A 72,089-nucleotide genomic window follows, 5' to 3' on the forward strand; every position below is an offset into this window, starting at 1 on the left:
TTTTCACAGTCTGTAATACTCACTTCACTTATTTCTGATAACGGTAGTATGGTAATTTTCACATTCTGCATAATATATTGTTGCACTTTTTTTTTCCATTAAAGGTAATATGGTAAAATAGACATTTCACAGTCTGTAATATTTACTTTACTGATTTCCGATAAGGGTAGTCTGGTCATTTTCACAATCTTCGGAATTTTTATTGCACTTATTCCGATAAGGGTAGTTTGGTAATTTACACCGTCTTCGGAAGAAGCAGATATGTCAAAGTCAAATTTGTATAAAGTCATGACTTGTTGACTTGGTCTTGATCCTGTTTTCTAATATTAAGAAAATTAAAAAGAAAAAAAAATTGTATTTTGATTTATAGAAATGAAATATAATTGTTAGTTTGTATAAATGTGGGAAAATTAGTGACAAGTAAAATTCAAAGTGTTATAATTTTGGGGTTGGTTTTAGATGTGGTGAAATATTTGGGTGGAATCATCACTTTGAATTATAATTGTGATTGTTTGTAAAATTGTCAACAAATATTATTGTGACTAATAAAAAAATTTAATATTCCTAATTATTATCACGAATACAAAATTTAATAACAGTTATAACTGTTGCAGGACTTATCATAGGTGTATCTGTGACTGAAAAATAAAATATGACAGGTTGCACCGTTACAAAATCCTGGTTTTGGTGTAGTGATTTCGAGCTGAGTACACACTATTATCTTTTTCTCGAAATCGTGTGTTGGTAAAGCATTTCGCTTTGATCGGGTTTATCTTCACCTACTGACGAAAGTCATAATGTTTCAATCACTTGAAAATCGCTTTGACGAGAAACAGTGTAACAACTATATAACGTCCTCTAAGAATGTTTCAATGGTTGTAATGAGAGTTTATGTCTATATAACCAATGATGGATACAAGCATTGTGTGGTAACACATATGTGCATAAGTCATATTCCTTAATCCGAAGTTTTCGAACTTTGTTGATTAAGAGAAACCGGAGAAATTAGCTTTGCCAAGTCCGCGAACTCAGTTTGCGAACTCAGTCCGCGAACTGACGGAAGTTCTTGTACCGAGAATTTCTGCTGGGATTTCCAAGAACTCGTTTGTGTGCTAAGTCTGTTTACTCAGTCCGCGAACTGCGGAAGTTCTCGAACCGAGAATTTCTGCTGAGTTTGGAAAACTCTGCCGGTTATCTTAAGTCCGCGAACTTGTTTGTGAACTTAAGTGGTTATGATCTAAAGATGTGCTCTGAACATGAAACTTAAATTACTAAGGAATGCTTTATGCAAACCGTGGCTAAAGTTCATGAGGCTATTAAATCGAATCGAATCATCTTTGTTTCAATTGTGTCTTGTGTAGTTACCTAAGATCTCATAGAAATTGAACAACTCTCTAACTAGTTCATTTGAAGTCAATTGAACTAGTTATGGTGTAGAAGAACAAGGTTAATATGAAAAGCTCATATGGCTAACCTTTTGGGTTACTATGTTGAACCAACATACACGTACACGTTTGGGCATGGTTTTCACGAATCCAGTAAATGTATACCTCAAGTGTGTGTGACAAGCTAAGTTTTCGATCTAACGGTTGAGAAATATTAGCTTGAATCTAAATCAGGTTTTCATCTAACGGTGAATATTGATTGCTTTGTAACTAAGACAAAACCCTGATTTGAAGACTATATAAAGTGAGACATCTAGCATTGGGCAAAACTAATCCCCACACGTCTGTGTGATACTAGTGCGCTCGCTAGAGTCGATTCTCCTTTAACATTTGGTTTTCTTCTTCTAAAACCAGGTTAACGACTTAAAGACTTCATTGGGATTGTGAAGCCAGACCGATACTACTTTTATCGTACGAATACAATCATATTGATTGGCTTGATATCGTGAGAGTTCTCCGATAGGCAAGATATAAAAGTAATCACAAACGCCTTCGTATCATCGTTTGTGATTCCGCAACATCTTCTTTCACTAGTCAATTAAGTTTGTTGTGAGGTGATTGATTAATCTAGGCTGTTCTTCGGGAATATAAGACCGGATTATCAATTGGTTCCTGTTCACCTTGATTATTATCAAAATATGGAATACAACTTTTAGGGTTTATCTGTGGGAGACAGATTTATCCTTTGATAGACTTTTCTGTGTGAGACAGATTTGTTTATTGTTAAAGCCTGCGATTTTGGATCGTAGCAACTCTTAGTTGTGGGTGAGATCATCTAAGGGAATCAAGTGCGCAATAACCTGCTGGGATCAGAGGCGTAGGAGTGCAACTGTACCTTGGATCGGTGGAAGACTGATTGGGGTTTAACTATAGTCCAGTCCGAAGTTAGTTTGTAGTAGGCTAGTGTCTGTAGCGGCTTAATAAAGTGTGTATTCAATCTGGACTAGGTCCCAGGGGTTTTCTGCATTTGCGGTTTCCTCGTTAACAAAACTTCTAGTGTCTGTGTTATTTCTTTTCTGCATTATATTTTATATAATTGAAATAACAAAGGTTGTGCGTTAAGATCATCAATTGGAAATCCAAACTTTGGTTGTTGATTGATATTGATTGATCCTTGGACATTGGTCTTTGGTACTGTCCAAGTTATTCCTTGTGTTTGATTAAAGACTCTCTATTGTTTTAGCTTGAGTAAATCAAAACAAGTGAGAGATATTAACTCCTTGAGATACTTTAATCTAGATTGAGTCTGACTGTCTAGTTGATTCTCTAGCAAAGTATTTCGGAGTTAGTCCATACAGATTGCTAATCGAATTATTGGGTGGTGTTGTTAGACCCCCGCTTTTTCACTCTTTCAACTTGGAAATTCAATCCCTGACCCTTTGTGTCCTAGTAGATTCAAGATTCGTCTTCTATAGACCTAAGTTTCCTCTAAGAAACATAATTAGGCCTACGAATAAAATAATTTACTTTGGGGATTTGTGAAGCCAGGTCAGACTATCTTTACCTTGATAGTTTGTGTATCCTAATCCTTTTTTTCTGTTATCGAGGTTTTCGTAATTTCTTTCAGACAAGATATATACTAATCACAAAGTTCTCTTTGTCTCAGACTTTGTAACTCATCAATATGGATATATGAAAACTGATCTTGAATGATCTTTTGAAGATTGTTCTTCAGAGGTGGTTAAGAATCTAGGCTGCATTCGGTAGTCGTAAGTTCCGGATTTGTGAGGTTTTCTAGCTTTTATATTGCAAACAAATTCCCGCACCTTAATCTTTGATCTAAAAGGAAATCAAATAGGTTTATATGTTAAAGGAAGATTGGTATCAAAAGTCTTCACCTCGGCTGAAACAATTCTTAGATTGACGTCAGCTAAGGGAATTGATGTGGTTTTCGAGTGGCAAGTAAAGTTCGTTTAACTCGGACTTGATAAGACTAGGTTTATGACTAAAAAAATAAAAACAAAGAAAATATATTCACATGGTTGTCACAAAATATCGAGAGAACTGGGACTCGGGTTTCCACCATTAATCACATTAGTTGGTTCGTATATTGATTCATAACATTTCTAGCTCTTTTATGGACTCTATTTCTTTGCCAAAGGTAGATTTTGTAATAGATTAATTGTAAATCATAAGCATGACGCATCAAAAGTTATTAGCCTAAGCATACGTCATCGTACAAAGTCACAACTAATTAATAAAAATCATAAATCAATTAAATCAATGCAAAAAGTCATGAAGAATCATTATAGTTACCAAGCAATTGTGAAACGTGGCTTCTTCCGTCGTCCCAGTGTTGGGGTTTAGCTCATCATGCTAAAAACACACTAATAAGATAGAACATGGCTCAAAAGTTGTTTTTATTGAAGAGAAATAATAATACAGCGAATCTGCAACACTTGATAGTCGTTATAGAAGACACCGTTACAAAAGAATAAGACTGCAGAAAGAACGATAGTTTGTTATTGCAGCAGAATTTGCCACTTTTGTGCTTCCAATGTTCTTCGTCTCCTTCTTCTTCAGCACCAGCAGAATACCTTTATGCAACTTGATTTTTTCTGCACTGTAGCCTCCCAATTATCCCTACTAGTGCCCCCAACTCTCGACTCTCATGCTCGACCTCCTAACAGCCTATATATACACAACAGATCAATAAAATCCGGGGAAAATCTTCACAATCTTTTCTTTTCCTCCACCCTAAGTTACGTATTTATTTCTTTTCTTATCTCGTGCACGCGTCTCCTGTCTTCAAAATCCTACCAAGTATAGAATCGAATGGCAGTATATTTTCCTCTGTTAGGTCCACACATATCAACAGAGTATCCCTAGATTTTCTTTCTTTGTTTCATCGAGGTGGAAACTTCCATTTTTACGTAAATAATTCCATTACCCGTCCTGGTTTGTTGAGACAAGACAGTATCAATCCAATCACTCGAAGAAATCCGAGAAACGCTCTCTAATTCTTGCACGTAACTTCCCAAATTAAATCCAAATAGACGAGATCATTCAATTGCCCTGTTTTATCGAGATATACCCAAACCTTCATGTTTAATCGATTCTGACACATATACATTCCCTATTTTATCTTAACAAGTTAGAACCGATCAATATCACCAAATGCATCGAACAAAATCTCCTCAAATCGTATCCCGCAAATCAGGTAGCCGGCTGGTTATATTCCCGCCAGTTTGGCAGGTTTGAACATGAAGAAAAGAGGCCCCCTAAACGTTACTGGGGTGAGAATAGCAGGTGCCCTGGGGTTCCCCCTGTCATTTGCTGGGGTGCCGTTAAGATGTGGGTACCTCTTATTAACTGGGTACCCCTTATCCAAAGTAGGGGTTCCATGTAGTAATGTCCTCCGGGTGTGCAAATTCCACTTTTCGAGCCAATTTCTCCGCAAAAGCTTATTTATCCAAAAGCACCTACAAAGATATAAATAACCAAATAAGTACAAAATCGAGCACTAAAAATACATAGAATTGAGATCATATCAGACACATAAATGTGTCTATCAAATACCCCCAAACTTATTATTTGTTAGTCCTCGAGCAAATCAAATCTAAAAAAATAAAATCCTAACTCACTGTCGCAGGCATCGTCGATTGCATTTAGCGTATGCAATAAGTCTTTAAACCCCTGGGTGTCTCTAGTGGCGGAGTGTTGTCTCTGGAGGGCTTACCAGAGGTATACCCACAAAACCTTTATACTCCAGACCCTAGCTATTTACGCAGAACCTTGGAAGGCACTAAAGAATATCCTTGGTTGGTATACTTATTGACTACAGGAGGAAGTACCCTGATGCGAAATTCTAATTGCTTTACACGAGTTCGCACTCAAGCATACTAACATTCATATAAAGTGACAGATCTCTACTCAGATAGTCGCATCCAAACTTATAATCAAGCAAATCACATGGATAGATTAAGAAGATAGATATAGAAAAACATAGATGGTTTTGATGTTGACTAAGGTGAACGGTGTTTCTCATATCTTTCTGAAGGCCACTTCCATAATGAACCTATCCTAATGGACTGAGATACCGGTCTGACTAATATCAACACACTGGCATATACAAGGGTACCAGTGGTCGATAATCCTAACTCTAGGTCAACACAACTGGCATATACAAGGGTTCCAGTGGTCGACTTTATTGAATTTATTCCATTTGGTCTGATGGTCTGGTCTCAATTTTTTTTCAACTTTGTTTTATGGCTATCTCAATCACTCTATTTCATCCTATCAATGGTAACAACTTGAATCGTGAGCCCCACCTAATCACTTAGAGAAACATATTTTAAAAATAAAAAAAATAAAAAATAGAAGTGAAAAGGACTCAATGAGACATGGCGAAACTACCATGTTATTTCTAACACCTGAGCTATGTGCTTTTATGAATAGACTCTTTAGATGTTGCCATCTGGTCAGATTGGTTCCTCAACTCCTACAACCAAAATGCTTCCATCCACTTAGATTGGTTAGTGCCATCCTTAATAGGAATAAATTTCTAGGCTCTGGAGTTTAATTATGCAACTAAAAAGTTTCTCCTATACCCCCAAACTTGAATCTAACATTGTCCTCAATGTTCTAAAGGTGAAATTAAAAGCATGAACAAGGAGAAACTGTTACCATTTGAAGCAAAAGAGATAAGGAAAGATATTACCGTGTCGCATGAATATTGGGTTACCTCCCAAGAAGTGCTAATGTCTTCAGCCAGACTAAGAAGAGATTAGTCACCTTATAAAATCATAGAGTAATAGCCGAAATATCTGTGGGTCATCAAAACCAAATAGAGCTATCACAAGTAAAAGTAATATGCAACCTGTCAAGAAAATAAACAAATAAAGCACATCCTTTTCTAGTTTCCTGTTTAAGACAACTACATCTAGTTGTGGTTCAGGTTCAGGTTCTATAACTGGGTCCAAATAAAATATTTTCATGGGTTGCGTTTCCTCGTAGCTAAGATCCGATTCAGGTATTAGAGTCTGGAAAAACTCAAGTAAAAGCTTAGAAGCACATAATAATAACCTGAACAATTGCGGATCTTTAAAGTCAATCAGTTTTGACTCATACATTTGACCACGATGAAAGTGATGGTCAATCTTAGGAGAATGTGTCGTTTTTAATATCCTCAAGTACTTACGTTTAGTCTCAAAACTCAGTAACTGACACATTTGAAATTCATACATCCCCACATTTGGAAGAAAAATATTTGGTGGGAAAACAAAGTCAATCTTGGTATCATAGCCTGGGCAAACCACATCAACCAGAGGATGGGTTTCTAACAACTGAACTTCCTTATGGACATCACTAGGTTCAGGAAAACGTGTATGAAGATAATATTTTAAAATGGTTGAGGCACTTATGTCAAGTCCCAAGTGAGGGATCTCTGTAAGAGATAAAGGTAAGGCACAAGGAGAATGATAATCACCCCCAAACTTAGAGTTTTGGGTGTTTCTAGATAGATTGGCTACAATTTCCCTAATTTCTAGATCATCAGAATCCTGAAAATGGTCAAGTTCTTCGTGTGGATTATACTCAGGTGATGCATCCTCACTCATATTTAAAAGCTCTACGAGTTCATCTTCTTCGTCTAAGACTAATGTTTCTAAGTCCTGGGACTCTAAAACAGTATTCTCAGAATAAACTCGTTCCTCTAAACCATTATCGACTTCGTTAACAGGAAATACTACATCGTCTAAAACGGGGGTATCTCTAGTCAAATCCCCGTCCTTTTGAATAGGTGAATAATTATTAAAATTATTTGGATTTGAACTAGAAATAATATTATCATCGTAAAGCTTAATTGGAGTAACAAATTCCTGATCACTATGCCTACATATTTCAAATTCTTCATCAACATTATCCTCATCATAATCATCATTATAAGAACATGAAAATGGTTGAACCTCATCTAAACAAGTAGTGTGACCAATTTTATCCTCGTCATCCTTTTTATGAAAATAACTATCCTCATTTTCAAGGGTATTATTGGAGACACTATATTGAAAATTAAGATTATTTCGAGCAATTCTTTCGTTCGTCTCAGCTATCAGCTTGAGGGATTCCTCTATAGAAAGTTTTCTTTCGTCATAAACTAAGTTATTCATCTCAGCTATCCTACGTGTCGACTCTTCTAATTTCCTGAGAGACTCTTCTAAAGGAGAAATATAAGAATTTTGCTCATATGACCGGTGCTTATGTGAATAGTAATTGGGCTCACCATGGTATGGACCATAATCTTCAAAAGGCTGATGTTCCCAACCACTATTCACACTATGGTCAAAGTAGTAACTTCCATTTTGAAACTCAGTCGGATATTCGTTGTATTGGCTATTGTAATACCAGTTCGACATTCTACTGCAGGGGTGTGAGTTGTCACACAAAATAAAACCCACTGACAGGGGATTCGTGGGTGGATAGAGTCTTACCCTCCGTACCAGACGGGCGATGAACCGTTGACGTCGACTCAGGCCACCGACTCCAATGTCAGTGTACGAACTCGAGGGGCCGAGACAGTATCGTAACTGTCGTCCTTCCCTGCAAACAGTTTATATTTAATTTTTAACCCTTCCTTAGGGTTTCAAAATAATAATAATGTCCAGTCCAAAAATAAAGTCCAAAAATAAAAATGTCCAAAAAGGAAAAAAAATTACAAAAATAAAATCCTATTTACAGTTTCTAAAAATAAACAAAATAACTATATACAAAATCTTCTTCTTCACTCCTTTCGGATTCCTCTTTTCTTTCCTTCTTTGGCGATGCTTTCCTTTTATAGCAATTTTTCTTTCCTTGTAGCTTCGCTCAAAATCTGAAAAGAATAAAAAAATACCAAAACGCGTAAAAAAGAACAAAAATAATAAAAATAAAAGTAAACCTAAAACAAATCTAAATACAAATCTGCGTCGGCGGCGCCAAAAATTGATATGGTTTTCGAGTGGGAAGTAAAGTTCGTTCAACTCGGACTTGATAAGACTAGGTTTATGACTAAAAAAATAAAAACAAAGAAAATATATTCACACGGTTGTCACAAAATATCGAGAGAACTGGGGATCGGGTTTCCACCATTAATCACATTTAATTGGTTCGTATATTGATTCATAACACTTCTAGCTCTTTTATGGACTCTATTTTTTTTGCCAAAGGTAGATTTTGTAAAAGATTAATTGTAAATCATAAGCATGACGCATCAAAATCTGTAAGTCCAAGCATACGTCATCAGACAAAATCACAACTAATTAATAAAAATCATAAATCAATTAAATCAATGCAAAAAGTCATGAAGAATCATTATAATTACCAAGCAATTGTGAAACGTGGCTTCCTCCGTCGTCCCAGTGTTGGGGTTTAGCTCATCATGCTCAAAACACACTAATAAGATAGAAACATGGCTCAAAAGGTGTTTTTATTGAAGACAAATAATAATACAGCGAATCTGCAACACTTGATAGTCGTTACAGAAGACACTGTTACGAAAGAATAAGACTGCAGAAAGAACGATAGCTTGTTATTGCAGCAGAAGTTTCCACTGTCTTTGTGCGTCCAATGTTCTTCGTATCCTTCTTCTTCAGTACCAGCAGAATACCTTTCTGCAACTTGATTTGTTCCGCATTATAGCCTCCCAATTATCCCTACTGGTGCCCCCAACTCTCGACTCTCATGATCGACCTCCTAACAGCCTATATATACACAACAGATCAATAAAATCCCGGGAAAATCTTCACAATCTTTTCTTTTTCTCCACCCCAAGTTACGGATTTATTTCTTTTCTTATCTCGTGCACGCGTCTCCTGTCTTCAAAATCCTACCAAGTATAGAATCGAATGGCAGTATATTTTCCTATGTTAGGTCCACACATATCAATAGAGTATCTCAAGATTTTCTTTGTTTGTTTCATCAAGGTGGAAACTTCCCTTTTTACGTAAATAATTCCATTACCCGTCCTGGTTTGTTGAGACAAGACAGTATCAATCCTATCACTCGAAGAAATCCGAGAAACGCTCTTTAATTCTTGCAAGTAACTTCCCAAATTAAATCCAAATAGACGAGATCATTCACTTGCCATGTTTTATCTAGATATACCCAAACCTTCCTGTTTAATAGATTCTGAAACATATACATTCCCTATTTTATCTCAACAAGTTAGAACCGATCAATATCACCAAATGCATCGAACAAAATCTCCTCAAATCGTATCCCGCAAATCAGGTAGCGGCTGGTTATATTCCCGTCAGTTTGGCAGGTTTGAACGTGAAGAAAAGATGCCCCCTAAACGTTATTGGTGTGCGAATAGCAGGTGCCCTGGGGTTCCCCCTGTCATTTGCTGCGGTGCCGTTAAGATGTGGGTACTCCTTATCAACTGGGTACCGCTTATCCAATGTAGGGGATCCATGTAGTATTGTCCTCCGGGTGTGCAAATTCCACTTTTCGAGCCAATTTCGCGCAAAAGCTTATTTATCTAAAAGCACCTACAAAGACATAAATAACCAAATAAGTACAAAATCGAGCACTAAAAATATATAGAATTGAGATCATATCAGACATATAAATGTTTCTATCAGGAATCAATTGGGTAGAGCCTTGCAAGGTTCAAGAAACGCAAGGAGTGCGACTATAACTGAATTGCTTGGAGGGTAAATTCGTTCTTAATTACATTCCAGTCCGAAGTCTGATGGTAGGCTAATATCTGTAGTGGCATAATACAGTGTGGTGTTCATATATGGACGAGGTCCCATGGTTTTCTGCTATTATGGTTTCCTCATTAACAAAATTTGTTGTGTCTTGTGTTTTTTCTTTTCAGTTTTATATAGTTTATCTTTATAATTGTATTTACACAGTTTTTCACGCATTCAATTTAAGTATATACGTCCACTTAATTGTAATCGGTTACGAGACATTTTTTTATAGAATTCGTATCTTGAAATATAGATATTAAGTTTAATTACTTGGGATAATTTCGATTGTATTATTTGGATAAGACTAGATTGATCTTGGATATTGATGTTTGATATCGTCCAAGTACTTTGTTTAAAATCAGGTTCACGGACCCGGTGTCTATACACATACTGATTGAGTTGTGATTAAGATTTAAACTGTATATACATATTGACAATGATCATTCAATTGGTATACTTGCTATTGTATTAAGTTTTGTCTATACATGTTTCCGAACGAAAAAGTTGGGTGTATTTGGTATCCCCCACATTTTCTATTGGTATCTGAATAGACAAACACTGTTAGACCTCATAAGTATGTGTTTGAAATAATCTGTATTGTGGACAAGAGTGTAATCTCAATTAGTATATCGGCATCCTTCGATGGCAAAAATTACTTATGGTAGAAAACTATTATGCGTTCCTTCTTACAAACTCGTAACTTTTGGACATGGAATCTTGTTGTAAAAGGATACAGTACTCTAATGGTTGGAGAATGAGATGTTGTTTTTCCTAAAGGCATAAAGGTATATGACGATGATGAAATCAAATATATGCTAAACACAACTATGATTGAACACCATTATCCACGCCATAAGCCAAGATCTTCAACATCACATGTCTACTGCACTAGATCAAAAGATGCTAGGAATATCTCAGAAACCATATTTGAAGGGAATACTGCATAAAAGGAAGCACGACTTTAAAACCTGGCTTTTGACTAGGAAAACCTTCACTGTTAAAGATTCATTTAAGGAATTTAATCACAAATTTGCGGAAATTGTGAACGCTTGTCATTCATCAGAAAATACTATTCTTGAACGAGATATTATGATGAAAATTCTGAGATATTTGGCAACTCGATACGAGTCTAAGAAATATTCCATCATGGAAGGAAACGATCTTAGTACACTTTCCAGGAGCATGATTTTTAGAAATTTAACTATCTTTGATCATGAACATATCGTTACTAAAGAGAAAGTCTCAACTCTAGGAGTTGTGACTAATTCAAGCTTTCCTCCTCCAAAGTTAAGTTTTTCCTTGGGATGATGAATGTTGTAGCGATCACGATGATGTAAGTCCTACCATGTATTTTATTATGCATAATATCAAAAATCTTCTCAAGAGACGAAGAGAAAGACATTCTGTAAAAAGGCCCAGTAGACCAAACTTTCTAGATTAATCTTCTCCTTATGATAAAAATTCACTTCAATGCTTTAAATATCATGGTTTTGGACATATGCGAAACGAATACCCAAGTAATGAATACTATGAAGGAAATAATGTTCTCATAGTTTCTGTTGATGATATGCCTGAGGAGCTTCCCCCTGAAAATTCGACAAAGAATTCTTCCTTTGCTGCAGAAAACACCTGTAGATCCTCATTCTGACTCAAAATAATGAATCAGATAAGGAAATTCTTGAATTATTGAATAAGAGTGAATAAATTCATCTTGAGAATCTTCGTCTAAAGAAAAACTTCGAAAAATTTGAAACAACTCTTCTTGTGAAAACTGAAGAGTTTTATAAACTCAATTTTTTTTTTTTTTTTACAAAAACCATGTCTCTTAAGAAAGAAGAGATCGATCTCCTCAAGAGTGACTTCAAAAGGCTTTCGCGAAGTTCTGATAAGATCTCAGCAATGTTATTTGGTCAAAAGTCCTTTAGTAACACGAGTGGTATTGGGTTTAAGAGTAATACCTCCTTCACCAAGAACAATATATACCTTCATTCTTACAGGTTTCAAGGAGAGTGAAAGTGTTCATGGTAGTAGAAGTGAGTTTGATCCTTCTAGAAATTCTCTCAGCGCACACTGCACTTTTTGTGGCAGTTGTGGTCATTAAAAAGAGAAGTGTCGGAGGTCCAAGAAAAATGAAAAGATTCTGGTCAAACTTCATAATGATATGGAGAGGATGAATATTGCTTGGAAAAATGTTAAAAATTATTCAGAGCCTCAACGTGATAAAAGAAAAAGAAAAAGGGAGACTCAAGTTAAGAAAAACGTAACTAACCTTGTTGTGTCAACCGACACGAGTGGTGAGTTTCCTACTCACCCAGTCACTACTTAATTTTTGTGTTGAGTGCGACCTCACAATATTAACTTGAGAATATGAGGTTTGCACAAAATTACATTAGGAGAACCTTGTTTTCTAGTGTCAAGGTTGCTCAAGTCTATTATAATCTTGTGTTATTTAACTATGGAGATTATCAGTGTTTTGTGTCTATAAATTATTAAGGGTATACTACTGGGTTCCGCAAGCCGTAAAATACTGGGTCACGAACTTCGTATGGAATGTTTTGTTTAATATATCGGTTTTCTTATTTTCTCGAATTTCTTAATTGTACTCTATACATATATTTATCTCTTTCAACTTCAGAAAAAGGTATAGACAATGGCTCTTATTACTAGAGGTATTACTAAGAACAATGACTCTTATTACTATGCGAATGAATCACATCTTCAAGAACCAAGAGAAGTAAGTCTTCAGAAGATGTAGATTCTTCCACAGCTACTTGTTTGTTATCCACCTGTTACCGTGACAATTGTTAGAGCATTTCTCAGTCGAACTCACAAGTGTTTCTATGTCAAGTTTACTGTCAAATTTAGTTGATCAAAACTATATATTGATTCCTAGTCTATTATTAGTCATGTCTCGGATTATGATAGAAGTGTAGTTGAGAAACAAACATCACGGCAGTCATGATTTTTGGTCTACCATTTGAAGGCGAAGATCAACCAAAGCTTTTGGAGAACTTCTTTAACAAAAGGTAAGTGAAGACTGAACCACCTATTTATCAAGTTATATTCATCTTTTTATCTGTGAGACGTCGTCGCATGACTATTAAACTACCGTAAGCATATCAAGAATTTCGAGTCAAGTTTGTCTTGATTATTAATTATCAAAATATAATTACTAAGCTTAATGAACATTTGTTCATACTTGAAGAGTTTTGTTAAGAACAATTTATTGTTCGTAATCTAAATCATGATTCCATATTATCACTTGAAAATAGCCTACAATAATGATATGTGTCATTGATATTATTTGGAATGTTTTGAATTGATTAGAGAGAAATATAGAACTTTGTAAATTCGAATACAAGACAATATACATATCAGTCTTACAAACTGAGAAAAACTGTTATAGGTCTTAAGCCGTAATACATGTATTCAGTACATGTATCGGAGTAGCTATATATCAAAAACAAATTTTTGGTACACAAACCAGTATGCATACCTTCAAAAATCGGTGAACTCGTGAACCCGAATCAGTATGCAGACCAGTATGCATACTAGAAAAGAATTGTTGGTATTGGAACTGATTTGGTATCCACACCGTATGCATACCGGAAAAGTTTTGTGAACTCCAGAACTGGGCCATGTCTTAAAGGTATGCATACCAGAAAAGTGTTATGCACTCCGAAACTCGGTTATGTCTTAAGGATATACATACTAGTACACTTAACATGACATAATTGTTCACAAATAGGTTAAGTATATGTACCTAGTACACCACTTACCATGTCGAATATTTTCGAATTTTTATGAGATAATTAACATTTGAATGATTCTCTAAAGGCATTATAGACATATTTGATCACATGATTGTGACTCGAGTTTAATTCTTAAGTGATATGAAAATGCTTAAGCTTATAGTTCAATTGTCTAGCTTTGGCTAACCATTCATGAGCGTGGTCTTTATACACAGTTTGGTTACGGTCCATCCTAACCAAAGTATGTATCTTGTTATGTAAATCAGATTCAAAGATTCATTTAATGAGGGATAACGTTTGCTTGGTTCCAAATCTATCTTGGATTAAATCTAAAACAACCTATCATTTGAAAGTCTATATAAGAGGAACCTCAACCAACTGGATCTTTGAATCCCGACATAATATTTATGTGTTCTAGTTGCATAACTAGAGTCGTTCTCTCATTTAAACCGTTTTAGGGTTTAGCTACTAAAAATACTTCATAGGGATTTGTGAAGCCAGGTCCAACTATCTTTTATCTAGATAGTTCATGTATCCTGATCATGTTTGATAGTTGAGCTTGCTCACTTGAACAAGATAGATAGAAATTACAAATTTCTATTCGTATCATACTTTGTGATTCCATAAGTTTAATACTTTCTAAGGTGAATAATAATCTAGGCTTCTCTTCGGGAAGCATAAGTCCGGATTTTATTTCCAGTCTCACCTTGATCTATGATCAAAAAAGAAATCACACATATAGGCTTATCTGTGATATAAAGATGGTTTAAAGTCTTCAATTGAGTTGAAGCAACTCTTATGTTGTAAAACATGTTAGCTAAGGGAATAAATTGCTCAGAGTCCTGCTAGATTCAAGAGGCGTAAAGAGCGCGACTGTAACTGACTTGCTGTGAGGGTTTAATTCGGTATCAACTACATTCCCTTGTGAGAGATATAAATACTAACTCTGAATATTATTATTTGATTGAGATTCATTAAGTTGAACTCTCAGAATTGTATTTTAGTTTGTCCAGACAGATTTCTTAAGAAAAAGTCGGTGGTGTATTTTGGTTCCCCCACGTTTTTAACAATAATTTTAAAACTAAAGTGAAGGAGTTCGTAAAAAGGAAAAACGATCTATTGTTCAATATTAATCAATCCTTAAAAGAGGTAACTCACTATGAAGAAAAGCTTAATGTGTAGAACAATACCTAGTGAAGTCTTGAAATAGAGCTTAGCAAGTTAACTGATATATCTGAATATGCAGGAGAATTAAATAGTCCAATTATCAATGGATTTTTAAATAATGAGAAGGACTTCTCCGCACAATCTCTTAGACATGAGTTTTCTTTTCACTAGTTAACTCCTTGTAGGAATTTCGTTGTTATTGTTTAAGGAAGAACACTAGTTTTGGAGTAGTTTCTTATGTGTTACATTATCTATTCCAAATATTATCATCTTGCATGTTTATAGTTTATTAATTAAATTTTATTTTGGAAGATGATCACAATACCTAATCTTCATGGATTATATATTTGTATTGTTTATTTTGTGAGATTTGTTCTTTTCTATTAATCTTTGGTGATTATAACATATATCTCATGTTTTCTCATAGGTTAATCTCTTTCACTCTTGCAAAAGAGGAATAAAATATTTGAGAATTGCAGTTTTTTATATCTCCACGATTATATTTTTGTGAATAAACTGCCACATGATTCCGTAAAATGTTCTTTAGGGATCTACTTACTTCCTTGATTGTGTAACCACTAGCTAGGGAATAAGGTGTGAACTTTAATCTCTACGTTTAAACATGGTTAGAAAAGTTATAATTCTTATGCTAAGTCATATCGCACTAGATGTTCTCTTGTTCGTAACTGGCGTAAAATATAGTTTGTGTTAATGATTTTTCTCAGAAAATCTTGTATCTTAGTGCCTCTAAGATCCATATTTTTAACTTCTGACATTTAATAAGGGAGAGTTATTTTGAACTTGTAGTCATCCAATAAATCTTAAATGTACCGGAAAAAAACGCCTATTGATTTCCTTTCGATTACGAAAAAAGTTTCATATATGTACTTCCTTTAAACATGAAAGCGCGGGTGTATAACAACCACACCCAATAATTTGTTCGGATATCTATATGGAATAAACTCCAATATAATTCTGATAGCACCAACTTAAAATTGAGACTCGATTAAGAAAGATATCAAAGAGTTTTATCTCTTTCTCAATACAATCGGTAAATCAACTGGATATAAATATGTGAGACTGATAGATATGAAAATAACTTGGACGGTACCAAAGACCAACGCCCAAGTGTCAATAAAGTTATATCCAACAATCCAGGTCGTATTTATCAACTGATTGAATTACGCACAACCTGTGATATTTCAATTATATAAAAAAATATAATGCGGAAAAGAAATAACACAAACACCAGAAATTTTGTTAACGAGGAAACTGCAAATGCAGAAAAACCCCGGGACCTAGTCTAGAGTGAACATCACACTGTATGATACGGGACGTATTTTTGGAAAGTCTTATATATTTCAAGATTTAGCTAAATCTTGGATATTTGTTAGTTTTGGTATTTTATTATTAGGATAATTAGTTTCTTTATTGGATTTATCCTGTTTTATGAGAATAATATATTCTTTAGGAATGTTCTAGATTTCTAGGTTTAATGTTTGGAGGATATAAATATCCATTTTCTTTATCATTGTAATTAGCTTGGATTAGCTCATTTAATGAAACACCATTTGGTTTAAAACCATGTTTACTTCTCTTTGAGAGATTGATCATCGTTGATCGTTATTCGTCACTTTGCTCCTGGATTGGAGTTGTTTATCTCTTTTGGGTCCTATTTACCGGAGTGGATTATCCGTGTGTCGGTTTGTTTCAAATCGTTTCTGTTGTGTCATATCAGGTGGTATCAGAGCAGGCTTTTCATGTGATGTTCATCTGTGGGTTTTGCCTAGAAGAATCAGTTGAGGAGTCGTGTCAAATCTAGGTATTTTATCTATAAAAAAATCAGAAAAAAAAAATTTAAGAAGGGAAAAAGAAATCAGTTAAAGATTTGGGTTCTTTTTCATCATCACGGTTGCCGGTATCAATATCACGGTTTGAATTAATTTAACCCCAAAATCATAAGGAGTTTGCGACATGGAAAATTATTATAATGCACAGTTGCCTAAATTTTCTGGACATGTTGTTGGGAGTTTACGCCGTTTTGTAGTCGATGATGATTGCATTGATAACTTGGTATCGAGAAGAATGGTAGAAACCTTGGGATTAGAAATGGATTGGTATCCTTGTCCAGATCAAATTGACTGTGTCAATAGGGGATCGATTACTTGCTTTGGTGTTTGCAGATTTCCACTGTCAATCGGTAAGGTATATTCCGACTCAATCATTTGCGAAGTAGTTGACATGGACGTTTGTGATATCGTATTGGGTAGGCCTTGGCTATTTAATATTGGTGCAGTTTGGAACAACCAAGTAAATAGGTATGAGTTTATGTGGGGAAATATTTAAGTAATTCTAATACCACGTCTTAAGCCAAAGGAAGAAACTGAAAATGCGGAGGCCAGTAGGTTTGAGACAGATGGAAAAAAGTCGCCAGAAAAATTAATTGAGCTAAAGTAGGAAGATTTGATCACAATGTTACAAAGAAGTGTAGTTGAAAACTCAAGATTGGTTCCATTTCCAAGTTCACATGGGATTGTTGTTTCTCTTCAGGGTGGTGTGGTAGCTCCAACCGAGGAGTCATTGGCAATGGATGATGCTTGGACTAACCAAGTTACTGAAGACCGTCGTATGCTTAGTTACGAACTCCAAATGGATGCAGTTGAGGTGGTAATTCCCAAAAGTTCATATGAAGATCCTTTTCCTATATTCTATACACCCATATCTGTCGGATGCTCACAAGATTTTTCGTGGAAGTGTTCATGGGAATTTTTATATTGTGGCCGATCATCTAGTTGGTACCTGAATCCTATGATATTTTTTTTTATTTTCTGAACGGTTAATGATTCCGATGCATAACTCAAGATCCACTTGTGCCACAAGTGGGAGCGCCAAAGTTCTTTCTTCAACTTGACATTTTCAGTATAAACTCGAGACAAGTTTCGTCGCAGTAGGGGAGCCTGATACGAGACGTATTTTTGGAAAGTCTCATATATTTTAAGATTTGGTTAAATCTTAGATATTTGTTAGTTTTGGTATTTTATTATTAGGATAATTAGTTTCTTTATTGGATTTATCTTGTTTTATGAGAATAATATATTCTTTAGGAATGTTCTACATTTCTAGGTTTAATGTTTGGAGGCTATAAATAGCCATTTTCTTTATCATTGTAATTAGCTTGGATTAGATCGTTTAATGAAATACCATTTGGTTTAAAACCATGTTTACTTCTCTTTGAGAGATTGATCATCGTTGATCGTTATTCGTCACTTTGCTCATGTATTGGAGTTGTTTTCCTCTTTTGAGTCCTATTTACCGGAGTGGATTCTCCGCGTGTTGGTTTGTTTCAAATCGTTTCCGCTGTGCCATATAACTGTATTAAGCCTCTACAGACTCTATCCTACTGCAAGTTAACTTCAGACTGGAATGTAGTTGATCCATAACCAAGTCTCACACCGATTGAGGTATAGTCGCGAACCTTACGCCTCTAGAACCACGCTGGATTCTGTGCACTTGATTGCCTTAGCTGATCTCACCCACAACTAAGATTTGCTACGACCCGAAGTCGAAGACTTATAAACAAATCTGTCTCCCAATGATATGTTTATTCTTTATTCTTTTTGTTCCGTATATTGATACACAAATCAAGGTAAACAGGAACCAACTAAAAATCCAGTCTTATACTTTCTAAGAGAAGCCTAAAATATTAGTCACCTCACAATAACCTAACTGATTAACAAAAGAAGTTATTGCGGAATCAAAAGAGTCTGAGACGAAGAACTGTTGTGATTACTTTTTATATCTTACCTATTGGAGATAAATCTCTAGTAATTCGATCTTAGAGAAGATAAAACTCAATATGATAGAATAAGCAAGATCAGAAAACGCAACTACAGAAAATAGTTAGATCTGGCTTCACGAATCCCAAATGAAGTCTTCAAGTCGTTGACCTAGTAATGGTTTTGGAAAAACCTAGGTTAAAGGAGAATCGACTCTAGTTTGAAACTAGGACACACGGAAGTGTCAAGATTAGGTTTCCAAGATGCTATATTTCTCCCATATATAGTCTTTCAAATCAGGGTTGCTCACAATCAAAGCTAAGATAGCTTAGTAGCAAAGAAATTGATATTCACCGTTAGATGAACTCCTGATTTAAGATTCAAGCTATGTCTTCCTAGAAATTAAGCAATTAATCTCCATAGTTACATGGTCTTAGCTTGTTAAACAAATGAAATATACTTATATTTAGATATGGGAAACCGTACCTAAACGTGTATATTGGATTGTGTCAATAACAGTTAACCAAAGTTAGCCACATGAACACTTTTGGCTTAGCCATATTCATTGAACATATTAGATATATAATGAAATGAATCAACTTGTGTTTCAAATAGAGTTGTTCAATTGTTCACTATGTCATAGTAATATATATGAACACATTGAAACGAAAACGGCTTGATTCATGATTGTACAAAGTACTTATACAAGAATCAATTCATGAACATTAAGCACGGTTTGCAAAGTTAATTTGCATTCCTTAAGTCATAAATTAATTCATGAGTATGAGAATCACGCATTACCGATTTTTGAACTTAACCACTATGTTCACAAACTAGGTACGCGAACAGCAGCTCTGGACCTTGGCCTAGTCAAGCCGAACAACCGTTCCGGACCCAACTTGGGTAAACCCGTCCGCATACTAGGTATGCAAACAAGAGTTTCAGACCTTCTCAGGTAAATACGTTCGCATACTAGGTACGCAAAAAAGAGTTCCGGACCTGAATCATCACAATACAGTTTGCATATTGGGTATGCATACCGTGTTGTATCCAAACATGGTTAATTTTTCTAAACTCTTATTTCAATCATTGAAAAATCCTTAGAAGATGACAATGGTAATCTTACACATACCATTTGATTCAAGTAATTTTCAGGTGATCAAATGATCAAAACGAAACTTCCCGAGTTAACATCAAATGACTGTCTCACACAAATCATATAAGATGTTCAAGGTAATTTTCATATAATCATATTTTGACTTAATATTTAGTTTCCAACAAATAAATTATTTCCAACTAAACTCGTCAAGAACACGATGAACATAGCTAAAGCTAAAAGCTTCCAACACGTATTTCGAGAAATAGATAAGCGAGATAAATTCGGCTAGAAATATCAAATGTGTATAATGTAAAAGTCTATATAGCTGTACTACTTAGTATCACTAGAAGATAGAATAGAATAGACTTCTGAGTGATAGATAAGTTTTAGTCTCCACATACCTTTTGTTGATGAAGTTCCTCCAAGATCCTTAGTAGATCTTCTTCCTCAAGTGGTGAACTTTGTGAAGTCTAAAGCTCGGCTACACATTCTATCCTAATCTGAGACATAGCTATAAGTAGAATAGAAATCAAGTATATAGTTTTGATCAATTAAACTTGATAAACAAGCTTGAGATAGAAACAATTGCGGGTTCGACAAAACAGTGCTCTAAGAAAACATATGTAATCAAACATAGTTTCCTAGGATGCAATCACACCTATATCCAATACACAATCAAGTAACGAGTTACATAGATTATCTCGATGTCACATTATTGAAGGGAAATAAAATAATTAGAAAATTTTAATGGGCTAACAAAGCGTAAAATTTATTAGAATCCATTTTTTGTTTTTGACAAAAATACGATGCCATGATTATATATAAAGATCAATTCTTTATAATATATTTAAAAATTTTGTTAAATGATTTTTTAAAATATTAATTTTCTACATCCACCTCGATAAATTTTAGATTATTTTTTAGAGCCTATTTAGATTAATGAAACTAAATAAAATCTTCATGACATACCAATATTTCCAGCCAGAGATACTCAAATCTTATTGATAATATCACCATCCAATATATACAAACTAAATCAGATCTTTATTCCAGCTTTCTCAATCTCATATACAATCTCTTAGATAACAATTTCTATTGAGAAATTAGAGACGAGTGGGATTTGAATATTAGTTTTCGATATTATACTAAAATACCCTATAATACTTAGTCTCGTATGAATGATGACATACATTCGGTTATAACAAACGAGTTGGTTTTTAACCAAGTAAAAGAAATTGTCTCTTTTATGATTTACGCATCATATCTTCATTAAATTAAGTTACTGATTGTTTTATTTGAGCAAAGTCGTATTAATAATAATTCATATTAACGTGTTTTATGGTTCAATCATGCATTAATGTTAGATTAAGTAATCGTTTCATGACGTGTCATATGTAGCCATGAGGTATCTTTCAACCTCATGATACAAAGGTCAGAGAGACATGTAATAAACCTGATAATGACTCTCTTTCAGCTTCTTACATAAATAATGTAAGGAAATAAAATCCTAGATCATAAATCAAGCACTAATTATGTTTTCTTGTTATGATTTCTACATGAAATCTGTTTTCAAGTGTATAACCCATTTATCTTTTATGTTCTTAGTATAATAATGTTGTGGAGTATATTAAAACCAGCGTAAAGAATATTTATAGCATATGTTAAATTTTATGTGATGTTTAACATAATTAAATTAACCAACATACCCAATTTCATAAACAAAACATATCACAATCCGTGGTTTCATTTGCATTAATTAAATAACACACAAAATCAAATAGTTGAATGACGAAATCTAAAAAACATTACTGATACCCACTCTCTCTGGAATACAGCCTCTTCGAAATATTTAGTTGGAAAAACCACGAATAACACCACATTTAGTAACATAGAGCTGAATACTTACAGAGAATAAGAAACAAAATAGCCCCGCAATTACCCGAATAACAACAAATTTATGTTTCTTCTCAACTTCGTCATCTACCAGGGTAGAGAAGTTGATGATGCAACCATTGTAAATCCTTCAGTGAACCCAGTTGGAAAACTGAACAACCAAGTTCATGTTGAAGATTCAAACGAGCCATATGGGTACCTGTGTTGCAATCCCCATGGTAGATAAACCGATCATTCACCAACTTGATCCTTTCTTCTTTTCATCTATCAGGATAGATAACTCAACCAGTGTGTATACTCATAACATAAATTTGAGAAACCCAAGCCCAGAATTTCCAAATGATGATCACCAGGTGTACCCAATTATTCCAACAATAACGAACCGGAGCCCATAAAACAATCACCAAACTGTAACCACAATTGAGATCCACAACACATGTAAATAGTAAAAAGTAATTCTAGTAAAAATTTAAAAGAAAAACACGAGATGTAAAAGTAAACACATAGAGAAAAAAGTTATCAAAATTCTTTTTTTTTTACCATCCATCTTAACAATGGTGTAAAATACTATTAATGATTTATTTTTTCTCCCCGGTTGGGCACTGGCCTGAGGTTTGGTAAGAGAAATCACTCCGTTAAGTTTAAGGTGGAAAATTAACTGAGTAATTTTTTTACCTAGGTGATTACGGTTTACTACCACCATTAGCACACATATCATTAGATAAAAGTTGGTATTAAGACTAAATGAATTTTCTACAAACACTAAATATACAAATCCGCAAAATTAAGTTATAAATCTACGTCGAATAAAAATATGTTAAAAACTAAGTACAATTCTAGTTATTCAATAGGAATATTAAATATGCCACAAGTTATGATTTAAAAACCTTCCCGAATCTGATTCAAGTGGGATTTGGATATTAATTCTCGAGATCATATGAAAATACCTTACTATACTTAGTCTCATCTGAATGATGAAACAAGTTGGGATATAGCAAAATAAATAGTTCTTAACCACGGTAAGATGTTGGTACTTTTATGATTTAAGCATCTAATCTTGATTGAATTAAGTTAATAATTGTTTTATTTGAGCCAAGTAGAATTGATAATAATTTACATTGATGTGTTTTTATGGTTTAATCATGCATTAATGTCGATTAATTAATCATTCCACGAGGTATCCTATGTGGTTATGAAGTGTCTTTCCAACTTATAATAGGAACATTAGAGATATGTGACAACCACGATTAGGACTCTCTTCTAGATCTTACATATAGAATGTAAGTAAATTAATAAAATTTGAAGGATCGGTCATAGATCTAATATTAATTATGTTTTCTTGTTATGAATTTAAAATGATTACATTTTCAAGTATAATCTATTCATACTGTTATGCTATTTGTGTAAAGTATGTTCTGAAATATGTTAAAACTAGCATGAAAAATGTTTTTAGCATAAGCTAAAGTTTACACGATACTTTGAAGTATGATGCTTATATAGCTGAAATTCTAACACTTTGGACTTGCAACTATATCGAATTATTGGTCGTATATATAGTTGGTGAACTAGAAGTGATGTCCATAATCATTATTTTGTCCATATATTGTTTTCATGTGGTAAAACAATTAGAAAATCTAAGTGTATATTTGAAAAATAACCGAAAAGATGTTGATTATCACATTTCATCGGACTGAAGAGGAACTTTAACCTAATCAAATAAAATTAAGGATGCTTTAGAAATGGGACACTAATATAAATTGTCTATTTTTTTTCTTTTCTACTTGTCGGAAAAATTAAAATTATTTTTCTAAGTTTGTAAATAAGAAAAAGAATTTGCCTTGAATAAAAGAAATAGTTTTTATCATACTCAATAAACTACAAAGATAATCAATCAGAAAAGATAAAGTAAAGATTGAATAAAAAGAATATATAAAACAAACACTTGATTTATAATTAGTGTTAGATTTTTTTTTCTTTTTTTAAAAAAAGAAAAAATTAATCAATAGAATCAAGTTCACAAAAATGGTTGAATCGATGAATCAACTCGATAGAGCACTTCACTCATTGGGTTAACTTAGGTAAAATCGAGTTCCATAGTGGGTTAATTGAACCCTATTTATCCTTTCTTTGCTGCCTATTTTTTGATTCGATTACAACATGAATAATGGATAAATTTAATATTTCAAAGAACTTGATCGAATAGAGCTTAGAGTACTTTAAATGTTAAATTCTCAACGAAAAGGTATGACTTACATTGTCCATATTTATGAAATCCGTTTCAATGGTCACAAAATGACCAATACATGGCAGGTAGTCGACGACATAAAAATCTAACAGTTAAAATCTCTACAATGAAAGAAATTTGAGTAAAAAATATCTAAAGCTGCAAAAACTACGAATTTGATAATCAATAAAGACATTCATCTATATCATATTTTCAAAGATATTAGAGAATGAATAGCCTAATATTTTTCTTTTCTCACACATTTGCATGGTTAGTAAGTGTAGTTAATGGTTGAGGTTAATTTCAGTGTTTCACATCGAAATAGAAAAACAGTCTGTCAATAGTTTTGGAAGTATAAGCTGTGAATAATTCTTCAGTGGGTACTTATAGTACGTATGTAATAATATCATGGACGGATACAGAAACTTGATTAAGGGAAACCAAAATCTTGATAGGCGGTGTAAGAAAGAAAAAATGGTCTTAAAAGCTTAATTTTTTAGATACCTTTTGGGAGCTGGTTGAGCTCCATGCTTTCAATTGTCCTTTCCTCTGTATAACATAGGTCATTAAGTTTGAAATATTTTCCTATTGGAATACCGAAGGGAGTTCTTATATATTCCCACTTGGGGGAAGAAATATAAATATTTTTAACGAATATGAAAAATATAAATACTTTTAACGAATATTAAAACATCGTTTTTTTTTCCTAAAAAATGATTCTAGACATAACGAAGAGAAATACCGTGATTTCTCCATGTACTTACAGCTCTGGGGGCACGCCATGAGTAGTTATAGGGGGTGTGCTTTACTCATTATCGGTCCCACATAGAGCTGCGAGTACCGAGATAATTAGGCTAAGTCTTGTGGGCTAGATTGAACTGCTAAATTAGCAGTTAAATGTTGTAGTAAAAAAAAGTGTTGTGTATTTGTTAACACTAGTTCTCTATCCTAGAAAGTGCTCGCAGTTGAGCTAGCAGCGAGATTGAAGCATTCAGCGAAAAAAAAAAAACTTTTCGCCGAATGGTTCAGCGCTAGGCAATTTATCTTTTATTCTGACGACTGGGATTTAAAAAGCTGAACCAAACAGTGTTGGGCTAACGTGGACTGCTAATCTAACAGCTAGATTAGCAATCCTGTAGGACTTAGGAGATAGTCCTAGCTGACGTGGACTGTTAATCTAGCTGCTAGATTAGCACACCATGAGATTTATCTTTAATAGGATTTCTCCCGTGGTACATATAGAAGTATCATTTTCCTAATACTTCCAATTTTAAACCACATTTTTCAAACTGAGCGAAAATAGTAAAATTAAATGTTTAACGTATTTTTACCTCCAAAATTTTGCTCAAACATGATGTAGTTTACAAGACATTAGGATAAACAAGAGTTTAGCATATAGTTACGGAAAGTCCTGAAAGTTTCGCAAAAAGCCTTTTAACTAACTATTTTGATTTTCAAATAATTTAGGGTGGGTGACCTCCCGTTAAGCTGCTTCCGGATGACCTTAGTGATGCACATATTTAAAACCCACACAGTTGGATGACCGTCGTGACTAAGTGGAGACAATACCGGTAGAGGGTCGAGTCATTCAGAGCAAATATCATGATAGAACCAGATTATGAAATACATGGAATATTTTGGATGATCAAATGCAATGGTTCAAATATGGTTCCAAAATTGGTTTCCCAAGTTCCCACGGTTATATGTAAGATAGTTTGGAATCCAAGCTGAAGCAATATCTTAGGGTTTTGAAGCGTTTAGTAATTTAAATTCATTTTCTAACTGTTGATTTTGTGGTATAAGTAACTAAGTACAGAAAATCAACAAACTAAATCCGTTGGAACCTTACGTAAAGTTAACTGAGTTTGTTCTTATACCTAATTCTAAAATAATGGGTGATATGAAATTTAAAGAATTTCCACGAAAATTGTCAACTCCCATCGTCTATAACCTCTTTTCAGAATTCTTTTCATGTTTCCTTTGATTTATTCGATATCCCTCATGGTGTGACAGGGCTAGCTAGTATACATTACGGCATATCTCAAAGTGATAGGAAATACAAAGATTGATTGATGTATTGTGCTGAAAGTCTTTAGATAAACATTAGTACTACTACTTTACCGACTGTCTTCCCCATTGCTTTTCCCCGTGACATGGCACAAATATAAACTTTTTATTTGAGTAATGGTGAATTCTTGCACCCACGGTGTGTTTTGGACGGAACCCATAGACCAATACCTTTACGACACGTTAGTTGTCACGGATAAAAGAGCCGGGAAGATAATAGAGGGATCCTAGTTAGTAATTATTCGTCGGACTACTCGATAATTATCCATGAATCCGGGATCATATTAGGTCCCGGACTTTAACCGCACTACTAGAAAACCGAAGCCAATACGCGTGTGATATGAACATATGAACTAATTGTTGGAGAAAATGAGTTTTAATTAAAAAAGATTTTATGGTCTTGGTATGGTTTGATCTAATGACCTAAGGGTCTAAGGATACTCACTCATTTTTGGGTGAATGAAGTGGAACCTTTAGTCCCACATTGTGGAAAACTAAAGAGGAGCTCCACTATATAATCATACACTTATGTATGAATTGTAAAACGTGGGTGGAGCGAGTGGTCAAAAATACATATTTTGACCCATGTGATATACGCGTATACCATGCACCAAGTCCCTTTCCTACACGGATTTATTTTTGGGAGAATTTTTCCTTTTACGAGTTTTACTTGTTTTTGAAGAAAACAAAAAACCTAACTTGATTTGCAAGTATCTCATCCTATAAATATGACTCGAAATTCTGTTTTAAAAACACACAAGCAGCGACTATCTCTAGGTCTATTTTTCTTCTTCTTCTTATATTTTGTGCGGGGTTTTGCTTCCATCCCTGTTGCTGAGTTCAAGAGTGGGTAACTTGCGTTGTGCTAACTCAAGTTATATCGGGCAGTCTTATCCTGGACACATCTTCGCACGTTGGGGTTTAGCATTACTTCAGAGTATACCCGCGAACTAATGTGTTAACGACAGCTTGTTGAACCTGTGATTCTGCCCTCATCAATTTGTTCGTGGTAGAGTTGTTTGATATTGTTCTTTATATTTATTGTTTGATACATCTGACGTTTCTTCAATTGTTGCAAGATTCCAACACTAATATGCGGATTATTCGTATTCAAGAATTATTCGTTTGTGTAATTCAGGGAGTTTTATATGAGCTTTATTTGACTCAGCTTGATCAAACGGGCTTTACTCAACTGACTTATCAGGAACATATCAAGTTGCGAATTTTAACCGGACTACAGGAAGACCAAACCCAATACGCGTGTAATATGAACATACCAAATAATACGTAGATTCTTGCAGATTATTCTTTTATTTTGTAAATTAAAATTCATTCAAAAGAACTAACTTGGGGTGTTAGTAACCCTTATATCCGAATGATTAGAACCATCTAATGGTAGTGTACTGGAAGTGTCCTTAGCATTAGATTTATTTACTTCTAATGCTTTTTTAATATAAGAGGGAGGTATAGTCCTCCAAATGTTAGAAGTTTTAAGGAATTTTGCTTCATCCGCTAAGATATCAACTACATTGTTTGCCGATTTAGGCACAAAGAAAAAACCCAAAAAAATTGGACAAGATAGAAAATTGTGCTTCACATCATCCATTAAATCCTGATTCTGCCAGTTGATTTCCGAGGGGATACCATTTAAGTAGCCAATTTTTTTTTGCAATCACCTTCCACACTAAAGTTTGAAAGCTTTTCTTCAATTTCCCACTGCGCCGCTTGTATCAATCCTAAAGCTTCAGCTTCTTCTGGTATTGTTGCTGAGATTGGCCCTGCTTTTCCTTGTTCAAATTGACCTGCATCATTTCGAAGAATTAAAGAGAAACCTGCAGGCACATTCTCAGATATCCAAGCAGCATCCAAAAGAGAAAGCTGCAGGCACATTCCTTGTTCAGATTATTCGTATTCACGAATTATTCGTTTGTGTAATTCATGGAGCTCTATATGGGTCTGATTTGAATTAGCTTGATGAAACGGTCTTGACTTGACGGACTTAAATCCAACTCGGATGTATTCATCTTTTATAACTGTATGATTTTGAACATGCGTTCTTACTGTCCTTGATCACACAACAAATCATTGAGCTAAGTGTTATTTGATGCTTATTGTGTATATATTATGAGTTATTTATATCACAAAAGTGTATTATTCGATGCTTATTGTGTATTTATATGATTTATTTATATCACAAAAGTGTCCAAAATTACTACTTTTATCATTTAATGTATGCCGAATTGTACAGGGGGTTAGTCCTCGAGTGATTTCTGGGGAGTTGAGTGTATTTTAAATCTCAGGAATTTTGAGAGATTTTGACAGAGTGTAGGGAGTTTGAGAGAGTTTGGTGTTTTTGAGCTCAGGGAGTTTGGGGGAGTGTTGGGAGTTTGAGAGAGTTTATTAGAGGGAGTTTGGGGGAGTTTGAGAGACTTCACTCCTAACTCATTCTCTTTTAAGAAACAATAAACCCTCATTTGCAAATAACATTGATCTTTAATCAAAAGAAAAAAAATAAATGAAAATGATCATATCTCTGTATCAATAGTATGTTATTTTGTGCAACGAGATAATTTTTTTCCCTTCAATTTAACGGTCTCCATACAATTCTAACTCCCTTTGTTCACGAACATTTTTCCACATTTTCCTGTTGAAGTTTTTACTAACTGTCCACCGAGAGCGACCAAATGTGTCACGTATTGTGATGGAATTAAAATTTGGTTCAAAATCTTTTCTCCGAGCTATAGCATTTATTGAATCTTATTTATTTCTAAAATTAGGGTTCTTATTTGGGGTGGTTAAGGGAGTAGTGGTTGGTTATAGGTGGTAATGGTAGTGGTGAGAAAATAATTTTGACGGTGGTTGCAGAAGTGGTAATGTAATTCAACTCAGGGAAGCGCTAATTGTGAAGACTTCTACATTTTTTTTGCTGGTGCATCTTACGGGATATGTAGATCTAAACAAATCTATATATCCACACGTTTTCATGGACTCTAGATCACTATCCTAATATTTTCCTAGAAATGTTTCACGGTATCATAATGGCCATCATCTGACAATCATTTCATCATGTTGGGAACAACATTTTTGTTGGTGAGATTTGAGAAATCCGTATGATTTGAAAAGAAAGATTTTGAACCAAATTTGGTTGTGAGACCAAAATACACTAAAATCTCTACTCTTTTGAGAGATTTGTGTGAGACCAAAATACACTAAAAACTCCTTCGAACTCCCCAAAACAACCAACTCCCTAGTATTGTAGGGTTTTATGACTAACAGGGAGTTCAAGAGCTTTTTTTAAACTCTCCAGCGACTAACGGGGATTTGGAGAGACTCCCTCAAACTCCCCCAGGACTAACAGGAGAAAACCCAAATACATTAAAATCTCTCGAACTCTCCCACGACTAACCCCTGGTAATATCAAATTCAAGTATAAATATGTAAAACAAATCATACACGTACATATACCATTTCTATTCACCTCCGAATCACTAACCGTTGATCTGATTTTTGCTGATGGGATTTCTCTGTCCAACACTGCAAATTCATACTCCTATAATACTCTTAGGTTTCCCGTTTCGTATGTACGCCCGAATTACGAATTGCAAACTAGGGTGGGGATGAGAAACACTTGACGGATCTAAGCTTTCCAGAAGATTTAATACATCCGGATTCCGGACCACATAAATATCCTTCTGATACACATATCTCCATCTCTCTATTACCTCGAGAAGTATCTTATCACTCCTCCCTCAATATCTGTGTTCTTCAATTTCTCTTCAACTAGTTCAAACTTCAAAGTTCAAACAACAAAACCACAGCCAAATCCTCAAAAAAAAAAATAAAAACCCTAAAATTCTTAATTAGTTCCCAAATCTCCACAAAAAATCTGTACCCTCATTCGGTATCTTCATACTGATACGAGTTTATCAGAAAGTCTATCTATCGAGGTGAGTAAAAATTATCAATCAATCAATAACTCTTGATTAGGGTGTAGTTTTCCCCCAATTTAATTTCAATATGTTTTCAAATAAGTTATTTTGATTGTTATTGATGGTTTGGGGTTGTGGCTTTTGTTGTAATGGTGGCTACTGTTATAATCTCGCTTTTACAGAACATATGGCCATTTAAGAAACCTAATAAACCAGAAGATCTTAGAATCTCTGATGAATTAGTGAATAAGCTCGCAATTCCTGATCAGACGAAACAGTTTGTGTTTGCTATTAAAGATCCAAAGTCAGAATCTGTTATTTATATATTAGCAGCTCAGAATTTGTCTCAACAATCTGGTTTAGATGCTGAGATTCTGATTAAGGAGGTTAAGCCTGATGCGGTGATAGCACAGGTATCATATACGGCGTTAACTGTGATACGAGAAGAAGAGAAGAATTATAATGTGCCAACTTCTTCATTTGGGGTTATTAAAGGTTGTTTCTTGAATAAGATTAATAAAGAGAGGTATGACAGTTTGGCTGAGAATCAAGTGTTGAAGGAGATTTTCGGGATTGGGTTTAATGGACATTTTTTGAGTGCGGAGAAGGCGGCTAAGGAGGTTGGTTCTTTGATCTATGTTCTTTATGATAATGAACCAGCTGGTGATCCTAACCCGTACTTGCCTAGTTGGTTGTTTAAAGGTCCTGTCATGAGTATGAATGTTAAAGAGATGTTTGGGAGTATGATTAGTGGTGGTAGTAGTGATGTGAATAGTCAACCATTAGGTTCGAGCAGCTTGGTACCACATAAAATGGGGTCTCTTTGTGCTTTGTCAGGTTCGAAACGGTTGTGTTTGACAAATGATTTTTATTCGAATATGGTAAAATCTGTAGTTTCTAGATCAGTTTCAAATTTAAGTATTGGTTCAGAAGCTAAGTTGGGTGATGCTCGGCCGAAATGTGATTATCAGGCTCCTTCTTATGCTCAAACTCTTTATCCGTTGCTTACTGATTTGTATGATATATTTGATGATTTACCATCGATTGGGAGGGCCTTTGCTTATGCACAAAAGATGCTTTACAATGTGGAGAAAGGAGAAACTGTGGAAACACAGATATTATCTGAAGTCCTTGCATTTCGGGTTGCTATAGAGGGAATGAGACTTGGGTTGAACACTGGTGGGCGATGTGCTTCCAACCAAATGATGAACCAAATCTCATCTGAAAATGGGTACTCAGAGCTCTCTAGCGAAGATAAGCTTCATGCTCTATTTGCAAAAGCTCTCCAGAGCCAGACCGAGAAGTTCAAATCTGTAGTTGCAATAGTGGATGCTAGTACTTTAGGTGGTTTGAGGAAGCATTGGAATACTATTCTGCCCCCTGAGGTTGATGATGCAATTGAATATTTCTTCACAGAGCATGAGGAAAACTCGGCCTCTGAAAACACTGAGAAAAAGGGTTTATTATCCAAAAAACCAGTAGTTGCAGTTGGCGCAGGAGCTACTGCGGTTTTAGGAGCTTCATCCCTCTCAAAGCTTTTGCCAGTGTCACCATTGTTGAAGTTGGCTGCATACAAAACTGCTGCAATGAAGTTCACCATTGCTCAAACTCAGAAGGCTCTGTCAATCGCCTTCAGCAAAAGCTTGACAGCATCTAAACTGGTATTCCATGGAATAGGGAGCTCTGGAGCCAAAACGTCGGTCATGAAAGCAGCAGTTTCTGCTGAGAAAGTGCGGACGGTGGCTCACAGTGTTATAACATATGCTGAGAAGACCAGTTTTTCGACGATGCGAACAGTATTTTATGAAATAATGCGAAAAAGACGAATCAGACCAGTTGGCTTTGTACCATGGGCCACATTTGGATGTAGCATTGGTGCGTGCGCAGGTTTGCTAGTTTATGGAGACGGAATTGAGTGTGCCGTAGAGTCAGTCCCTGTGGCCACCAGAATCGCTTCTTTAGGTCGCGGAGTTCAGAATTTACACGAGGCATCTCAGGTAGTTGCAAACAACACAGAGATACGGGAAGCAGTACAATCTTTACTGTATGGTTCAAAGACAGTAAAAGTAAAAGTTAAAGAGAGTTGAGGGTTTAAAACTTACCTCATGTATATAATGAAATCTTAGTTAGGTAATCTGTTTGTACATTCAAATCTTATTCTTCAACTCTGTAGACTCTTAAAATTTTGAGAAGGAGAATTTAATGCGCAAAAGAAATTTTGAAGAAGAATCTAAAATTTACATTCGTTTCACAGACTTTTAATTTATCTAATAATCCTCTGGTTCGGCTTCAATTGCCGACGGAACTTAACCAGAAGTAGTAACGATGAAGAGTACTAGCAAGCAGTAGCACCATGGCTTCCAGTGAATGGACACCAATTAAGAACCCAGGAGGGCGGATGCCCCAAGCTAAAACTGGGTGCCCTGATTATAGGTGCGAGCATTGGGTGCTCTAATCCATATCTCGCGCGCTGAGATCACCGATGAAGAGTAGAAAATCAAAGCTCTAGCATTCCTCTTTCAAAATATTGTTTGAATGTTTTTTCTGTTTATTTTCAAAACCCTAGAAAAGTAGAAATTTTAGTATTAGAGAATTTTTTCAAGTAAATTCAAGCGATGAAATCATCAAAGATTGGAAACGACAAGAATCGGAAGCTTAGTAATCATGTGGTCACTCTTCATCAACGACTCTATCAAGCTCTTAATCTCGGAATCAAGTAAAAACCCTTAAATTTCATCTCGAATTACTTAAATTCTTTAATGTTTAGCTGAATGTTTGAGTTAAGATTTATAAATCATTTGATGATTGACAGAAACTATGATAAGGAAGGAAAGAAATGGCAGTGTACAGATATTGAGATACAAAGGCTAGCAGTTCGTTCAATTTCAGCATTTGTTGCTTCTCTTTCACCAGATATATTAAGAATTCCAATACTAGAGGTACTTTTGTTTTCCCCCAAATTGGACTACATTAGATGACATTTTTTTTGCTTTGCATTTTACTGTTTCCTATTTTACGCTTGAAAACATGCCGAATTAGTGCAACTCTCGGGATTGGGCACCAATGTAATATCACTATAGGGAGAAAATTGGGATGATTGACTTTTGGTTGTACTGTCAGAGTAAATTGTAGTGATGTTGGTAATATAAGGTTTCAGAGAGTATGTTGAAACCTGGTTATTGCTCAGAAGTTGTTTGTTGGTATAACTTTAAATTGTGAGTGTATTAACATTTGAATCATACATGTACTAATTTCTTTGGTCCTATTCTGTTGGTTTGATCAATAGGGTCTAGAATATGTAAAGGCACGCCAACTTTAAGAACTGTGATACAATCACCAGAATAGGACTATCCCACCACCAGTTAGAAGATAACCTTGCACTTTCTGGGTTCGGGCTTTTGATCATAAACTTAGGAGCTTCTTAAATTCGTCAACTTGTTTATTTATTTTTAGTGACCGAAGATTCTTACACTAAATTGATTGTTTTCAGAGTTCTATTGCTGATATTTTGGTGGCATTGGAAGGAATTCTTCAATCCAGAAATGAGATGCTACTTGGCATGGGAACAACTGTGACTGTGAAGTTAGTGGACATTCTTGGCAGTTCTATGCTTTTATATGGTGTGTCAGAACTTGTTCAATCTTTGTCCTCATTGCTTTCCTTCCATCAATCTCCAGTAGCCATATCTTGTGCGAACGTCTTGAGACGAATCATCTCGAAATTGAATCCAAGAAGATTCAAAAACCACAATGAGGTGTGGGAAATAGTGGTTGAAAAAAGGAATATTGACTGTTTAATCTGCAACTTACATGATTTTGTATTCGGGGATCAAACAATTGAATATTTTCAAGAGATGGCTTCTCTTTTGAAGACAATAATTGGGCAATGGTGTCCCTCTAGGTACGATGCGTGGAGCAATGCTAAACTACTAAAAGCCTTAGAAGTTGCTTGTGGAAATCCTAATTCCAATGTTAAAGTTGCTATTTTGCAGTTGTATTCTGCATTAGGTACTGATCTTCTTTATCACATGTCTTTTTGCTTATGTTTGAGTAGTTTGAGTCTTTGAGATAGCTGCGCTACACTGTTGATATCATGGCTAACAACTGTTGAATACGCATGGCAGCTTTATGTGGTTATGGGGCTATAATATTCCTTGAAAAGGGAGAATCCTTTCTGTCGACGATAGTGGATTGCATGGGCAGCTCCCAACCTCTTTCTGTTCGTGCTGAGGCGTTCAAAATTGCTCAATTTTTAATGGTACCGGTCATTTAACTCTTCTCGTACCATTTCATCCCATCGTCTGCCAAATTCATTTAAAATATAAACTGAATATTTAATGTTAGTTTATTTGCAGAAATCTGAACAAGGTTGTCTCAGAATAACAAAGCTGTACTGTGAGCCTATTATGAAAGCCATAATTAATGCGATGGATGAATGCAGCTATTGTGGAAAGGCATCTTCAGATCAAGGAATTTTATTACTGGAGGCATGCCGTTTGGCTTTAATAACTCGCTGGGCAGGAGACCATCATACCTACCTTTGGAAGTTTGGGGTTGACAGTAGTCTGCTCGGTCTCCTTGATAATAACTTCTGTAAAAACAAAAAATCCACATCATTCTCGTCATCAAGAGAAGAAATAGACATTGCAAAAGAGGTTCTTGATTCTAATTCCAATGGGGCTTTAACACCATACATATGGGATGTTCTTGGATGGCTTGCGACACACTGCAGAGAAGATTACAACCCTGAGAAGGAGGGAAAGCTCAACTGCTTTAATGTTCTTATTGCATGTGCCTGGTAAATTTTTCCATCCAGTTTTTTTCTTTTCCTTCAGTCCAGGTCTTTTTAAGTTAAATTTTTTTCTTTCTTTTCGGCGGCCAGATCCTGCTTTACGCACCAAGTCAAATATTCTGAAAACCTGCTTCAACCTGAATTTTAGTTTAACTGTAAGGAAACACTAGGTCGTTCAAACCGTTTAGGCTCTGTGATTAAACTGGGCCACATTTCAACCTAATTTGGACATACATGTTACATGGCTTAGATGGTGTTTCTCCAATTCATTGACGTGTCTGGTGGTCTCCAGGATGCTTCTTATATGTAGATGTTATTTTAGGGTTCGGAATTTCTAGTTTATTCAATTACTATTTATGTCTATTATTCTGATGCCTACGCTTCTTAACAGCTTGGTCTTCAAGGATTCAATTCATACAGGACGCCAAGTTTGTCAAAATGACGTCTCTTACACGTCAGTATATGAACCTGCATCTAGGGCAGTTCTGCTGTTGATCTTTTCCCCCTGCGAGTACTTCGCAACCCAAGCTAGACACATTTTATCTAAACTATTGATATCAAGCACAGATCACCTGAAATTTCTAGTTAATTTCCTTAAGTCCACCTCGCAGGATACGTTTTCTGTGTTGCATAATCTGAAAACAGTCACTAATTTGATACATTTGGTGTGTTATTTGGGTTTGCCAGAGTACCAAAGCTTAGTTACTCGAAATGAAGGTATTAAGATTTTATTAACTTTCATCAGTTGGTGCTTAAAAAACCGTGTTGAAATTCGACGTTCAAGAGTCGCCCCTCATCTGCGTGATATATGTGGTGAAAGAACTTGTTGTTGGGTTGAGAGAGAAGATTGGGAGGGCACAGATATTCTTTTGTTTTATGGTTTGTGGGGACTTGCTGAGTTGATATCTAATTCAATAAGAAATAGTGAAGAAGTCTCTGATCAGCTTACCGTTGGCACATTATTCAAAGGTTCTGAAATTCAAGTTTTAGTTGATGAACTGCAGAAAATCTTTGACAAAAGCTTCAGTTCTGGATGTAGATGGTATTCCGCCTATATTCTCAGTTTTTTTGGAATATATGGTTTTCCAGATAGAATTGGCCATAGACTCGGGAAAGCCCTTCATGAAAAAGAACATGCAGACATCTTGCTCCGACTTTCAAACGGGGAGTCTGTGAGTGTTCATGGTGTTATTCTTATTATGAGATGTCCGAGTATGTTGCCAAGTGGAGCAGTTTCTTTGGACAGCACAAATTTCAGGAGGGAAGTCCGCTTATCTTCACGCGTTGATAGTAAGACACTAGCAAAGCTATTAGAAATCGCTTACCTTGGATTCGCGCATGTGGGCAAGGACCTAGTGAAACAGTTGAAAATTCTTGCCAAAGCCTGTAATTTCAATTTTCTATCGCGTATCCTTTGTAGAAAGCGCCCAAATTGGGGAGCTATTATTCCCAGTTATGACTTCACACCTGCTCTTGGATCAGATGGTCATCAATTCTCGTAAGGATTCAGATTCTGTTACACCTAATGATAGAGATTCATCTGGACGTTCTATATATATTCATTTACAATCTAATATTGTTGTATTTATTATTTTTGCTTCAGTGATGTCATTGTGGAGGCTAAGGCAAAGACAGAGATGAACTTTAGTTGCACTACGTGCCCTCAATCAATGCCTCACATGCATGTCCACAAAATAATATTGTGGTTGAGCTGTGATTATCTTAGGGCACTGTTTCAGTCCGGAATGCAGGAGAGGTGCGTTAATTGAACTTTCATTACCCCGTGGGATATATATTGTCATGAAATATCATGCTTTACCATGCCTTCAGGTTTAGTTGTAAATAGTGTATGCAATTACTTCTTGTTCAGTGTTCTTCACTCCCTTGAAATGTTTCGCCTTTTCGGTTTAGGTCAATTGATAACACCTGCTAAAAGTGACTTTTTAGTCAACCACTTTCCCTGGCTAGGGTACACAGTGATTTCATTACATTATTTCAAGAATTATCTTGATTTAGCCATTTAGAGTGTGACGTTTCAATCTTACTACGCTTTATTTGCTTTTAGCACACAGCCTTCACTAATTTGCCATTCTTGTGTTCTTACAGCCAGTCTCAAATCATAAAGGTTCCGTTAAGTTGGGAAGCATTGGAAAAGTTAGTCACCTGGTTTTATTCAGATCAACTTCCAAAGCCTAGTTCTGGATGTTTATGGGATAATATGGATAAGAAGCAGCAGATACTTCAACTGCTCCCGTATGTTGAGATCTGTTGGCTTGCTGAATTCTGGTTTTTGGAAAATGTCAGAGAAGATGCTCTAGAAGTGGTTGTATCTTTTCTAAACTCTAGTAGACACTTGTGTATGGAAATCATACAGATTGCTACAGAACTCTCTCAATGGGAAATAGTAGATGTTGCTGCAACTTATATGGCCCCTATGTATCCCCAAATGCGTGATTCAGGTGATCTGGAATCATCGAGTCACGAGCTGGTTGATTTGGTGCGTGTTGCTTATGTTCGGCTTACGCAAGAGGGAACATCAAATCATACAAATTAGATACTAAACACATACAGGAACAACTGGTAAGTCATATTATGTCTCGTATTTCTTCAGCTACAACTGTCTTGTGAAACTAAGGTGAAAACCTTATTTACGAACCTCAAATCAAGACGATTCTTCAGTGCCCCAAACTTGCTTATAAAGAGGTCAGCTGATCAATCTTTTTTAGTGTAAAGATTGGTACATTAATACAGATATATTTTAGTTATGGAGGCGGTTTCGTGCAGAATTTTTGAGTTATGGTTCTGGAAGATGAACTCTGCAGCAGGTAGGCACCGAAAGGGAACAATACAAGGATCCATTCTTGGCTTCATCAGTACAGTGTACAGAGATGGTGCATGTTTTTGCCCCAAGGGAACATTTTACTGCATTAGATTTATAATGCTGCTGTTGTTGGTATTGCACACAACAAAATTTGTGTTAGGTTATAATTTTTTTGTTCTTTTTTGAGAGAACCTCATTTGTTATAAACTTGAAACTTCATGTGCTGTAAACTATAGTCGAATAGATTTTGTAATCCCTATTCTCTCTTTTCCTCTGAACTTACTCACTTTATAGTTCTGAGACAAAAAAGCAAACAGGTCATCAACAAAATCTCCTACAAACAAGCAAAGAAATTTGTCAAGCTTTCAAGTCAGATGTGTTAATTGAGTCAGACAGCAAGTCAGAAAGTCTAAACTGAAAAGTGGAAGTCGGAAAACAGCTGTCCACAGTTCCAATATCTGACTGGATTTTCTCCGAGAGTCTGAGTCTTATAAAGCTAAAAAAGAATAGCTAAAAAAGAATTGCATGATGTTTGTTTTTTCCTGACTCGTCTGAATCTGACTCATCTGACTAAAAACTTGTCAAATAGCGTGTTTCTTTTGTGAATCTTATGTGCTCAACGACACTCAACAACCTCCGAATCAGATGTATGAACCGCACAAAACAATGTGTAAGCTCCCCTCTCCCCATCTCCGTTTATGTAAAAGAACCAAATTCCCCCCACCCCCGCCGGAAAAGGAAAAGGGAGTATTTCTAGAGAAAAAGAAGAATAGATGAGCAGTAGAGGAGGAGGAGGAGTTTCAAGTAGTAGTAGTAGACAGAATGTTAATTCAGTGTTTTATGCAGAATCATATCATCCAATACAAGCTGGTAGTATTGATGGAATAGACATTCTTCCTCATGATAATGCTGTTTACAGAGCTCTCCTTTGTTCTTCAGCTGGACTCTGTATGTTATTCTTCCCTTCACTCTTAAACCCTAATTTCCATCCCTCTCTCTCTCACTCTCTAAGCATTAATTTGATTTTTTACAGATGACCCATTTGGTGACCCTAAGGTTACCGGAGACCCTTATTGCAGTTTGTTTGTTGGGCGTCTATCTCACCTCACTACTGAAGATTCACTTCATAAGGTAATCAGATATATCCTCTTCCTCCCCCATTTCTTCTTCAATTTCTGTTTAATTCCTGCAAATTAAAATTTTGAACAACTTGATTTCAATTTATGGATTTATGGGTTTCTTTTTTTAGCCAATGAGTAGGTATGGGCGAATCAAGAGTTTGCGATTAGTTCGTGACATTGGTAAATTTCATTTCCTTAATTCAATTCAGCGCAGCTTCTTTTGAATAGATTATGTGCAAGTTCATATCTTATCTTACTGGAGTTCTATTGTGGTTAGTGCGTATTAGGTGGTTTTAACTTCTAATACTTTCTTTTTTAATCTATAAACAGTAACTGGTGCTTCTCGGGGTTATGCATTTGTTGAATATGAAAACGATAGAGACATGAGGTGCGTAAACTTTTGGCATGGAAAATATTCCAGTTGCTAGCGCAAAATTGTTTCAATTAGAGCCCTACTTCGATATAGCGTGTGTGAACCTTTTGCAAATGCTTGGATGATATAATTTTGGGCAATTGGAGTTATACTACAGCTTGATGTGGTTTTATAGATATAAATTTACTTAATCGTATTGTTCATCTACCTTAGTGCATGTTTCACATATTAAGTTCGGTTGTTGTGAAGATAAATGTTTGGCTGGGGGAAACAGTAGTACCTGTATTAACTATTAAGTGATATATACACATTAGAGATTTGAGGACAGACATATTTGTTCATCAGTTTATAGACATAACAAGTGTAAGAGAACCCTGGTTCTGGAGATTCAAAGGAAGTAGTATAGCTCGTTTAAGTAGATGGTCTTTGACTTGTGAAGATCTGGGGAAAGAATCACAAATTTTCAGGTTACACTATGACACAGTATATTTTCTGGGATAGATTTTTTATGCAAATTGGCTGCTTTGAGTTTTAGATACAAATACTGTAGTGTATTGGATCCTCAATGCATTGCTTAGAGTCTCTGACTTGACATCTTTGTTTTCTGGGTTTTCTGGCTGCCAAATTGAAAAATTTAAGTTCAACGGCTCGCAGAGCTGTTTCAGTATCCGCCTTTGTCAATAGGAGTTCCAGCGTTTGTACGCGTCCATAGGGGAAAATTTTGGAAAACAAAATGTCCTCGTTACCTAGTAAATAATATGAAAATTCGAACTCAATAATCGATTGTGAACAAGTAGCGAGGGATGATTATGAGTTATCATTCTTGCTTAATTTTTTGATTCAACATATATGCAGGAAGCTCACCACTCTAGGGTTGACGACTGTGAAATTTTAGTAGATTACAATCGACAGCAGTTGATGCTAGGGTGGATCCCACGAAGATTAGGTGAGATTTGATCCCGCCTGCCTTGAGCTTTCAGTGTCTAATAGTTCATAAAGTTCCACCTTACTGCTTTTCCTTTTCCTTGAGAAAGTTAGTTTTTTTTTATTGAGGGTTCCTATTCAAATCCTTTTCCTTAAACAGGAGGAGGACTTGGTGGCATGAAAGGATCTGGTCAGCTTCGTTTTGGAGGACGTGAGAGACCGTTCCGAGCTCCCCTGTATGAAACCTCATTCTTAAGTTCTATGTCAAGCCAATGTTGTTTTCTTGCATATGATCAAAAGAAAACCCTTTGAGCGATTTTCTAGCATGTTATGTACTCAGTTAGAATCATTTTTCGAGAAGAACTGTTCAATGAGCTTTTCTCTCTCAACAGGAAATCAATTCCCTTTGACGACTTAAAAAGGCTTGGCATTCCACCTCTTCCAGAAGGACAATATATGACACTTCACCAGGTAGCAATCTCTTCATTACCCATCAATTTAAGAAGATTTATCCACAGATTTCGATATGTTCCAAGATCTATGCAACGCATAAGAGGCATCCAATACATAAAACCAGGAAAATGTCATAAAGCAATTGTAGTATTGTAGTCTCGAACACCTTAATAACTTAAAAGGTCACAGACCTCAACTTCATCATTGTCAGATGAAAGTTGTCTGGATTAGCTTATTGATTGTATAATTGTAAACTCATGGGAGCTACTAATTTGACCTACTTTGCTCATTCACACCTTAAAACTCGGACTTGTTTCTTGGTAATAGGTTCCACCACCTCCTAGAAGACGGAGGAACTCTGTGGATAGAGAGGAAGAACAGTCACAATCTCACAAGCGCAGTAAACATTCCCACCGATCCAGAAGGAGAAGATCCACCAGTAGGGATCACCTATCAGATTAATCATGAAGAAAAGAGATCGCAGCAGAGGATTGTGTATGTGCTAAAAGAACAGCAGAGTATCGGGAACCAGAGAACAGACTGCTTACAATTGGAAAATTAGGTGTGTTGATGGTGGTGGTCCTTGGTGGAGCTGACAGCCGTCTGCCGGTTTCATCATTAAAGAAAAATCTCATCTAGTTATTTGTTTTTGTTTTTTTGATTATAAAAAAGTTTTTTTGAAGATGAGGATTAATCCATTGAATTACGAGAATGATATGACTTACGAAATACTTTCTCGCATACCAATTGAGTCTGCCATTCAATGCAAGGGAGTATGCATGCACAACATGGCGTAAATTCTTTGATCATATCAAGAAAATCCTTCTTTTAGACTCTACTATGCAGATAATGACATGATTAGGAACAATATCAAGAAACGTCGCACTTATGGTAACCTTGTCACAGATCTCCATCATCCTCCAATTGAAACCAGGTAACACTCAATTAATTACAAAAGTTACAAGTATGTTATTGTTGGTTCTTGCAACGGTTTAGTTTGTTTTACTATCCCTAATGGTGTGTTAGATGATCCTGTTTACATATGTAACCCTTTCACAAGATAATATGTTGATCTTCCGAGGTTACCACCACCTATCTCCCCAGAGGGCTTAGTGGTGAGTGGTTTTGGTTTTGATTTGCATAATGAACAATACAAGGTTGTTAGAATCTACTACCCTGACAGAAACCTCCACGTTGGACGTGTGGAGGTTTAGACTCTCGGTGCTGGCACCGGGTGGAGAAATATTGGAGAGCTTACATACTCTTTACACTCATCACCGGGTATCCTTGTCGAGGGAGTGCTGCATTGGATAGATTACAAGGCAATGAATATTGTGGGGTTCAGTTTACAAGATGAAAACTTTCGAGTTCTTCCCTCACCACCGTGTTTCGATGTGGATCGACGTTCAAACATATTTCTTGATCGTAGGCTCAAAAAATTGAGAGGATGTCTTTGTGTTATTCACCATTGGCGAGATTATAACTGTGTCGACATATGGTTCTATAACAAGGATTACTGTACTAATTCTCCCTACAACATGAATATAAAATCAAGTTATGACGATTGGAGTTTAAATTCTCCTACAACACGAATACGGAATCGAGTTATGGCCCCTGGAGTTTAAAGATTAAGATGGAATGCACAGGTACCGTATCTTGGAGGATTACGACCCATTCTTCGTGACAGAGAAGAATAAAGTCCTATATTGGTACAACAAGTCGGATCTTTTCTGTTTTGATCCTGAAACTTCAAGTAAAAGGTTGGTCATTAGGGATTCTTCTGGTTTGGGCTCACGGTGAACACTAGAGTTTTATTGAAAACTCTTGAAAAAGAAAACTGTGTTGTACAAGAATGGGATTGGTGTAAAGAAGAGCTGGATGAGCCACCTCTTGTCAGACAACATCCCGAAAGTTGATATTTTACCAAGTTTGAAGACTGCTATCCCTTGGGTTATCATCCCTTTGTTTATCGGGTGCGCAAATGCAGTAGGATGGTTCAGAACCTTCAGATGGTTATATCAACTCTACAAGAACATAGTAGAGCTATTTATCATCGTCCTGACGTTTATGTTCGTGTTATTTTTGTGTATGTGTTTGTTTATTTGTTCCACCCCTTTCGTTTTTTTCCGTCTTCGTGATATTATGTGCTTGTAGGAACGCAAACTGATCAGCTATCTGAGTTTTGTTCAATTTTATCAGAATCTTCCCAACAATGCTGATAATGATTAGATTTTTTCTAAATATAAATTATCCTTTTTATTAAATTAAATTTTGACTATTGTATTTCCATTTTCATCTCTAGAAAACATAATTGTGTACATCAACAATAGTTCATATCGAGTGATAAATTCCGTTGACGTTTTCTGATATATTGAGTGTTAATTTTATATTTGTTGAGCACTAACGTCTAACCGGATTGTCTCCAGTTTAGAACTATGTTCCGTGAAATGTTAAAACATGTCTTGGGAAAAATACGGGATATTTGACATTTCATACTTTTTCGAAGCTTGGAAAAACTTGGACTCCACCATAAAATTTAATTTGATCGTTTTTCTATATCACATTATTTTTGTAAATGTTATCCAAACTTTTATATTTCGGAGACGTCTATTGATTATTTACAAAAAAAATAAATAAAAAATAAACAGTGGTCTTCAATTCTTTTATGGTTCACTTTGGACGATTTTGCTAACAAAAATAAAAAATGAGCAGAAAATATGAAGTTTCTGGAGGGCCGCAGCCCCAACTTTGCAGTGCGGGCTGGCCGTTTATTACGTGTCTAAATATCCTAACCCAGTATAAAATCCACCAGATCTTATCAGTCTTCAAAGTCAGCCGGACTTGCTCTACGCTCAGATTTCATAAATTAGGTTGCCATTTCCAGCCACATTATCTAATGACAGAACAAGAGACGGATTGTTTTTGGCAGAATCTGTTTTCATCAATTTTTCATTTGTGGTGCACCAACTGAATCAGCCCGTCCTGGGTTTATTAAAGTGATACCTTGATCTTCTTAGCTTCAGCAGAGAAATTCAAAGAAGCACCTGCGAGTCCTATGAAACTCACTGTAAAACAGATCAGGAAAACCCAACCAGTATATCATAAAATAAGTAAACAATTCACAGAGTGGTGTATCAGACCAAAACTCTTCACAATTTCAGTATTTTCGTGTACCAAAATTTCCTATTGGACCAGACAGCCTAGTAGAATACATGATGCTGAAACAGATATTTAGAGCAACTGCAGTGGTGCGAGTATAACCAAAGACCAAAGAGGAAAAAAAAGACCAAATTTTGGGTTTAATCTGGTGTGTGACCCTACGGTGGAAAAACTAAATTTGATCAGACGGACATTATACCAATGCCTGGTGTGGGGCGTAGAATATACCAACGCCTGGTGTGGGGCGGGGAGTATACGTTCGCCCGGTGTAGACAAAAAAATAAAAAAGAAAAGAAAAAAAAGTGGGGCGGAGGTATTATGCCCGCCCCATGCATTTGAAGTTTGTAAAGAGTGGGGCGGAGGTATTGAGCCCGCCCCACACAAAAGATTAAAAAAAAAAAAAGACGGGCGTGCATTATACGTTCGCCTGGTGTGGGGCGTGGACTATACGTCCGCCTGGGGTGGGACGTGGATTATATAAACACCCGACTATATTTGGGTTTGGTCTTGGTCGCAGACCAAATTTGGTCTGGATTTTAGTCTTTGATCAAATTTTGATCGATGGTTCGTCCCACTACGCCTATCAACTGGACACTATGTTTGGGTTTAGTCGTCCATTGTGGACGCTCTTAGAGCGACTGCAATGGTACGACTAAACTCAAAGATCAAAGACCAAAAAAAAAGACTAAATATGAGTTTAATCTGTACTGTGACGTTATGGGGAGAAGACCAAATTTGGTCGCGCGTAAAATTAATCACCGCACGAAAACGGGCGTAAATTTGGTGTACGCTTGAATGGGGCGTAAAATTGGTTTACGCCCGAAATTTGAATGGGGCGGATGGTTTGGTGTCCGCCTGATGAGTAAGTGAACGGGCGGATGGTTGGGTGTCCGCCTGATGAATTTCATTTTGAATGGGGCGGATGGTTTGGTGCCCGCCTGATGAGTAAGTGAACGGGCGGATGGTTGGGTGTCCGCCCAGCAACAAGCGTACTTTAAATTTACGCCCGACTATATTAGGATTTGGTATTTGGTCGCGACCAAATATGATCTGGGATTTGATCTTTGGCTGGGATTTAATCTTTACTCCGTCCCACTGCGTTACGATCTCATCCCAAATTTTTGGTTATACTCGCCCACTGTGGATGCTCTTAGACGACGGGTTTCTACTTCGATGGACTATTATTGGTAAAGAAATTGCAATCACAACAAAGTCGTTGTAGTATAGTGGTAAGTATTCCCGCCTGTCACGCGGGTGACCCGGGTTCGATCCCCGGCAACGGCGTTTCTTTTGCTTTTTTCTTTTGTTTTTTTCAATTAATGAAGCAGCTTTTGCATTAAGGTTCTCAGTGGTTTTTGACGTTGAAGTGCAATGAAAAGAATGTAAGTTGTTCTTGGTATTTTAAGATCTCTTTTCGAGTTCAAGTAAAGCTTTCCAGATTACTATTTTAAGTTTGGCAACCAATTTGAAACAACACGCATTTATTAACAAAAGCATTCATAGAGTATGAGTTCGTTAAGGACCCTCCGTGGAAAAGAATCCAGTTTAATTGGAAACCTGGAGGATCATTAGATAACTGGAAATCCGGCAGAAAGCAAATAAAGCCAAACAGTGTACACGCTACGACCTCGTTTTCCATGGAATTAGAGTTCTGTAAGAAGCAATTAGGTGATGCCAAAGTTTGCTAATGTAACTATATAATGATAGAAGCAGTGATTCATATCTGAGTATCAGCAAATGCCCTTAAGCTAACCTATTTCTACCAATATTTAAACTGCTCTAACAAGAAGCTAATCTGCTTGGAACTACAAAAACTAAACCATGCAACGTCGACAAATCAGAAAACATATCCAAGAAGCATGCATTATACTCACACTACTAGCATACCTCAAACATCATATGTAAGAATCTAAGAGTAGAACAAAAGACACACCTAGAAATGAGGTATCCTCTCTGTGCAACCCAGCAAGTTGGTGTTGATGTTGCTGATGGTGATGCTGTAGAGGTTTCCTTGGGTGTTGGTGGTGTTGCTGCTGCTGCTGTGAGTATTGGTGATGTTGCAGTGGGTATCGGTGATGTTGCTGGTGTTGTCGTGGGTGTTGGTTGGGGATGGTGATGTTGCTGTTGCTGTTATTGGTCAGTCATGGCGTTACCATTCTGCCTAGCCTCTGCCAATTGATTCAGTTGCTTGGCCACAATAGGACCCAACCCAGTGTATATCTCTCGCCATATCTGACGCTGTTGATATGAATTTTCAAACCTCAGCACTTCCATTTCTTCCCTTGAATAACTTGCATCCAAATACTTTTGACAAAAGATATTTCTAGCTTCAACAAACATACTCCACACATCATTCTTCAACTTTGTTTCGGTAAATTTTCTCCTGGAACATTTCTCAACTTGTTGCCTTGTGTACTCAAAGCAATATCCAGCCCTTTTCTTACCCACAGCAATGGAACTCACCATTTCTTTCCTTGCACAGCCATATCCACTACCAATATGAGTATTTCCGGTTTCTGCAGCCATTCCTTTACTACTACTAGTACTACCACCTAAGGACGAGGGTTCTCCCCATCTCACCAGGACTAATCATCATCTCTTGAGATGAGGAAATTGATATACTCTCAATAAAATAATCTTGTGTTGTCTCTACTACAAGAATCGTAAGTTGATGACCGGTAATTGCATCTTGCACTTGAAAGACATCATCAATTCTACCAACACTAGTTTCTGAATCCATCATTCCAACTACAACAGTTACCAATTGAGACGTAAATGGGGGTAAAGAATGAACCTGACGTACCTCCTCTTTTGCTGAATCTTTAGAGTAAATCTCTTGCTGGTTTTCTTTATCTTCTTCAGCAGTGAATGAATCATCCAATTCAGTAACGTCCGTTAGCCTTTTTTCAATAAAACGGATGGAAAAGGTCAAACCATGGACATTAAATATATTGGAAAAAACGTGGGCATTTTATGAATTGCATTTCCCCACATGACATTTTATTAAAAACCTATTTTTATATTTGTCTTACGTGATTGCATACTAATATCAAGTGTAACCTTCATGGACCGTAAATCATCTTTAGTCGACGTTGCACTCAGCTGCAGAGCTAGATTGTTTACCTTTGAATGTAAGGAATCGATCTCAATTTGTTGTCTGTTGTTGATTTTTTGTAGCTCCCTGCACGTCTGAGCTACCATGATGCTAGGATGGAACGGCTCTGATGTCAGTTGTACTATTCTTAGTAAGATTAATTGAGAGTGAAATAACCTAGAAGGAACGACAATTGGACGGAAATTGGAAATTGGTCGGAGAACAGTAACTCTGCCTTAATGGTTCATTAATTCATTCTTACCCAAGAATTGGTTTCATTACAGCTTAAATAAGCTTATGATTGGGGAGTAAAACCTAAACGAATACCCAATCCTAGACAGACACGTGCTAGCAGGCAACAATTGCCAAATGACTCAACTACACGTCACTTTTATTAAGGCACACTAGAAACTAATAAGGGCAGCCAGACTATGGATCCACAAAATACAAGTCACATGACACCCACCTGTTTTGTGTCTCAATGGTCTACGAAATACTTTGGATAATTATCCCATGAATTAATCCCATGAATTTGGATAATTATCCACCTGAAGTAACCTACGAAATACTTTCTCGTGTACCAGTTGAGTCTGCGTTTCAATGCGAGCAAGTATCAAGAAATTGGCGTGATTTCTTCCATCCTATTAATGAAGGTATGATATTTGCAGTCGGGTTAAACAGCAAAGAAAAGCCTTGTTTTAGACTTTACTATGCAGCGAGTTACATGATTATGAACAATATCAAAGAAGGTCACACATACGCTGACCTCCTAGCAGAATTCCATCACTCTCCCACTGAAAACAGGTATCGTGAAAACTGCAACGAAAGTTACAAAGATGTCATTGTTGGTTCCCGTTGAAATTGTGGCATTCTTTGTTTTAGAGGAATACATATACACGGAAATTTAACATTTTAAAAAATACAATAGAATGACGGCCAAACTGAGCAATTTATTTTTAGGTCTATTTTTATTTCCTCTTTTAAGTTGAGTCTATTGGCTTTAGGGTGGTATACTGCCAAAAACACAAGGGACATTGCAAGCTAAAAAATATGACCCAAAGTGTTGCAAACTCCCAGATAAATATGTCAGGAAATTACTGCAGGGTTTTCCTCCTCAAGTGCACCAATATTGTTCATAGCAGCTATTTTTTTCTCTTCTCTTAGCATTTATCTGACGAACAACTTCTGCAACTATGATATCGAGCTTGGGAGCCACAAGCAGAGTTCTTTGTGATAACCCGTTTCCATTCTGTCATTAACTGCAATTTGACTGCAGTTCGTGCAAAATTGCAGTTGACAGACAGTGTTGTCAATATCTGACTTTTACATTTATCTTGCTCTTTTATGCTTCCCGTTTCCTGTTTCATCTGAACATTGAAGAACATTTTTTGTCCATATGGTCAAAAATTAGAAATGCGGGTTCTTTCAAACGGATATTATATGTTTCAATTTTTTGTCCATATGGCCACAATAGGACTCAACCCAGTGCATATCTCTCGCCATATCTGACGCTGTTGATATGAATTTTCAAACCTCAGCACTTCCATTTCTTCCCTTGAATAACTTGCATCCAAATACTTTTGACAAAAGACATTTCTAGCTTCAACAAACATACTCCACACATCATTCTTCAACTTTGTTTCGGTAAATTTTCTCCTGGAACATTTCTCAACTTGTTGCCTTGTGTTCTCAGAGCAAATTACATCCTTTTTCTTACCCAAAGCAATAGAAGCCATCTTTTTTTTCCTTGAACAGACATTTCCATTAATAATGCAACTACTACCAATTTCTGCAGACATTCCATTATTTCTACTGCTACCTGAGGCTGAGCATTTACCCCATTTAATCTCATCACAGCCAATTCTAGCCCTTTGTTTACCCAAAGAAATGCATCTTATCATTATTTTCCTCACACAGCCATTTCCATTAACAATGCAACTACTTCCTACTTCCACCAATGTTCCATTACTACTGCTACTACTAATCTGGATCATCCAAAGATCCCAATTACTCATCTCAACAAGAATTTGAGATGGAGAAATTGAATTAGTCTTCATAAAACCATCTTCTGTTGTCTCTACTACAAGAATTATACGCTGATCACCAGTAACTACATCTTGCACTTGAAAGACATCATCTTGCACACATTCAATTCTACCAACACTAGTTTCTGAATTCATCATTCCAACTACAACAGTTACCAATTGAGACATAAATGGGGTTAAAGAATGAACCTGACATACCTCCTCTTTTGCTGAATCTTTAAAAGAAATCTGGTTTGCTTTCTTTTCTTCAGCAATGAGTGAATCGTCCAATTCAATACTACCTTTGCCCACTAGTTCTTCTTCAAATTCTTGATTATTCTTCACGAGAGTGTTTAACTGAGAAATGGGTTCTTCCCAATTTTCTTTTATCTTCTTCTCCGACATTCCTAGTAGCAGTCACACAAATTTAACATCAAAACCCTAAAAAAGTAACTTCTTTCACCACTTCTTCTTGATGATTCCTACGCTAACTTTTTATCAATTTTTGTTTTCTTCTTTTAAAATCGATACAAGAAGTATCTTAATCTTCTTGAAGAATCAAAGCTCTAAAGATACCTAAACCTTTTAGGCCTTTCCTGACGTTTCCCTCGACCCCGGCAACACCTGTTTATTATGCTGATCACAATGATAATCAGAATACCAAAAACTATTACATCAAGAATTAGACCCATTGTTTCTTGAAGACGAAGGGTTTTGGGTTTTTCTTGTTTTTTTTGAATTAAACGCAGAGAAAGGGAATAAACGGTGAGAAGATGATGGAGAGAATGTACTGTAGCAGTTGCTGTGATTTTTGGTAATGGAAGGAAGCTAGAGGGTGGGAGAGTATTTGTAAACAGTGCACGTGTGAGTGTGAGGTTCGATTCCACGAACCTGACCTGAAATACGACTCTTGGACGATGACCAAGGCAGGTTCTCATTCGATACGGTCGGGCCCTCCGGGCCTCATACTTCTTAGTTTTTCTTGGCACGATTTGTTCAATTTTTGTTTTCAAAAGGATTTAGAGCGGGCTACTTTCTGGGGAAAATTTTATGTGATACAAAATATGATTTTTATTTTGTAATTTAAAACTAATTTTTAATATGCGTTGATAAATAAAAAGGGATCACATCCTTAAAGTATGTGGTCTGATCACTTTATATTCATGGGGTTCATGGGATTCTCGTTGAGATTCTGGTCGCTTGTTAGAGAATTGTCCCACCGAATAGAGATTCTGTCGCCAGAGGCAGAGATAAAGACTTTGTCGCTCAAAATTCCTGGATTCTATCAGTAATACTTCATCCTACTGCAATCACCATGATTAACTTGCCTATGGTTGATGCTTAAACTTTGATAATATTTTGTAAAGCTTTTCAATCGCTCGAAGACTTTATCATCCAAAGGTCGAAAGTCAATAATTTATTAATATTCAATTCCAAATATTACTCAACTTACACTTTCTTTACACTTCTAATTATTTCATTCCAAAGCAACTTTTCGGATATATGTTATCTCTTTAATGCCAACAAAATGGTAGCTCACTTTACTCTTCATAAAGATGTCGGTCTTTTAAGAGTTTGGATACTAACTATAGTTGATAGAGGTATTAACTAAGCCAGTAATAAATTTTGGGACAATTTGTTTCTTAGGTCTGTGGTGTTCGTTGGTAATGAAAATTCAAAAACAAAATAAAAATAGCTTAGCTAACTTAGCTAAGTAAGGGTTGAGAGAAAAGTTACAAGTCGCATTTACAATCATTTAGACAATTACAATCATTTAGACAAAATAACAATTTCCAACTAATAGAAAAGTCATCACTATTGACAACTTAGCTAAGGGAAGATTATCCGACACTAACAAACAAACAAAAATTGTTTGGTACTCATTAGCCCATTCAATAGCCTTTAAGAGAGTTATTGCTTTAGTATCTAAAATTGATCCTTATGTTCTTATCCAACATCTTGCAGCCGAAAATTCTCCATTTGCTATATTACAGAGAATTCCGTAACTTGCAAGAGATAATAATGTCCCAAGGGAAGCATAAACAAACATTATTACCCATCTTTATAGTTATTCAAAATAACAGTGTTCAAGTGATGTTTATTACAATGAGCAGTGGAATAAAAAACATTTTCTTTTAAACTAGTAATGTTATGTTTGAGCTACAATATCCATGTGATATTTAATCTCATGTATAACAAACATAGGGAATTATTTCACATTTTCGATACTAGCTTTACAACTAGCCGTCCATTTTTTCCGCAAGATTGCTATATGTAGAAACCGAAGTTTAGATGCATCAAGGTTAGATTTAGGAACAAACAAATCGAGAATCCATTCTCTTAAAGACTGAAAAGTTTTAAATAGAACTTGTAAAAAAGAAATTTTCAATATTTTGCCATATTGTTTTACTAAATCTTTCAACAGAATCCACCGATGCAACATGTTCACGATAAAATTTAGCAATGATATTGTAATTTTAATTTGAAAATCTTTCTAAATATCACTACTTCTTCGTGAATCGTATTCTGTTTCATTTGAGCAATAATTAAGACAGTTGAATTTCAGATAGAGAAGCCACTGAAATTGAACGAGAAGATAACTAGACAGACCCTTAAAGGAACCAATTTTCACTTTGATATAATCAATATAACCTATATACATCAATATCTTGCGTGATAGGGGTTATCTTAAGAAACGAGGTACAAGAGTCACGACCGCAAGATGTCAGTTTGAAAAACCCATGTAGTCTTATACTGATTAAACTGGTCAGGACACTAGAACACATATTTATAAACCAAATTTCATTAAAATCTAAAGGATTTATTATGAAGACAACAAAACAACGAAATTAAATGGGGAAACATACAAAGAAGACACGAAAAATTGATAAGATGTAATATCGAAAGTAAAACAAAACCTAGTCTATTACGAAACAGAAAACATAAGATTCGTAAAAAAAAAGGTAAATAGATCAGATTATATGGGTATATATTCTTTCTTATTCTTGATTAGATTATAAGTCTCTTTCGAATTTAGAATGCTGACTTGACTGAAATATCAATTTTAATTTTCTAGTTTATATGGAGACGTAGGTGCAACATAATAGTAAGCTGGTCATCTTTTATTTTTGCGTGCTACACGCGAATAATAGTTCACTACTTGAAAACTTTTCGTTGGGAAAAAATGTTTTTGCGAATGAATAAGATATATAGGAATTTTACATATATACGTAAGATTATAATTATTAATACGTTCATTTTCCACATAAAAAGGGAATGACTCGTTATTAATATGTTTGCTCGCGGTTATTGTAGCCTCTCGGGAGAATCGATTACTATATCTTTGATGCACTGCTAGTATTAGTTCTGAGAATTATCATTTGGCTAGTTGTAAATATCCCCTGGGCTATGGAACAAGGGATTATCCCGGATTTTCATTCTTATTACTTATTCAATATAAAAAAAAATGAAAAGGTCATTTTCTTCGATAACATCCCTTCTCTCCCACTTTTAGACCTCGTCAGCCATTCATACATAGGGTTTTGAGCAAAGATTTTGATTCTTTTATCTTTCAGCAGTAGCATATTGTTCCATTTAGATAAGGTCAAAAATATAGAAGAAACAAGTCTTTGCACGACTCTACCACCCGGACGATCCATTAATTCAATTAGAACAGGATTTTAAATAAATTAATTTTTTTGATACCTGAGACTCGGAATATATGGAATTTCCATTTGACCTATTTTATTGACGCGATTCATCACAACTTTAAATGATTGAAGTATGTCATTCACGGTACATAAATATTCAGCCAGAGTGTCTCCTGTTTAAGGGGCGAGGTATTGTAATGTAGCGGGTGAGTCTGCGCCAGAAGGTCAAGAAAGTTAACTTAAACAATGTTCACCGTAAGATGAAACCCTAATTCAAGATTCAAACTAAGACCCCTTAAGAATAAAGAAATTAATCTCCACCGTTATATGGTATTATCTTGTTACACACAATGTCAGTGTGAGGTTCGATTTCGTCCCTGGGACCATGAACCCGACCTGAAATACGACTAATGGACGATGACCAAGGCAGGTTCTCATTCAGTGCAGCTACGATGTGTCCGGGCCCGTCGGGCCTCGTACTTCTTAGTTTTTTTTGGCACGCTTTGTTCATTTTTTTCCGACGGTTTCTATGGGGGTGGCTAACCTACCCATTTTCCATGTCGACTGGACTGGAAAACTGGCCACGTCACTAAGTGGAAAAACATTAGCGATCGAGTCTTTACATAGTGGTCCAGACTACACCGCCAACAGTCTCGTTTCGATCGCCCGGTCTAGTTTACACCGCCAGCGATTTAAACTCCACCGTCTTCGGTCGGTGCTCAACCGCCTATAATTACCCCCACTCCTTTCAGTTTTCATTCTCAAAAAAAATATTCCTCCCTCTCTCTGGAGAGAATACCAGACTGAATTTTTACTTAAAAATGAGTAGTACTAAAACAAATAGACAAAGAGAAAGAAACAGGAAAGAAAATGGAAAATCTGTTGCGGATAGTGATATCGTATAGGTTCAGGATAAACATCAAGAGTTCTCTAATGTTAGGAAACTAGTTGGACCTGGTGTAGTATCTACATAATTCTGTAACCATCCCGAGTGAGTTCTGTTACCTAAATTAAGAGGTGGGTGGTCTGAGCTAACCGGAGTCTTTGGGTTACTCCCGGAAGCTGTTCAAGAATCCTCGAGAAGATATCCCTGGCAGCGTTTATATTTCATAAAAGACATAAACCACAGGAATCAAGTTGTGCGAGTTATTTGTGAACGTTGGTGGACACTGTATATACGTTCTTTTTCAAATATTACGAGTGTGCTAAACCAAAAATTAGATCCACTGTTTATCGAAGACGACGAAGGGTTTTGGGTTTTTCGATTTTTTTCTTGAATTAAGCGCAGAGAAAGGGAATAGACAGTGAGAAGAAAATGGAAAGAATGTCCTGTAACAATTGCTGTGATTTTGGTAATGGAAGGAAACTAGAGGACCGCGGGAATCAGGAGAGTATTTGTACACATATTGCGCGTGTGAGGTTCGATTTCATTCCAGGGACCACGAACCCTGACCTGAAATACGACTCATGGATCATGACCAAGGAAGGTTCTCATTAGGTGCAGTTATGATGTGTTCATTTTCTTTTCACAGGAATTTCGAGCGGGCTATTTTTCAGGGAAAAATGTATGTGAGAAAATATATGAATTTTTATTTATTTAAAAATAATTTTTATAACGGTCGAAAGCCAATAATTTATTTTCAAAGCACTTGCAGGTACAATTTTGAACACCAATAAAATGATGGCTCACTTCACTCTTAGTGAAGATGTTGGTCTTGTTGGAGTTTGAATACCAACTATAGTTGATAGAGGTATTGACTAAGTCAGTCGCAGTTTTTGGGACAATTTGTTTCATAGGTTTGTGGTGTTTATAGGTAATGAAAATTCAAGAAAAATAGCTTATCTAACCTAGCTAAATTATCATCCGCCACATTCGAATTAAGTTTACCATATCTACCCAAGGGTTGATAGAAAAGTTCGAAATCGCATTTACAATCATTTAGACAAGATAACAATTTCCAACTGATATAAGAGTCGTCGCTATTGACAGCTCAACTAAGGAAATGTCATCTGAAACTAACAAAAAAAATATAATAATAAATTGTTTGGTACTCATTAGCCCATTCAATAGCCTTTCAGAGGGCTATTGCTTCGGTATCTAAAACTGGTCCTGATGTTCATGTCCATCATCTTGCGGCCGAAAATCCTCCATTTGGTCTATCACAGACAATTCTGCGACTTGCAAGAGAATAATGTTTCCCAAGGGAAGTATAAAAAAACATTATTACCCATCTTTATAGTTATTCAAATGTGTTCAAGTGAGCAATGAAATAAAAAAAAAAATTGTTTTAAACTAGTATAAAGATGGTATGTCTGAGCTATGATATCCATGTGATATTTAGTCTTATGTATAACAAACATAGGGCATTATTTCACATTTTCGATACTAGCTTTACAACGAGCCTTCCATTTCTTCCACAAAACAGCTATATACAAGAACTGAAGTGTAACTCATCAGCGTTTGATTTAACAACAAACCAATTGAAAATCCATTATCTTAAAGACTAAAAAATTTATACTTTAAATAGAACTTGTGGAAATTTTTTTTCCAACATCTTGTTATATTGTTTCTCTAGATCTTTCAACAATCCACAAACACAGCATCTTCACATTAAAATTTAGGAGGGATATTATAATTCAAATTTTCAAATCTTTCTAGAATATCACTACTTCTTCGTGAATTGTATTATGTTCCATTTGAGCAATAATTGAGACAGTTGAATTTCAGATAGAGAAGCCACTGATATTAAATGAGAAGATAACTAGGCAGACCTCTATGGGACCAATTTTTTGTTTGATACAATCAATATAACTTAGATACATAAATATCTTGCATGATAGGGGTCATCTTAAGAAACGAGGTACAAGAGTCACTACTGCAAGATGCCAGTTTGAGAAACCCACGTAGTCATGTACTGATGAAACCGATCAGGGAACAAAAAAAACACACTTAGAAACCAAATTTCACTAAAAGCTAAAGGATTTGTTTTGAACAACAAAACAACAAAATTAAATGAGGAAACATGCGATGAAGACACGATAAATTGAAAAGTAAAACAAAACCTAGTCTATTAGGAAACAGAAAACATCAAATTCATAAAGAAAGGGTAAATGAATCAGATTATATGGGTAATCATCCGTGGAAGTAATACCACAAGCGCACAGAGTAGAGAGTGCAGACAATTGAAATTACGGTTCGTTCCTACAAGGAGTGTGAAAATCCTACTGGTAACTAATTCCAAAAACTAACCAATCAAATTTAATATATTAAAAGTTTAAGAAACAACGAAAGAAAAATAATAAAAAAGGAACCATAATTATGAAGGCGTCAGGATTCCGAGAATCCGATATAGGTAAGTTACTTGTATTCGTCTCAAAGGTTTCGAATTTACTCATGCATAAGATATTTTCGTTTAAATGCCCACATGAGTTATCAAAAAGATTATTTGTTCTCACCTTAAAGTAGAATTTCTAAGCAATAATCATACATGGTACGAAAAATCGAAGAACATTCGTAAATCAATTATTACTAAGGTTCAATGAGTTCTTTTACTAATCTAACAATGGATTATACATGGGATAGAACATGAAAAATCATTGAGAAAATAAGACATTGATAGAGAGCCAAAACCATTAACATTAATCTTAAAATTATGAAAACCCTTGTTTAGAACACAAACAAAAATATCCTACAAGTTCACCCTTTTACACTAACATGGACTAGCTAGCAATGGCTTTTTCAAAAACCATAAATAAATAGAAAAATATCCCTAGCTAATTGAAAACGAAAAATGGAGGAACAGAACTAAAAACCTTATTTTCTTCCATACGGCTTTGTGCCGCAGCTCTCTCTCCTCCTTCTTTCCTCTCTCTGTTCATATCTAAATCCCGGCTTTGCGAGAAGTCCAATATCATACCTAACCGATAACCAAGGCCCATTCCATAACTATCCCCCATTATAAAATCCAACTCCTTCCTAAACCTCACCACTACTTCTCCGTCTCTGTCCCAGATTACCCACCGGCCACAACGAACCCCAAACTCAGTCCACAACCCTTCGAATTTCAGTTACGCCGTTTGAACACTCGAGCCCTTGAATACAATAGCATCCCAGTTCTGCTCACTTCTGAGGAAAAGATTCGAATTCCACAAAGAGATACAGACATCACTGATATGAGAAGAATCACTGGCTGCAATTTCACAGCTTAGCCACGTACTTCCTTCCCAGACCGAACACAACACCAGCTCAACCAAATTCAGGCGATTCGCAGATTCCGGCCATATCACCTTCTTCTACTGATAACTGAGCAGAGCAACTGTCCATCTTCTTGAAACCATTCGTAGCCATGACCACCACCGGTTTTTCTTCATTCACGTGTAACATCGACAACCCACGGAAATACCATTTGATTGAATCACACAGTCCATGCCGAGAATATATCTCATTGATAGAGTGTTGACTGTCCATTTTTATCCATGTCCAAACTATCTCAGAAACTTCCAGTCCAACCCAACTTCAATCTCAAATAGCAAACTGTTTTACAGTACAGCTCCATTTCCACTCCGATCGATACACAAACCCATGCAAAAAATCTCAGTCACGGCATCACTGCAGTCTTCACTACCAACTGCGCATTTCAAATCTCAGTAAAGAACCTATCTTGTATGGATCACACTTCCATCGCACATTATTTTCCTTCTCGGCACAGGAACACCCATGGCATCAAACCATTCTTCTTTGCACGTAACTACTGAAAATCCAGTAGCCCACCCAAATGGAATGTAAACAAGATCTAACACTATCATAAACATTTTAGACAAGAAACTCTTTATTGATCAGCCACTCAAGAGTATAAAAATACAAGTATGAGATGTAAGAAAACACTAATTTCCCACTCTAAGCAAGACTACTCCTCTCCCAAAATTCCAACCCCCTCTTCATTGCCCAAAGGTCTCTATTTATAGGCCAACCATCCATAATAGAAAACAACTCATTTTAATTCGTCCACGGTCGCATAGTTCTCGTGGGTCTGCTTTATACTTCGCCCAGTTCATTTTCCATAAAAATTTTCCCCTCCTTTCGCTGACAATTTTGGGAGTTTTTCGGGACAGATGTCTCGTTTCTTGTTCAATAATTCATTATCTTCGCAGGTTAACTTATCAGCCAAGTAACCTTACTTCGTCTACTAGATCTCGTGATCGGTGTCTTATTGGGTACTCTATTGGTTTCTTCGTGTCCTTGATCCTCTTTTAGAGTTATTTCATACCGAAATGCTTTCTCGTGGGTAGATTTTCTTACTTCGTATCGTCGATTAGTGAGAAGGTGATTCTGACTTTTTATTTGACAAGTCACTGATTGATATCTTTGAGAATGATCCAAGATTTTTTGGCAAGATTCTCCATACCTACTTCGTGTCTTCTTATGCGACCACGTGGCGAGCATATTTTGTGTACCTACATTTTGCCTTTTATTATTATGTTCGAGTAACGTGAGAACGGAATAAGAATCGTCTTGGACTTTCTAACCGCCATGTCTCCTCCTCCATGTCCTCTACATGGTTTCTTCTCTCGCGCAACCGTTTATTGCCGGTACATATTCCTCGATCGTGTGTGAAAAAGCGGGAGTCTAACAACACCACCCAATATTTTTCTCAGCAGTCCGTATGGATTAACTCCGATATATTTTCTAGAGAATCACGTAGACATTCAGACTCAATCTAGCTAAAAGTATGTCAAGGAGTTAAATATCTCTTCTCTTGTCTTGATCTTACTCAAGCTAATAGAAATCAGCGAGTCTTTAATCAAAAACAAGGAATAACTTGGATGGTACAAAAGACCAATATCCAAGTGTCAATCAACGTAAATCAATAACCAAAGGTTGGATATTCTAATTGATTGATCTTAAACGCACAATCTGTATTATTTCAATTATATAACGAAATATAATGCGGAATAGAAATAACACAGACACCAGAAATTTTGTTAACGAGGAAATCGCAAATGCAGAAAAACCCCGGGACCTAGTCCAAATTGAACACCATATTAAGACGCTACAGACACTAGCCTACTACAAACTAACTTCAGTCTGGACTGTGTTTGAACCCTAATCAACCTCACACTGATTCAAGGTACAGTTGCGCTCCTTCTCTGATCCCAGCAGGATACATCGCACTTGATTCCCTTAGATGATCTCACCCACAACTAAGAGTTGCTACGAACCAAAGTCGAAGACTTGAATAGACAAATCTATATCACACAAATAAGTGTACAAGATAGATAAATCTGTCTCCCATAGATAAACCTATTAAAGTTTGTTCCGTCTTTTGATAAAATTAAGGTGAACAGGAACCAATTGATAATCCGGTCTTATATTGCCGAAGAACAACCTAGAGTTATCAATCACCTCACAACAATCTTAATCGTATGGTAGCGAAACAAGATGTTGTGGAATCACAAACGATGAGACGCAGATGTTTGTGATTTATTTTTATATCTTGCCCTATCGGAGATAAATCTCAAGCCAATCTTACAATTGAGCTCTTACGATAGAAAATGGCAAGATCAGATCGCAAACTACAATAGAAGTAGTATTGTATGGCTTCACAATCCCAATGAAGTCTTTTAGTCGTTAACCGACTGGGTCTCGAGAAGAAACCTACAGTTAAAGGAGAAACGACTCTAGCAAAACTAACTAGTAGCACACAAGATCTTTGGGGATTAGTTTTGCACAGATGCTCGAGTGCTCCTTATATAGTTTTCAAATCAGGGTTTGTAATCTAAGTTACCTTGGTAAAAAAGCATTCAATATTCACCGTTAGATGTTCAACCTGATTTTCTCCAAGCTAATATCTTTCAACCGTTAGATCGAAACTTAACTTGTCACACACAAATGAAATGTATTTCATTTAGGTTTAAGTGACCATACCTAAACGTGTACATTTGTTTGGTTCACAAATGGTTCACCAATGGCTAGCCATATATGCAACTTTCATATTGATCGTATTCATCTTCTTCACCAACTAGTTCAAATGACTTCGAAAGAACTAGTTCAAGAGTTGTTCAATTGCTTAGATCTTTATAATAGACACAATTGAAACAAAATCGGTTTGATTCACTTGAATCAATCATTAAGAATATAGCCAAGGTTTGCATAGATTGTATTTTTTTAGGTTCATGAGCTACCGATTTGAGATATAACCAGCTTAGGTATGCGTACGAGTACGTGTACTCTAGATTTACCGGAATTGGGTTTGTAAACCTAGCAGAAATTTTCGGTTCGAAAACTTCCTAGGGTATGCGTACGACGGTTTTCCAGTTTGCAAACTTCACAAACCTCAGCAAAAAAATTCGGTTTGAAAACTTCCGCCAGTATGCGTACGGGTACGCGTACCCAACCTGTCTCCTTTCACCAATACCGTATGCACGAATGCAAACACTTGGTTTCCGGTACATGGATTTATACACTAATGCACGGACATACTATATATGCTTATACCCGTAGTTGGTTACGTATTCTCAACTCTACATTTCAATCATTGAAACATTCTTCTATAATATTATAAAAATCGTTATTCACGACTATCGTCATCAAAGCTATTTTAAAGATCGAAACTTCTTCATGACTTGAGTCACGGATAAAGATGAACAAAGGCTAAAGCGAAATCTTTAACAACATGTATTTCGAGATAAAAGATAGACGAGTAAACTCGGCTCGAAATATAAAATATGTATGTATGAAAACTATCATACTTATACGACTTTGTCTCAAGAGTAGGAGATAGAATAGACTTTTGAGTGAAAGATAAGTTCAACTCTCCACATACCTTTTTGGTCGGATGAAGTTCCACTGGTTCCTTCAGTAGTCTTTCGTCTTCGCAAGATGATCACCATGGAGTCTAGAGCTCAACTACACTAAACTGTCCTAACCGAAACTTAGCTATAAGTAGTCTAGAAATCAAGATATATAGTTTTGACAACTAAACTTAACAAACATGCTTGAGATAGCAACGCATGCGAGTTCCACCGAGCAATGCTCTAACAATCTCCCCCTTTGTCAATTTTAGTGGCAAAAACATCAATACATATGGATTACAATATAAATAAAACTTTGTAGCTTCTCGTCCACATGATTGATCTCCTTGGTGCTTCAACATTACTCGATAACTTCGTCCTTTCCAAGTACTCCCATGATTCCATAGATGTTCAATTAAGCATCGTAGTTGTTGAAGTTTTGTAGCCATAACAATGAGAAAAAAAAAGCTCTCGATCATTGTTATACAGTGTCATAGTATTATTACACAATATAAAAGTTCTTATATCACAACTTCGACAACAATACTATGGTGATATGTATCACTCCCCATTAGTCAATACTTTCATCCCAACATGAGAACCACTGCCTCTTACATAATGTCCCTAAAACACGCAAACCATATGTGTTTGTAGCATGAACTACATATTAATTCTCCCCTTTTTTGTCAATAAAACTGGCAAAGGTACGAAAACGGGATCCTCATGAAATTTCCATGGAGACCCTTCAAGACCAAAGAAAAGTACATACCAACTTATTTATATGCAATCATATAACCGAAGCTAAATGCTTTCATTAAGGAGTTTATGAAGATAAAAGATAACCCCTAAAAATTCCACAGCCGCACTCCCCACAAAGATATGAAATTAAGCACAAGTTCGAATGAACTCTCCCGCATTTGATGTCATTATCGAAAGAACAACAAGAGCGACCTTACTTTTATAAGAAAATAAGGATTTTATTGGACACCAAAAACCATAAGGAAATGATTTTTTATGTATCCAAAAACCTCAATCAAACTAATTACAAGTAAACCCATGATTAATTTAATCGGAATACACAATCAAATTAAACACAAAAATGATCAATATAATTGATTATGCTCGACATAAGAAAACTAAGTTAACCATAAAATGATAAACCCAATCGTCTTATGGTCAACACAAAAAAGATTTATGGAGCATTGCAGTATATACATAAAATATGGATCAGGGAAAGATCAATACTGCGAAAAATACAAAGATTCATTCTATCTTTCATCACTATTTGCATAACGATTTATAATAGACATAATCTTTGTAGATGATGAGTGCCAAATATTGTATATATTTATCCCTTTTTGTTGGCATTTAACTCATCTTTTGCGCATTAATTCTACATTTTATCCCATATTCTGTATTTTCATTGTTTTCAAGAATAAATATTTTTCTTACTTAATTTTTGCATTTTTAGGTAACAAATAAAGTCTGGATGAATTGCGGAGCGGAATAGAGCAGAAAAGTAGTGAAAAGCCGGGAGGAATTACGCAAGGAAGCCGCGAAGAATGTTGTGCACAAGACCTAGAGGGTAGAAATGGGCTCAAGAAGGAAGAATTGTTCTTAAAGAAGTTATGGGCATGGCATACCCAAGGCCCAAAACCCTTTCTCAAACCCATTTCCACTACCCAAGCCCGTATCGGATTTCAGCCGTCAGATCGAAGCATTTCAGCATCCTACGGTCGCTCCATCATCGCACATCAAACTCCGAAGCTCCCGCTTTACATCGCAACGCCCATCTCCATCTTGGGCCGTCCTTTTCGTTGCATTTCTCCATCCGACGGTCGCTACCCACAGCCTCCCATCTCATCGTCCGATCTACCTACCATCTCCATATCCAACAGCTCAGCTCGCCAAACATCGAATCAAATGATCCCGCTTCACACCCTAGCACCGAAGCCTATACTACCAACCAAACACTCCCTTCTTCCCAAAACTTCGATCTCATCTTCTCCACCCGACCACGTCCAGAACCACCATCGCCTGCAACTCCCTGCCACCACCAGACCTCGAGCTCCACCACCACCACAAACACCCGACAACACCACCATCTCCATCAACCGACAACAAAACCCATCACCCTATTTCACCCATTTCATTAGCCCTACCCACTGTTAGGGTTTTGACATGAGAGAACTAGGTTGATGGGAACTGAATTCGTAGCAGAGGAGCAGAAGAAAGCATGGGTAATCGACAACAAGGACTAAAGAAGGCATGGGTCGAGAAAATTTTGGGAGTTTGTAAGTCCAATTTTTGTAATTTAAAAAAACCTAATTTTCTGATTTGGGGATTTACAATTAGGTTTATTGTTCTGGTATAAAATGGGCACTGTGTAACATTGTGAAAAAAGGGGGGAGAGACCCAAGTTTAATTTGAGTGAAAAATTATCAATCAATTGGAATTGGCTTGTGTTCTGTCTCTGTTGAATTCTCCATGTGCACCAATACTGTTAGTATCATGTTAGGTCCTCTACTCATGAACTAAACATCCTAACTAGGGTTTAGATGAAACCCTTAGCCTTAATACTAGAATGTGTGCCTATTGCTACTGATGTATGATAATATCACTGTGTAGGATACAATTTTTGCTGATGAACAACATGTTGCTTTCACCTAGAATGTCAAGCATCCTAGGTAGTTAGAATTCCCCTATGTATGTTCACTTACTCTCAATTGCTTGTTACTGTGTTTTGATTAGTTGTTCTTTAAGCAGACAACTAATGCTTGCCTTGATTGAGTGATTGGAGGTAATTTATCCACTTAAAGAAGCTGAGTAGTGCAATAGTTAACATGATAGTATGGGCTGAGAGGTGAATTCTCAAACCCTAGTTTCCCATTCATCTGATTCACCATATCTTCATTGCTGTTCAGAAATTTTAACCTCATTATTTGCTTGTTCACCTTTAGTTATCTTTGTAACCTTGCTTCAATTTCCAGAATTGAATTAGTGTAATGCTCTGCCTACAAATCTGCTTGTGCAGTTAATGTGAATGATTAGTGTCAATGATTAATGATTAATGTAAATGATTAGAAGTCAGTGATTAATGCACCAGAAATAAATGCTGTGTTGATTTTGATGTTAGTAGAAATCCAATGCTAGCCTGAAGTTAATGCTTTGAATGTTTTGAATTCAGTTTGACTGTTAATGATTGAGAAGTTAATGTTAGTTCTGTTTAATGTTAGTGAAAAGAAATAAATGTTAGTTTGACTTTCCCTGGTTAGTGTAATTAGTTAGACATTGGTTACAATAAGGAAGATAGCACTTGCACCCCCTTGTCCCTGTGGAACTGACCTGTGCTTGCCCTGTGTTGCTTGCCGACACTGTGCACTTGCAGTTAGAATTTTTAGGACCGTTTCTAGTCCCAACAAGTTTTTGGCGCCGTTGCCGGGGACTCGGTTGCGGCGCAATTGCTCTTTCTTTCTTGTGGGTTGTTACTGAACTGCTGTTGCTTACTGAACTGTGCTGTGGTGCTGTTTACTTGCTGCTGTTGTGCTAAGCCTGCTATTGAACTGGGCTGCCAAGCTGCTGTGCTGCTGCAGCTTTCTTTTCCTTGCAACCTGCTTCTCCTGCTGCTGCTGCTTTGTGCTGCTTACCTGCTAGCCTCCCCTAAGCTGCTGCTCCTGCTGTTGTGTTGCTGCTGCTGGTGCACTTGCAGCTTTGCTGAACCAAAGCCCAACTGGGCTGTAAGCTGCAGAAGGTGCAGAAACTGAACCAAAGCCCAACTGGGCCGTAAGCTGCAGAGGTGAACCAAAGCCCAACTGGGCCTCAGAAAAGCCAAAGCTGTGTAGGACGATCCAAAGCCCAACTGGGATTTTGCAACTAAAACTGAACAGCTGGGCTGTGCTATTCAGGTAGGCCTAACCCATGAGCTAACCCAACTGGGCCTCATTAAATTCATTTGGGCTTGTATTTAAGTATTTATATTTGGGCTTGTAATAATTTTTATTTTAGTTTTCTTTCTATTTGGGCCTGTAATAATTTTTAATTTTCCTTTTTTTCTTTTTCTTTTCTTTTATGGGCTTGTATTTATTGTTTGTTATTATTCTTTTTCTTTTCTTTTATGGGCTTGTCTTTTAATTTGGACTTTAGGTTTATATCCCATCCATTAGGCTCCTAACTTCATAAAAAAAAAAAAAAAAAATTTGGGCTCTACATTTTATAAACCAAAACCCATTGTGAAACCAAAACCCACTCAAAACCAAATCATCAAAAACCCATTTTAAACCAAAATATTGGGCCTTTTGTGGTTCAAAAATTGTTTCCGACTGCTCTGACCAACATGTTAGTTGAGGTACCTGCTAGGACATGATTGTGACCTACAGAGACCAAACAAACAGACTCGTTAGAATTAACCCGGACGATCCAATCGAAATCCTTAGTTCTGAGGTAGACAGTCCAGATCAATCAGAAACAATGGGAGAACCCCGTACACTCAAGGATTATATGTACCCAACTAGAACTAGTCAACCATCTTGTATTGTGCTACCCGAAGCCAATGGCCATTATGAGCTGAAATCGAGCACAATACAAATGCTTCCAGTTTTTAGAGGTGTAGAAAATGAAAACCCGTACCATCACGTGAGAGAGTTTGAGGAGATTTGTGGAACTCTGCGTTTCACTCAAATGTCTGACGAAATCCTAAAGTTGAGGCTTTTTCCTTTCTCCCTTAAAGATAAGGCTAAGGCCTGGCTGTATGCTTTACAGCCTCAATCCATCATGTCTTGGGATGATCTCATCAAGGAGTTTTTCAAAAAGTTTTTCCCAAATCACAAGACTGCGACAATTCGTCAAAGTCTGAATAGCTTTGTGCAATTAGAGGGTGAGACCCTAGCTAGATACTTGGAGAGATTCAATGAATTATTGCTCCAATGTCCCCATCATGGTTTTGAAAAATGGAGACTTGTGCAAATTTTGTATGAGGTCTAGATGTGTCCACCCGAACAACGGTTGAGTCAATGTGCAATGGTCTTTTTGTAAAAGACTGCTGATGCGTCTTGGGACTTCCTGATTGAAGTAGCTGAGAAGACGCAACAGTGGGAATCCATTCGTGAACCTAGAAAGACTACACCTGTAGCTAGAGTCCATAGGATTGAGTCTGATTTTGAAGGAAGTGCAAAGATGGCTGCGCTAGCAAGAAGAATAGAAGCGTTAGAACTACAGAAAAACGCAAACCCTTCTCCCACTACCTTTTGTGAACATGTCGAAATGGCTATCTGTGCTCTATGTAATGGATCTGATCACCAAGTCAATGATTGTCCGGAAATGCATGCATTCCAGGAATCTAAGCTTGAGCAAGCACAACTATGTTTCAAAAACAAGAGCACAACCCATATTCACAGACCTACAATCCAGGATGGAGAAACCACCCCAACTTTTCATGGTCCAAAGGCCCTGCCCAAGGAGGACCATCTCAACCAAATCAAGGCTATCAAAACAACCAAGGCTATCAATACCCGAGAAATCCTCAACAGCAGTCGTACCCTCAATACACTGCTGACAAGAATTGTCCAACATTGAAGAAAGTATCAATCAATTGACCCAACATCTGATGAAAAACGAGAAAGCAACTGATCAGCGAGTCACCGCTCTAGAACTACAGATGGGTCAAATTTGCGATGCATTGAATACAAGAGAAAAGGGTAAACTTCCTAGCCAACCCCAACAAGAACCAAAGAGGATATTTCAAGCAGGCACAACATCATCATCTTGCGAAAGAACCTCACCCGATCAAGTCCATTCCATCACCACTCTCCGAAGTGGTAAAGTTGTTGAGAACAATGTAGGCATACCACAAACAAGTGAATCCGAGCCAAACTTAGCATTGCCTACACCACCTAAGGAAACCTCCAGTCCAGAAAAAGAATCCGAGCACATTAGTGAAGCCGACAAACCTACTGCTAGGAATGTCCCTCTACCTCCTAATGTTCCTATTGCTCCTTTTCCTCAGAGGTTAGTTCGCCAACAGATAAGCACCCACTACAATGAGATGTTAGAACTGTTCAAAAGAGTCAACATCAACATTCCTTTTCTTGAGGCAATTAAGCAAATCCCTGCATATGCCAAATTCCTCAAAGATTTGTGCACTCAAAAGCGCAAGATTAATGTGCACAAACGTGCTTTCTTAGCTGAACAAGTGAGTTCCATTATTCTCAACAAAACTCCACCCAAGTTTAAGGACCCAGGTTGTCCAACAATCTCTTGCACTATCGGAGAACACACGGTCAATAGAGCTTTATTAGATCTAGGTGCAAGTGTGAACCTCCTGCCATATTCTGTTTATGTGCAGTTAGGTCTTGGAGAGTTGAAGCCTACACCTATAACTCTCCAATTAGCAGATCGATCTGTCAAAGTTCCTCGTGGAGTGGTAGAAGACGTTTTGATTAAGGTTGAAAAATTCTATTTTCCTGTAGACTTCATTGTCTTAGACACCCAACCTGTCCAAAACCCAAATTGTCACATTCCTGTCATTCTAGGACGTCCATTCCTGGCGACGTCCAATGCGATCATCAACTGTCGGAATGGAGTGTTGAAACTCTCTTTTGGAAACATGACTGTAGAATTGAATGCGTTTAATGTTAGTCAACAACCTGTGAATCTTGATGATGAGGAGGTACATGAAGTCAATATGATTGAGAGTTTGATACAAGATTCATTGACTAGCATTATGTCAAAAGATCCCCTGCAAGCATGTTTGGAAGGTGTTAACTTGGAGTTGATGATGATGAATACACTAGTGAAGTCCAATCTTTGCTCGAATCTGTACCTCAAATGGACATCACTAAGTGGCAGAATACAGTGGAACAACCCCCACTTTCTGAGGAGTTTGTTATATCTTCGGATGAGTCGCCTAAGGCCAACCAGGAATTGAAACCATTACCTGAGACTTTGAAGTATGCATTTCTAGGTCCTTCTGATACTTTACCTGTTATCATTTCTTCACAATTAAACATAGAACAGGAAAACAAGCTTTTAGGAGTCTTGAGGAGCAGAAAGAAGCCTTAGGATGGACCATCTCAGATCTCAAAGGGATAAGCCCCACCATTTGCATGCACCACATTAATCTTGAAGAGAATGCCAAACCATCTAGGGAAATGCAAAGGAGACTTAACCCTAACATGAGAGAAGTCGTTAAGAGTGAGATCTTGAAGCTACTTGATGCGGGTATCATATATCCGATTTCAGATAGTAAATGGGTTAGTCCCATTCAAGTTGTGCCTAAAAAGTCAGGCATTACTGTAGTTCGGAACGAAAAGAATGAGTTAGTCCCTCACGTACAACCACAGGATGGCGAGTATGTGTCGACTACAGGAAGTTGAACACAGTAACAAGGAAGGATCACTTCCCCCCCTTTCATAGACCAAATGCTAGAACGTGTGTCTGGACACAGTCACTACTGTTTTCTAGATGGCTTTTCCGGTTATAACCAAATCCATATAGCACCAGAAGATCAGGAAAAAACTACATTCACGTGTCCATTTGGGACATTTGCTTTTAGACGTATGCCCTTCGGGCTGTGTAATGCACCCGCTACTTTTCAGCGGTGCATGATGAGCATTTTTTCAGACATGATAGATAGTTTTCTCGAGATCTTTATGGATGATTTCTCTGTGTTTGGTTCCTCTTTTGACGAATGTTTGGACCATCTAGTCCTTGTGCTATCAAGATGTAAGCAAAAGAATCTGATTTTAAACTGGGAAAAATGCCACTTCATGGTGAACTCCGGCATAGTTCTAGGACACATCGTATCGGAAAAAGGAATTGAAGTAGATAAAGCTAAAGTCGACCTCATTCAGCAATTACCTCAACCCCACTCTGTGAAGGGGATTCGATCATTTTTAGGTCACGCTGGGTTCTACCGGCGATTCATCAAAAACTTTAGCCAAATCTCAAGACCTTTGTGTAACCTACTTGCCAAAGATGTTGTCTTTAACTTCGATGCTGCTTGTGTGAAGGCATGGGAAGAACTCAAGACTCTCCTCACCACCGCTCCTATAGTCCGACCACCAGATTGGAAACTGCCGTTCGAGCTCATGTGTGATGCCTCTGATTATGCCGTTGGCGCTGTTCTAGGGCAACGTGTTGATAGACTACCATATGTGATATACTATGCTAGTAAAACTCTTAATGATGCTCAACTCAACTATTCGACTACCGAGAAGGAGTTACTTGCCGTGGTATTTGCATTAGACAAGTTTAGATCTTATTGATAGGATCTAAGATCATCATATACACAGACCATGCGGCTTTGAAGTATCTTCTTTCTAAGAAGGATGCTAAAGCTCGCCTTATTCGATGGATACTCTTATTACAGGAATTCGACATCGAAATCCGTGATAAGAAGGGGTGTGAGAATGTGGTTGCTGATCACTTGTCTAGATTAACTTGAGTCTATTGATGAATCTGAGCTGATTAGAGAATCATTCCCAGATGAACAGCTGATGTCTATCTCAGACCTTCCTTGGTTTGCTGATATCGTTAACTACCTTGCTGCAGGTAGGATGCCCTCACATTGGTCGAGACAAGACCGCTATAAGTTTTTGGCTGAAGTTAAACATTTCCTTTGGGATGACCCATATCTGTTTAAGTATTGCCGGGACCAAATCATTAGGAGATGTGTCCCCAACACCGCACAGAAAGATGATGATATCTTTTTGCCATGACCAGGCATGTGGAGGCCATTTCAGTGCCAAGAAAACCGCTGCAAAGATCTTGCAGTGTGGATTCTATTGGCCATCATTGTTCAAGGATTGCCATGATTATTGTGTTGCTGTGAACGCTGTCAAAAGCTAGGAAGCATTTCGAGGAGAAACATGATGCCATTGAACCCCATTTGATTGTGGAGATTTTTGATGTTTGGGGGATCGACTTCATGGGTCCATTCCCTATTTCTGACGGTAGATTGTACATCCTAGTCGCAGTTGATTACGTTTCTAAGTGGGTAGAAGCCATAGCAACCAGAACAAATGACCACAAGGTGGTACTTTCATTTCTAAAGGAAAACATATTCGCACGTTTTGGTACCCCTAGAGCTATCATCAGTGACGGCGGTTCACATTTTCGTAACAAGTACTTTGAGTCTTTAGTACGCAAGTATGGCATAACTCACAAGGTTGCTACTCCGTACCACCCTCAGACTAGTGGACAAGTAGAAGTTTCTAATAGGGAAATTAAGCACATTCTGGAGAAGACGGTCAACCCGTCTAGGAAAGATTGGTCATTAAGATTGAATGATGCTTTGTGGGCCTATAGAACAGCTTATAAGACACCAATTGGCATGTCCCCCTATCGTCTAGTGTATGGAAAGCCGTGCCATCTACCTGTGGAATTAGAACATCGTGCCTACTGGGCAATCAAGGAGCTGAACTTTTCTCTGGACGAAGCTGGAATTCAAAGGAAACTTCAACTCAACGAGTTGGAAGAATTGAGAATGAGGCTTATGACAGTGCCAAGCTGTACAAGCAGAAGATGAAGATGTTTCATGACAAGCGTATTCTACGCAAATCCTTCACTCCTGGTCAGAAAGTCTTGCTGTATGACTCCCGATTACATCTTTTTCCAGGAAAACTGCGTTCCAGATGGAAGGGTCCGTACCTAGTACGCACAGTTTTTCCTCATGGAGCTGTAGAGTTGGAGGATGTCTCCAACAAGAACGTTTTCAAAGTCAACGGGCAGAGATTAAAGCCATTCCTTGAGCCATTCCCACCCGACATTGAAACAACCAACCTGGAGGACCCGGTCTATGTGGACTAAACTAGTCCACTCTTTCCCTAAATAACCAAAAGTTTTCCAAATGTTTTTCTCCCTAAAAACCAAAATTTTTCTTTTTCCCATCCAAACCAAATGTCTCCCGACAAAACCAAAATTTTCCAAAAAGTCCAATCCCATTAAAAACCAAATTTTCTTGTAGATAATGTGTTAGTTAAATTTCCTTTTGTATATATTTTGTGCTCATCCATTGTGACTCCTAATATGATGGATTTTTGCCTTGAATAACGGAGTTTTAATCGAGCTTTCGCCGTACAATCGGGTATTCTCTCTCCTTTTACTCTACTCAGCATGTTCCTCTTCATATATTGTTTATAATTCTTTCCATTTTGAAACATTGAGGACAATGTTTAGTTTAGGTTTGGGGGGTATAGAGTAGATACCACGATAATATGCTATAATTGAAAACGAACTCCTTCTTCTTTTTGAAAAAATGAAAAATTCCAAAAAAATTAAAAATCAAAATTCAAAAAAAAAAAAAATAAAAAAAATAAAATGGAGCTCATTTACCTTGAAATGTTGACTCTTGTGCAAATATGTATTTTTATTAGGAGTCTTAGTCTAGATATTTAGGCACCCTGATTCTAGCACAATTCACATAGTGATAAGAAATTTGCACGCGCACGATCTACCAATACATGTATGGCCTCGATCTTCAAGGTGTTGGATAGGAAGTTACGATTGCCAATCACTTTAGAATACTGAACGAAACTTGACTAGCTTGTTCTTTGGTTGGTTGGGATAGAAGGTGGAGGTTACATTAAGAAAACAACCATCGAATTTAACTGGGTGCATCAAAAAGGGCTACCTCTTGCAAAGTGTCATGTAATTTTGTTTCTTTTGTTATGTATCAAAAGTGTTTCTTGTTATCAAAAAAAAAAAAAAAAAAAAAAAAAAAAAAAAAAAAAAAAAAAAAAAAAAAAAAAAAAAAAAAAAAAAAAAAAAAAAAAAAAAAAAAAAAAAAAAATCAAGTATTTATCAATTCCATCATCTCTTGTTCCAAAAATAAAAGAGAATAGTAAATGTAAATAAGAGTCATGTAATTTGTCATCTTTTGTTGTTTCTTTGTAATAAGCAAGGAGGGTGTATGCCATTGATGTACAACGCGAGCAATTGTGAAATACCTCCAACTCATTCACAATTCTCGTAAAGTCCGGACAGCTAGCTAGATTTCGACCTCAGTTCTTAGCCTGAGAAACTATCTCTTGGTGATTAGTAGTCATGACTTCAGATCTTTCTTTACACATGTGTAGATACACTTTACACTCTTATCACATGTCCTTATTTGTTATCAGTGCTAGGATTGTGCCTTGATAGCTAGATTGACATCTCCATTTTGCTGTGAGCTTAAACTGTTTTGCACATGTCACATTTGACGGAATATGAGCTTATATTTTGTCCTTAGGTTTTGTAGGCACACCTCTGGTAAACCTTCACGAGACTTCAACTCGTCCACTAGGGACACTTAGTGGTTTAAAAAGGCTTAGTGCATACGCTAAATGCATTCGAGAGACCAGCGACAGTGGTATAGGTAGGATTTCCTTAGTTTGTTTTTACTTGAGGACAAGTAAAATTCAGGTTTGGGGGTATTTGATGAGTGCCAAATATTGTATATATTTATCCCTTTTTGTTGGCATTTAACTCATCTTTTGCGCATTAATTCTACATTTTATCCCATATTCTGTATTTTCATTGTTTTCAAGAATAAATATTTTTCTTACTTAATTTTTGCATTTTTAGGTAACAAATAAAGTCTGGATGAATTGCGGAGCGGAATAGAGCAGAAAAGTAGTGAAAAGCCGGGAGGAATTACGCAAGGAAGCCGCGAAGAATGTTGTGCACAAGACCTAGAGGGTAGAAATGGGCTCAAGAATGAAGAATTGTTCTTAAAGAAGTTATGGGCCTGGCATACCCAAGGCCCAAAACCCTTTCTCAAACCCATTTCCACTACCCAAGCCCGTATCGGATTTCAGCCGTCAGATCGAAGCATTTCAGCATCCTACGGTCGCTCCATCATCGCACATCAAACTCCGAAGCTTCCGCTT

General features: G+C 36.6%; 3 protein-coding genes and 1 non-coding gene across 4 annotated transcripts; all 4 read left to right on the forward strand.

Moving 5' to 3' along the window:
* The first annotated feature begins 30,173 nt into the window (after positions 1–30,173).
* Positions 30,174–32,111, forward strand: LOC113280395. Its single transcript, XM_026529022.1, has one exon. It carries the CDS (start codon positions 30,174–30,176, stop codon positions 32,109–32,111), a length of 1,938 nt encoding a protein of 645 aa, XP_026384807.1.
* A 456-nt stretch (positions 32,112–32,567) lies between these two features.
* Positions 32,568–37,912, forward strand: LOC113284069 (BTB/POZ domain-containing protein At1g04390-like). The gene is made up of 8 exons (XM_026533469.1): positions 32,568–32,740; positions 32,837–32,963; positions 33,515–34,031; positions 34,148–34,281; positions 34,379–34,821; positions 35,207–36,313; positions 36,419–36,571; positions 36,922–37,912. The coding sequence occupies exons 1-8, from the start codon at positions 32,640–32,642 to the stop codon at positions 37,367–37,369; spliced, it is 3,030 nt and encodes a 1,009-aa protein (XP_026389254.1). The 5' UTR covers positions 32,568–32,639; the 3' UTR covers positions 37,370–37,912.
* A 418-nt stretch (positions 37,913–38,330) lies between these two features.
* On the forward strand, positions 38,331–41,259 carry LOC113278370 (U11/U12 small nuclear ribonucleoprotein 35 kDa protein-like). The gene is made up of 8 exons (XM_026527229.1): positions 38,331–38,584; positions 38,670–38,767; positions 38,886–38,937; positions 39,088–39,149; positions 39,986–40,076; positions 40,215–40,290; positions 40,447–40,525; positions 40,835–41,259. Exons 1-8 carry the CDS (start codon positions 38,410–38,412, stop codon positions 40,967–40,969), a joined length of 768 nt encoding a protein of 255 aa, XP_026383014.1. The 5' UTR covers positions 38,331–38,409; the 3' UTR covers positions 40,970–41,259.
* A 3,619-nt stretch (positions 41,260–44,878) lies between these two features.
* Positions 44,879–44,950, forward strand: TRNAD-GUC. The gene has a single exon. It is a non-coding gene; the product is annotated as a tRNA-Asp (tRNA).
* The last annotated feature ends 27,139 nt before the right edge of the window (positions 44,951–72,089 follow it).

Source organism: Papaver somniferum, chromosome 5 (assembly GCF_003573695.1).
Source record: "Papaver somniferum cultivar HN1 chromosome 5, ASM357369v1, whole genome shotgun sequence".
Lineage (NCBI taxonomy): Eukaryota > Viridiplantae > Streptophyta > Magnoliopsida > Ranunculales > Papaveraceae > Papaver > Papaver somniferum.

What these genes read in the sequence shown, in the direction of transcription:
- LOC113280395 (XM_026529022.1), top strand. Translation starts at nt 30,174, where the DNA reads ATGGTGGCTACTGTTATAATCTCGCTTTTACAGAACATATGGCCATTT.
- LOC113284069 (XM_026533469.1), top strand. Translation starts at nt 32,640, where the DNA reads ATGAAATCATCAAAGATTGGAAACGACAAGAATCGGAAGCTTAGTAAT. An exon ending in TAAGAATTCCAATACTAGAG is followed by an intron (nt 32,964 to 33,514) that starts GTACTTTTGTTT and finishes GATTGTTTTCAG; the next exon opens with AGTTCTATTGCTGATATTTT. An exon ending in GTTCTTATTGCATGTGCCTG is followed by an intron (nt 34,822 to 35,206) that starts GTAAATTTTTCC and finishes GCTTCTTAACAG; the next exon opens with CTTGGTCTTCAAGGATTCAA.
- LOC113278370 (XM_026527229.1), top strand. Translation starts at nt 38,410, where the DNA reads ATGAGCAGTAGAGGAGGAGGAGGAGTTTCAAGTAGTAGTAGTAGACAG. An exon ending in TTGTTCTTCAGCTGGACTCT is followed by an intron (nt 38,585 to 38,669) that starts GTATGTTATTCT and finishes GATTTTTTACAG; the next exon opens with ATGACCCATTTGGTGACCCT. An exon ending in AGACCGTTCCGAGCTCCCCT is followed by an intron (nt 40,291 to 40,446) that starts GTATGAAACCTC and finishes CTCTCTCAACAG; the next exon opens with GAAATCAATTCCCTTTGACG.